The following is a 60,948-nucleotide window of genomic DNA, read 5'->3' on the forward strand; positions in this document are numbered from 1 at the left end:
TTACAAACCATTTTGATAAAGTTCAGTTTTATTGGCTTTTACTACAAATTGAGACAAATGATAAATAACATAAATAAGCATGTTTAACATTTTGCATAGAGAAAATAATTCATATTAAGTGGAAGCTTTCAAGAGAGTCTTAAATTTTAACTGGTGAACTTAAGTTTAATCTATTCTCTTATGCTAAACACCATGACAGAAGCTTTAAGCGATTGATTTGTATGTTTTAGAGACCAACTAATAGAGACAAAAACCTTCAGATATGTTCCTTATCCCATCTTGAGACGTCTGCGTCTTCTCTGAGAGATTAATTGACGCACTTCATGTTAATTAGCCGTTTCTCATAGAGCGCTGGCAATCTGACCTCTTACCAATTCATACAAATGCTATTTATATAAATATTTTATGTGCACCCAATAAATTTTCAACACCACCGCGGCCTCATATGGTTTACAGCTACACCGGAGGTCGCATCAGGTGGGAAATCGCCTCCCATTGACGTCACGGATGGCAACACGCGCCAGCGTCCCAAAAATCCGCACAAAAGCTCAGCGTCGGATCGTGATGTCAAAGATACGCAATTCTCGGCACATAATTATATTCTATTCAAATGACTCGACTGATTGCAGCCCGCGTGAAAGTGTGAGAATGGCGCATTTTTGGCGCGAAAATTGAATTTCCCGTCGCGAAACCATGAATATTCACCACAGAGATGTGATGTGCGGGAAAAGTGGATGATGGTACGGTGAATAGGTGCAAAAAAGGTGAGCAATTGCAATTGAAGGCAAAATTGCTATTTGGTATTTCACACAAGTGCTCATAATGTGGTATGAAATGAGACAGAGAATGCTATTAAAATGAAATGTAGAACACACAGCTAATCTGGTGGAGTGAGATAGTGTATTAAATAGTATAATTTCTTGGACGGGAAATTGTAAATCCACCTGCCACAATTACCTGAGACGCTGAGAGAGAATTCTCCGAGTCGATGGCGTGTCAATCACCTTCGGCCGCGGCCATCGATATGAAATAGCCCAAGACGCGCGGCGGTGTGCTTAGTGGTCATAAAGTGTCCAATAAAAGTACATAAATCCAGCTAATTGATTTAATTGTTAGAAACGCACTCGCCCCGTCAATTGTGCGTACGCGCAGCTCCAAATTGCCCAGATGATGCGATAATGGAATCAATGTCCGCCGATCGGATCACTTAGTCCCCCAATCAGATGGATTCCTGTCCGTCGTCTCGCGATGTCCAAGCAGTTTCCACACCACTTTTTGCACATCTTCCCCTCGCGGCGCTCAGGCCCTGCGTGCACCTCTTGGGCCTCTTGGGGAGGGGGTGAGGGCAAAAAGCAGGACAAATTGAGCGCCTGTCGACGAGAGGCCTCAACAACATGGTCACCAAGTGGACAGAAATTGATGGTTGATGCTCAAATAAATCTCTCGGTGTCTCCTACTCCCCACACTCGTTCTTGGCCTTCCTTTTGCGCGCCCCAGCACGGCTGTTTTGCCTGTCAGACACTCGCTCACAGCGCGTCCATCAGCTTCTTGTCTAATGGGAGTAAATTGGTTTTGATTAGGTCGCGGAATGCAAACCACCACCAGCGAAGGGTGCACGAAGGAGTGCAAAGAAGATGCCAGGCTATAATTTGGATCAGTGGGAACAGAAGGAGGGTCCTCGCAATTGGGGCTGCCGATAATGTCAAGAGAGTCGCGGCCGAAAGTTTCGCAGAAAGACCCTTTCGAAATATGCTATCAAAATTCCAAACTTGAGAGTAAGTCAGGCGAAAGCCAAGTGAGACTTAGCCTGCAAAATCTTTGACATTATAGTGGAGCTGATTAGGAAAAGCGGGAATTTGCCTTCATAAAGCATTTTAGAGACTTTATTGTCAAGTGAACAATGTCTGAACAACAACTGTTCGTCCGGCGAGTAGGAGAGATCGTCGCATAGCAGCATCTGCAGGCGAAATAATGATAATTGTCTGCAAATGTGGCGACTCCATCAATTATTGTCAATCAATTGATTTTCTACAATCATCTGCCCCTTTTTGCAATCATCTCTCGCCTCGTCCAGTTCACATCTCCCACTTGTTGGCGCAAGAAAATCACGTCAGCAGCGAAGAGACTCTCACAACACACTCACGAGCAAATTGTCAATATGGAAGAGAGTCGCGGTGCGGATAATTTTTAATGGAGCATCTTTCACGGTGTAATTGATTAGAAATTAGTTGATGGATTGCCTCGTCACATCCCATCCGCCAACTCGCCGGTGAGGCTGAAAGAGATGCCAGCAAATTCCGGCAATTGCACATTCGCGCAATGGTTCAATTGTGGAGCGCGCGAGGAGCACAGATTCCGAAAATACTTCCATGCACATCCAATGATTTTCCGCTGCTATGTCGGAAATGTGCGCTCCATGTTTCAAGAGACGACAATCCGATCAATCGCGGATAGTTGATATCAAAGAGGCGGCACTTTTTGCGCCCCCCCTTCGGCCGCGATCGCGCCCTTCCACCCCGCCGGCGGTAGCCGTATTTTTGCCCCACCGAAAAGAGGCTGGAAAAAAGACGCTACTTGCGAAGATTAAGCCGAGATGGTGGTTGAGAAAAAAAGCCAACACGCCATCCGAGCCACTGCTGAGCTGGGCGAGTTTCTTCAGCTCAGCGCGGATTTTCCACCATAATTTTATGATTTATTAGCTGCAACCGTTGACAAGTTGAGCAATAATTTCTGCTACATTTTAATTACTCGCGCAGCAAATTATTACATCAATTGAACACATACGGACAATCTCTAATTAATGACCGTGGAAGACTGCACCAGAGAAGATGTCTCTTTCTCTTCTGGCCCAACACCGCGCATTACCGCCCCAAATTGCCGATCATTTTCCACAATTTCGAGTGTGCCAAATTAATGTTGTCATCGCGAGTCCACCCAGGACATTTGTCTTCCTTCCCGAGAACCATCGATGGCCTCGAGAGAAGTCGTGACTTTCACAAGAAGGTGCAACGCGTACATTTTTTCACCTTGTTTTTCACTTAGGGCGTCGCAACACTGTTGCGAGGGAATAATAATACAAATTTATCTCGCGGCTGGAAAATTGGCGTGAATACTAATGCGAGGTTTTGGAACTTTGCAGAATGCTGGAGTATTATTAAGAAATGCTCACAGTTTCTCGAGTGAAGAGGTGTCTTGCAGATAAATCAATATTTACGGTTTTGGGAGGTCGAAATAAAGAAAACTTTCATTATGATACAAGTTAATTAAGACAATGTTGCAGAGCGTCGTTAACTCAGTACTTTATGGTCTCAGATAATCGAATAGACTACTGAATTTCTGTCTTTTTTGGCATCTCATGGGGCGTCGAAGGACGCCGGCGATGAGATCAACTTGCATCAGTTCGCATGGATGAGGATTGTGTAAGCACAGTGGTCAATTAAAATTGCATGTTTCAGACTAATTTTGACAGGGGTGCAGGTGATTTTCTGGGTTTTAGGTGACGCGTGCAGGCCCAAGCGAGGGTCTGGGAGAAAATCAGCGCGAGTCGGACGCGGAGAAACGCCGTTTGCAGCTGTTAGTATAAATTGTCCATTTTATTCGCACGCCGCCGCCGCCAGATCATTTAAATAACCAACACACGCGAGGCGGAGTGGCGTGAAGAATGGACTTGGGCAGGAGTGGAGCAGCTCCGTGGACACCTTGTGGACAGAGCTTGTCGCCTTGCAAGGGCCGCGGGACGAGGCAAAGAGAGTGTGGCCTCCGGGCACATGCAAACGCCATTTGATGTGCTTTCCCACTCGGCGGGTCACTTAATCTTTATCTCATCCTGAGGATCAAAGCCAAAGGCAGAATTATGGAATTCCGCCGCCGTTTCTCGGCGCGACAAGAGCAACAGCCTCAGCAACACCCACAATATTATCGCTGGAATCTCGCACTCTGCGGCGCTGCCAGTGCGCGGCATAGGCAAAATGATCCCAATTAAAGTGCTGCCGACGATGGGGTGTGCAATTAACGATTGATCTGGGCGAAAATACACTCAACAGGTTCTCTCGCCGGCGTTTTGTTATGACAATCTCTGAAAGCATTAGCTCAGGAGAGTTCCTCAAATACACCCTCGTTGCGCCTCTCGAGAAGGTCACACAATCTGACCACCTCAATCTCTCTCTCTTTCTGTGGCGCACAACAATTACCTGTCTCGATTAATGCTCCGACAGAGCAACAATTTGAAGTGGAACAAATTGCAGGGCGTTTAGTGAGGAATCGCTAAATGTGCTGAATGCGAGCGAGTGGGGGAGAAATTATTGTATTCCACGGCAAATTAGTGGTCACTTTTCTCTAATGACTGTAATCGGTGGCGAACGATATTTGAGAGCGTTTAGCCCATCGTGTTTTACAAGTAGCAAAACGGAGGAATTGTAGATAATCTAAGAGGCAATAAATCAGGATGGTGTCGAATAATACACCATGATAAACGATCAACAGATGAAATATATAGGCTTAGGATACGCAAGGAGATTTGCGAAATGCAAGGGCTTCGGCTAATTCCCACTCAATACGTGTTCATGAAGATTTCTGCACGTTAGACTTGATTATAAGTACTGATTTCGTCCTTAAGCAATTCCAAGCCACGCATTTTTTTTGCGAAAATCTAAATTATTACTCGAATTTCTGGTTGAAACCAAAACATTTTGTATATTTAGTGGATTTGACTGTGCAAATTCTATTCTTCATTTGAAAACTTAAGAATTCCGCAAACATGCAAACATATATATGTGCATTCTTGCATATGAGCAAGGAAAAAAAAAGTCAAGAGCCTTGCATAACTTGAAATTGCAATCTCACCTTCGGAGAGAGAGAGAGTCTCAGTCCGCCGAGATGGCGGAGTTGAAGGTGGAATATCAATGTTTGTGCTCTTCTTTTCTTTGCCCACTCTTGGCGAAGGTGTCGGATGATAATTTATTTATTTGCAGAATTGTCGCTGTCCTCCTGCGCGCCCTACAATTCCGCCGAGGATTGGAAATTAAATATGAACAAGGCTATGCACTTGTTTAGAAGTTGTAAACGCTCGAGCCAGATAGAGTGAGGGCCTCGCCGGTCGTCACCGTGGCTCAGTTGACCGTGTGAAACTACACGAAGGAGTTAGTCTCCACCCCGATAAGATCGCCTCTTACACTCACACGTGAGTTATTTAATTGATTAAAAGCGCCTAGTCTTTTGGTAATGCATCTCTTGCTCGTGAATTTGTCCCCTCCCCGTGCCTTCGGCCGTGGAGGCACTCTTGTCGCCCCAACTCTATCTCCACTCCACCCATTGAACCCGCCAGATTGATGTGATAATTCGCTATATAAATGTTAATTAATAAATCTTATTCGTCGCCGGACGGTTTATTTAATGTGTTGGGCTCCAATACCAAGGCAGCGTGCAGAGAAGAGAAGCCTTGTGCTTCTGGGGTTGTGCTTGATCACGCTTTCTTGTGTCGTGAGATGAAATCTTCGGAACTCCAGCTGCAAATGTGGACTTTTACAGATTTCTCCCTCGAATATGATTAATCTTGCAAGAAAGTTTCAGGTAGAAAAATTACACAACTTCTTTATTAGGTAAATAAATCATTATTATCCAGTAATTCGTTATTCGTTCATAACCTAAAAATATCACTAAAAAAGCTTTAAAAACTCAATTTAGAAGCTTTTTGGATCATAAAAACATCTAAAAATTACTTATTCAGAGTCAAAATCATCCAGAAGGTTTTCTAATAAACATTTTTCAAGTTTAAGTGACTATTTTTGAGGTTATGTTTGATCTTAATATAATTTGCATGTAAAATGGAAAAGGAGTCCAAAGATTCGGGATAATTTGTCAGTTAAAGTATCACTCAAGGAAGGAATGAGCTGTACACCACTTCTAACCATATTATCTCCCCCTTGAGTCTTATATGAGCGAAGCTAGCACTTTGCAAAGCTTATCCATCTCCTAAAAATATCTCTTGTTGTCCGCTGGGCAGGCAATAAGAGGAGTTCCAGCGACAGCGAGCAGATAGTTGAGGAGGAATCCACCACCCCAGCGGAGAAATCCGCTGGCACATTGGCGACACATCGTTAAACAAGTTTCCACGTATTTTAATTGAAATTATTGTAAATTTGTTTGACAACGCCATTCAATTAAAAACTAATTGAAATAAGGAATTAACTGCTATTCGCTGCCAACATTGGCAAATGGGAAGAGGGAATCATTTGGCACACTACTCGTAAAATAACTCAAATGATTGTGATTCTCAGACCTAATCTTCTCCACAAAAATTTCTTTTTCCTTGTGTCTTTCCCTCGTGGAGCGCCCCTGATTGGAATTTATAGATTCGCGGCGAAAGAGTGATGATCGTCCCAGAGGTTGTTCATGCCATAAAGCCATCGCGGTGATGCTCCAATGAGGGAGACGGTGATTTTTGGGCGGATGAGGAAACGGTTTAATTATCACCTGTTATCAAATTTAAATTTCTGATTTAATTGCCATCCGCCGAACTCTTCCAAAAGTCACCGTCTTCCCAATTCGTTATATCTAGCCATCAATCTCCATGTGTCCAATAAACAGCAATTGGAAATCACGAATTAAGTCATAAATTTGCCAGAAAATTTAATAAATTTCACTGCTTTTTCTCACCTTTCCCGCCAAGACAGACTTGAGAATAATGACTCGTTAGAGCATCAATTAATTAGGTGTATTTGTTTGGCTGTCTCGTGCAGGAATTGGTGTGATAAGGACACCTGCCAACAGCGCCATGCCAAACAGCCTCGAAGCCCCAGAGCATCGATCGCTAATCCCTCCGGACAGTGAAGATGATGAGTGTGAGGTGAGTGCAAAAAGTGGATGTTCGTTGAGGAGGTATTTTGTAAAACAAATTTAATTACATAAATTAAAGAAAATGTATAAAATTAACAATTTTAATTTATGTTCGATTTGTCGTAGAGGCAATTTTTATCAACATGAAGCTCATGCAGCTTTAACTCTGTTGGATGGAAGTGCACCTACACTGCCGCCATCAATTATCAATCCACACGCCGTTGAGCTGCTGCTGCGCAATATCGGCGATACGATCAGTCGAAATACCTATAACTATCCTGTAATTTCGCTGGCTGTGCAATTGTGCTGAGCAGTGTTTTCCAAGTAGGAACAAGAAGCCACAATGAGGTGGAGAGAAAGATCGCGTAAAAAAGCTGCATATATCAAGAGTGTTTCTTGCATCTTGCTGAAATATTCACTCCCCTGTCTGCCCCTTGCTATTTTCATGCGATCGCGTCTCGATCATCGGGCGATATGGCGGTTGGCGGTGAATTTCAAATAGAGGATCACCATCGCGCCGATGGCTGGTGCGCACATGATCACCGGAAAGAGCTGGATCTCGTGCTCTTTTTCTGCACTTTTCGTATGATGTCCATATCATACTGGGACAGATCGTCGCTATTGTCTCCCCTGTCACGCGGAACAGTGAGTTCGTAAACTCTCTGAATTCAATTGGCTCTCCTCAGTTGCCTTCTTTGTGTCTCGTCCCAGCCTGTGGCGAGATGGTCTGCACGGGACGTAACAAATGGCGAGCAATTAATTAAAAATCATTTATTCAAAGCTCTCGTTCGCGTTACAAGTGCATCTTGCTTCTTTTTCTTCTCGCGCCTCGTCATCAGCGATCGCCTGCGATGCCGATCTCCTCGCCAGACAGTTGGATAGATCGAGTGAGATTGCGAAAAAGCCATCTGATTCTTGCCCGTGATAAAATTGTGAGAAAGCGTCAATCAATAAATTAATAATCATCTGTGTCACAATGTATCTCCGCGATAGTCATAAATTTACACACGCACACATTTTCGAAAATGTCTCAACGAAGTGATCTCAAGAGTTAAACATTCTTGTTGATTTGGACACGTGCTGAGATGACGCTATTGTTGATATCAATTGCCTTTCTCTGGCCTCAGCAATGCACTCCATTTCCTCAAGGTGGGCCAGCCGAAGACGGTGAGACGCGCGATATGGAGGTGAATTGAAATCACTGAAGGCGGCAAATCACCTGCGACCACACGGTCGATCACACACGAATTTTCTTCAAGTGTGGCAGATGGAAAGTCCATTTAATAGCATTGATGCATCACCTGTCTAACAAATTAGGCATCTCACCCAAAAGCTACCACGGGAATGATTGAGGCATTAAAGTGAATCGAAAATCATCAACCTACACACTCACTCGCGTCATCCACCCAACCATTTCTCCCTAAATTGGGAAGAGATCCGAAGGCATGACTGAGCATAAATACTGGTATGACCATTAAAATTGTCCCATTTCATTTTGTCCCCCAGAACATTTCAATCACCTCAAATCAAGCCTCAAATGCTCAAGTTTCAGGCCTCCTCACGTTGACGACCAGCGGAGAAAAAGAATTCTCCTAATCTCATGAAACGCACAACAATCAATTCATGTATCAAATGAGAAACACTGATCGCGATTTGTTGTGATTGCAGCCACTCCTCGAATTGCGGCGCAGATCACTGGGAGATTTGTGTCCGGGTTTCGGCTGATAAAAACTGAGCTTTTGTTAAATTGTCAAATTAGGCGGCTTAACTGGTCTTTGAACTGGAGATCAGAAAACGCAGATAATCATGGAATGCACAATTTATCTAAGCAAAAAATTACAGTAGTCAAGCTTGGAGTGTCAAAAGTCTTGCCAATTTGAACTTGACTCTGCTTCAGTTGGAACAAGGGGAGGTAATGTGGCTAAAATATGTACAACACTTCTTAAATACTTTTAAGAGACAATCGACCAAAAATTTTAGTGAAATATTTATTATAAAACTCATTTATCAACCTTAATAAGGACATTTTGAATGTTTTCAATCGATATTTATTGTAAAAACTCTTTAATTCACTTCCTTGCACATTTTTCCGATTATAACCTAAAAATATCTTAAAAATCGTGCAAAATCATTTAAAAGATACGAATTATATATTTTCAACTGTCGCAATTCTCTGATTTTAATCAATTTTGATTCAAAACTTGGTGAAAAAACTTTAAAAATGAGACATAATTAAAATCTGAGTTATATATTTGTGGTTATGTTTTACTTTCGTAGAATTTGAAACATTTTTTTTACCTAAAAATCCAGAATCGCGATCTTTATTATATGAAAATGCCTTGGAAAATGCTTAATTTTGCCAATTTTATTTTAACTTAATCTTGCTTTAATTATTTACCTAACCTAGAAAATTGGTTCAGAAACGGCTTTGTAAACTCAAATATTGCAAATATTGAAACACTCCCACTTCTTAAGTACTTCGGCTGATCTGTACATCACTTCTGACCATAATATCTCCCCCTTGAGTTGGAATATCAGTAGATTTTGCTCTTCACAATACATGCATTGTATAAATTATGGCTTCTTAATTGATTCCAATGGCGAGGATCATCTCCCCACGCAACTCTTAATACAACTATTGACAAATAACAGCGAAATTCGACACCCACCCACAACACTTCCATCCTCCTAATCAAATAGAGTGGCAAATGAGAGCTACTATTAGAGGTGAGCACAAGCACGGATCAAATAACGTGCCAATCGGCTTAATTACTTGTTTGTCTCTTTGGAGAGATCATCACTCATTACGGCAAATCGCCGCAGCGATTGAGTGTGCAAAAGAGATGAGGCAGAGAGATGTTGATTATCTCATTAAATGTCTTCGCTTTTGGACCCATAATATTCTTTACGAGAGCTTTACCTAATAAAATTTGAATCACGCCGAGCCAAAGTGTGCGAGAGGGAGAGAGATGGAGCGGAATGCCTGAGGAGATGTCGATCTACTTTGATGGCTCTCTGAGCTGCCCATCAGTTTAGGTGGGTGGCCTCCGAGCGCAGCACTCCAAAGGCTCACCGCCTCGATGGCGAATGGCTCTACAGATAATATGATTATAATTGGGCAGAAAGCTTCAAAGCAGATCACATACTTGAGTGGAAATTTGAATATGTAAATCATGCGAAGAGAAAGAATGGGAAGAAAGTGTTTCAAGAATGAAGTCATTCGACAACCATCCGGAAAAACTCCCACGGCTTCTTGTCTTCTCTCAATCGATCTCGCTGGGGGCGAAGGCGTGAGATTTGGCCTCGCTGGGCAAACAAATGTTACCTTTAGTTGTATTGACTCCTTATCGCCGAAGAAAGGGTTTATCTGATAGCGCAGCAGGGCTCAATAACGGCTCTGTTGGTGGCGCAAGAAGCTCTCGGGAATGGAAGAAATCCCACGGGAAAACATGAATTGCGTCACGTATAAAAGTTTAGATACACAGTGATAATGTTCAGGATTATGCAGATTTATCGTGCGTGGGAAAATATTGATAAGAACTTTATAATTATGACGATTGTCAGATATTTCGCCGGAAAGGCTGCAAAATTATATTGAGAAAGCGAAAAGCTTTCTGAATCAAATCAAAATGAAAACTTTCGGAACAATATTTCGTCTCTTAACCCAACCTCTTAATATCCAAACATGGGAGAATTTGAAGTCAAACAACGATTCTTTCATTTCCTCGCTTTATTAAATGTATATAAGGTTTTTATTGTCTTTAAAAAATAACAAAATATTGATTCAAGTCTATCACTACAAAACCAATAGTTTCCTAAACACTAAACAAGTTACATAGATTATGTTTATGCAAATTTTAAGTGTGTTCCGTTATGATTCGAATACATTTCATTTTTTTCTTTTGTATGGTGAGAAGGCACAGAACAAAATAATTCTATTTTTTTATATTTGTGAAATTCTCTATTTCAGATGACATTTCCTTGCACAACTACATCTGTCAATTGTACACTTTTATTTACTGGATTAAATATTTTAATCACTATTATATTATCACACTTCTCGTCAGTGTTTCTCTGGCGTATTTTAACAAATCAAAAAAATTGCTTAAAGTCCTCTTTTTTCGGTTTTTTTTTCTTTTCCTTTTGCTTTTATATGAACGAAAATTTATTTTTTGATGAGTGTAGAAAATGAGGTTATTCTATTGCTGTCCAATATTTCATAATACTTGAGAAGACAAAATAAAAAGGTAAAAGAAATGGCTCTAATTCTAGCAGTTGTGCCGATCACAGAAGCAGAGAATAGAAATTTTGGTTTCTTAAAAACTAGGCTCTCCAACACAAGATTCGTCTGGTTTTCTCGTTAAATACTAACATTGTACAGGCTGTTTTTTTTGGTATCTGACGATACGTTTTGATTAGCATCAATTTCTGTCTCCAGATAAAGCTTTACATTTGAGAACTCACTTTTCAAGACACTAAAATTCAAGTTCCAAGTCCATGAGCGGTATTAGCGACCGATAATAAAGTTATTTTCCGTATGAGGAAAAAATATATTTATAGACATTTCCTATTGAGGAAAATAATTATTAAAAGCTAAAAGTAAAGCCTTATTGCGTAATTTCATTTTGTTTATAAATCATCTTATCAACTAAAATGTATGCATAAAAGTATTTTTCATTTTTTCACCACAGTTTTCACAAATTCTCCCTCGAACATGTTTCTCTCGCATAATTTTTTTTTGAATTTTCATTCTTTTCTTTTCTTTGAGTTGCCAAGATTTTTTTGCCTAATGACAAATTTACATTTGAATTTTTTTCTCGATTTCTGTCTTTCGCATCACTAAAATATGTTTTTTTTTAACGATTAATAGAGAAATCACAATTTATCGTGTTCTTTTTATTTTTCACTAGAAAGAAAATTCACTGTAAATTCGCTAACTAGAATGGACATTTAGAAATAACACTACACAAAATACAATGTTCGTCGAAAGATTATAAAAATGAGCAAGATGAATATTCTTGTCCTCCTTCGCGGGTAAAGTCAAAACAATCAACGGTGAAGATTCTGGGAAATTAGTGCTTAAATGTGTGCCTCGATGATCTCAATCACACTAACATATGTGCCAGTGAGGAAACCAATGACGCCAAACACAATCAGCAGGATATTCTTCCACAATCGCCAGTTGTACTGACCCATTCCGGACTCCCAGTACGTCACGATCTCAATTACAGACGGGAAGATCAGTCCTAGAGTACTCAAGCAGACAGCTCCGATGAGGGAAATGAAGGGGCCAAGATTGGGGATCGCAGCAGCAATGCCAACTGTGAGGATCTGCAAGACGAGATTGAGGTTATAGTTGCTGAAAATTGAGTTGAAATTCAAGAAAACTTACCACAAGGCCAACTCGGAGTGAATATTCAGCAGCATTCCTGTGGTTGTCATTGAAGTTCCCCTTGAGGTTCTTCCACAGAATCTCCATTGGGACGTAAAACTGAAGCGAATAGGTGAGGAAAATGGCGATGGCGATCATGAGCTTGACAGATTGAGCAAGCCTGGAAAGAGATACACATTTAGATTATTTGACATAGTGGGCGGGGCATTTGAGAGGGCGTGGCTTGTGACTTACATTTCATCGATGGGCAGATTGAGGGTGATGCTACCCTTGGTGTCCTCGCCGTACTTGAGGTATCCCAGGAAGCCGACAGTGGCGTACAGTCCAACAACGAAAGCCATGCCAGTGTTGAGGACTCCAGGGCAGCCAATGAAGTGGTTGGGGTTCTTCATGTTGTTCTCCAGGGACATGACTACGCCGATTCCCTCCAGGGCGAAGATGACAGTGCCGAAGAACATGGGCATGTGCTTGACATCGGAGATGGCGTGGCGCTCAGAGACAGATGGCAAGTCTGAGAGGATGTAGTACATCGTGATGCCCATTCCGGCGGCGATGAGCACATTGGCGACCATGGAGAAGGGCGTGAGGTACTTGAGATTGCGGATGAGATTGATCAGGATCAGTGGCAGCAGGAGGAAGGCCATGTATACGCGCACGTCGAGATCCACTGAGTAGTAGTGATCGACGACTTGCTTGATGTTGGTCGCCACGAACACCACATACACGCAGCAGCAGCCGATGAGGTCCACGACGAGGAAGAGATTGATGATAAACCTGGCGAAGCGGGACCACTTGTGCAGACCATCGGGGCCGGCGAGGAAGGCGGTCTCGGCGATGTCAGCGAATCCCAGGGACGGAATTTGAGTCCTGCGGCAGAGCTTGTGCGAGCATTTGACCAGGATGTGCACGCAGTAGGTGCAGATGATGCCGATGAGCAGCGTGGCCACCAGGCCGAACCACAGGCCGGCGTTGAGGAAGGCCAGCGGCATGGCCAGGATGCCCGAGCCGAGGGAGCCCTTGAGCAGGTGCACCAGCGTCTCGGTGTCTGTGGTGGGATGAGTCACCTTCCGGTGCTCGAACGGATTGTACTCGCCCGCTTCCTCATCCTTCCTCAGCTGGACGAGGGGCAGCGTCGATCCGGCCGCCGTGGCTGCTGGCACGTCGTTCATCTCAGCCTTGCTCTTCGTGTATAACGTGTCTCTCAATTCAGTCCGCGCCGATTGCCGCTTCTGATCATACTTTGTGATAATGGGAAATTCCTGCGGAAAAAATAATTGCCCTATTAGAAATGTCGCGCCGCTAAGAATAGCGAGATTGAGTGGGTAGAATTTATTGTGTGGTGGGAGACAATTTAAAGCATTTAATTCATCCAAAGTATTTCCTAATTAAATCCTCCTTAATTTATGCAAATTTGAGATTCTTCTCACTCAGAAATCTCTAAACCATGAACTGAGAATCAATCAAGAAGACTTCCTGAAATTACGCCCATGTTTTCTTGAAATTTTCAATCTCTCTCTTTTCACTTATGCTCCCAAGTGTGTCTCAGCTAAAAGTCTCCACTAACCAGGCGTCTCCATTGACGCATGTTTTGCTTTATTTTGAGCCTCTCGCGAGGCAGGCGCCAAATGTTGCTGATATTTTTAGTGCTAAACTGTGGGAAATATAATGTGAAAAACATTGCCACCCCCCTTATTGCCCAATAGGTGCCATAGCATCAATTATAATCAGTGTGATTTCGTGTGTGTCTTTCGTCTGTTGAGGCCAGAAAAATCCCGCACATCGCGATTATGCGTCGCGGCGAAAGAATGGCTATTTTTATAACAATTTTCGAGATATTCAACGCACTTGGCGTCTCACGAAATCTCTCTCCCCTTCTTCGTGGGCCAATTTTCATCATCTTCTATTTGTTGATTAAATATCACCATTGGTATGAATGGGATCTCTTTTTCACTGGCGCAACCATGTGAAAAAAAACTTCAGTGGGTGCGGATTTTAAATATTGGGAGAGAGAATTTTTAATAGCACTGAAACATTTTTCGAGTGGATGACATTTTTTTTCATGTCCAAGTTGAATTAAAATGACAATAATTGCGTTGAATACGCTTTTTTGGCGCTTGAGTGAATTTTTTCGCTGTGTCGAGAGGGATTTTTGGCATTGATTTTTGGTGCAATGAACGCCTTCTGGCCTCAAAACTGGTTAATTGGGAAGGTGATTTAGTGTGTGCAATACGCTTTATTAATTCACTCATAACTATTGTCGAGAAATAGCATCTAAACACACACTTTGGCGCGCTTTTCCTCGAAAATTCAATACCGAAGGAATTTCTCATTGTTGTCCCTCAAATTGTGGTTGGAATAAATGTTCGAAAAGAGACACAAATTCGATGTGGGTGGAGAAATGGATCAATGTGTATGTTGTGTGGACATTTTTATTATAATGCCAGGGCGAAAATGTTTGGGTGTTTTTTCGGGAAAGAGATAAACTTGACAAGATTGAAGGACACGTGCTGCATTTTGCGACCTTTCAAATGGAGGCGCCTGGTGGTTACAGTTTTTCTCTCTTCCCAAACCACTAAAAATAACATCCAATTTCAAGGTTCCGTGTCGACCGTCTTCCGATACCAGACATCCCACAATTGGCGAGAATCAAAGCGCTTCGGGGGTTGACAATTGCTGAGAAGCAGTTTGCGAAAGTTAATTGATGATTGAGGTTGATTTCTCAAATCAATCACGTCGAGAAATGACACATTTGACAATCTTAGCGATTTGTTGTGAATTTAGATGCTCTGTTTTTATTGGACAAGTTGCTCACCCCGTGCAGTGAATCAGTCCAATTATTTCCTTAATCAATACTCTATCATGTTTTCCTTTCATTTCTACCCAACACGCGAGGAAGAGGGTTTTTCCGTTGAAAATTTCACCCATTCTGACTTCTCCTTCCAGCACAATTCAAAATGAAAATACACGCGACCTTGAAGGAAAGTTCAAATCGAAAACTGACACAGATTTTTTCCTCGTCTGTTTAATAAAGATCACAAACCTTGAAGGATTTTTCTTCGAATTATGTGTTGTTAAACAACACAACGCCGATTTGTTTATTCGCCATCGCGATGGAGAGACTCACAGTCGTGTTCTTGTCATAAATAAAGAACCCAAGAATATATCGTCTCTGAATTGGTCCAATACACCACAAAATGAGCCTTCGACCGAGAAATTACCCTCAAAAATTTTATCTACATTTGTAATCTCGTCTCGAGATTTGCATGCAGAAAATGTGACAAATTACTTCGCCCTCGAATTGCATGAGCCAAAGACGAATTCTACGATGATTTAATTGCCAAAAAAGAACTCTTGCTGAGCGAAAGAGAGACTTGATATCATTACAATTCTGACTCAAGCTAACCGCCTTCGCGAAATTATCATCCCCGCGCATTTTCTCCCACATTTCTGGCCGCGCGCGCGATGGCATGAGGAAAAAAGAGTCACTCGAATTGCCATCAGTTCTTTTGCCAAGAATCCGCACAGATTTTTTCGATTCTCTGGTCTTCTAAACCACACGAAAATTCTCATCTCTCATGTGCCAAATTGGGCTCGCCAAAGCATACAATGTGTCGATGTAAGTTAAACAGTGTGGTTTATGTTTAGGGGAGAGAAGCATGAGCCTGTTTGCTTGTGTTGAGCTCAACCTTCAGTGTCTTCTTTCTGCGATTCTCAAATTCAATTGCACTCTTTCAAGAAAGGCATCGGCTTTTGCGACTCAACTCTCAATGTTTGCGTAGAAATGCTCACTTCGCTTATTCAACTGCAGAGCTGATAAGCGTCAATTCATACATAACTATATGTATTATACATATGTGGAAAAGCAGCCGAATAATTTATCCTACATTTTTAAAATGTGTGCCGAAAGTAAAAATAAAATTTGATTCAATTAAGAAAAAAAAATCAATGGAATAAAGTTACCAAACATCTTTTTAGACTTAAATATGCCAAAATTCAATTTTTTTGCAAAAAGACTTTTAATTTATAAAAAAAATACCCTCAGGCATTGGTTTTGCGTTAGAAATTGGGCAACTTTTAGAGATCGCACGTGTGAGGTCAATGCTATTGAAGATTTTGGCATTTTAGCAACGCTGCGTTTTTGGCTCTTCGTTTGCCCTCTTCGGTGTTTACTAACATCGAAAGGTAGATGAGTTGCCTAGATGCTAGCTTTCCTTAAGTCTCGTCATCAATGACTCAGTGTATCGGCCGAGAAAGAAAGTCAAGGACTCGATATTGGCGATCCAGATAGATTAGCATTCTCGCGGACAGATAACTTTCAAGGCTTGAGATGCGATGGCTCAGCACATATCGCGAGGCAACTGATAAGACAGGCGAAACCTGCCTTCCTGGCATTTTCTGTCGCGCTCATGGCAAACTTTTTCTCCTTAGGATCACTGATCAAGCGATCGTGTTGCAAATATTGACACAGCAGCGTGTTAAACACTTGAGCAACTTTATGCAATGGACCAAAGTCCGAACTGGGCATCGGAAGAGCTGCTGTGTGGGGGTCAGGTGGACTTCCTCAATCTCTTAGGGCTTCAGTGAAGGCTTCAGTGCCACGTTGACGAGGAAGTGACGACGCGAAAGGGAGCTGCAAGTGCGGGAATTCCTTGGCGAAGGTCTTCTGCGATTGGCAGTAGTGCCAAAGTGCGAAACCGTGCCACTGTCCTTTTCATTTTTCCCACCATACATCTCATCAAATCACATATTAATCGTGAAAGTCACACACAATAGTGCCAAATGGTGCCTCAACTCGCGAGTCTCGCGAAGGTGTCATTATCTGCCTCACACACAACCAGATCCAACCAGTTCTGCGACTCTATCCAATCCATAAAAAGCTCTAAAGCCACGTCAAGTATAATCAATTGGCTTTTGAACACACCGGAGAGATTTCCGGGCTCCACCATTCACCTGCTCGATTCCATTGAGCCGCGCGGTCTCTTGTCTCTCTTTCGCACATCGCGAGACGCTCGAAATCGGCGCCAAAAACTGTGAGATAACCATACAATCCGCCGTGATGATGGCTTCCTCGAGGAATTTGCTTTTTGGTCGTATATTTTTGTTGCTATTTGAGGTCATGACACTCGTTTGCAATTGTTTACTATTTCACAGGGTCATCCAACACTGCGAAATCTCCCAAATGTGGGATGAGGGCGCGCAATTTCGCTGTGAGAATCTCAGCGCGACGTAATCTCTTCTAGAATAGACACTCACACTTCATGAGGAAATTTTGCAGAGTTGAGAGAGAGAGCTGTTTTTAGGCACTGCGATATTTATAGTGCGAAAAATTAGGTAACTTCACACAAAAAAAAGAAGCGGAGGATGATTGTTTACATTTCCGAATACTTTATCTGAATAAATATAAGCAAAAAAGTTTCAATTCAGCTGATGAGATTGGAAATCTTTCCAGCACCTCTACATTTTCTTCAACTCTGCGCACAAAGGCTGATTGATTTCTGCTGATATGTGAGTTGACGGGTACAAATTTTCCGCTATACTTGATTTCCGTCGAGATTGCTATCTTATCAGAAGGGAATGCAATTAAGCAAATCTCGGTGTATTACGGCATGAGACAAACTTGTCAAGTATGATGAAATGTGTCATCGCGAGGCGTCAGCATGTGTGAATTTGACAAAATGCGAATGAATGTGAGTTCAATTGGGCTGAACTTTCGACTCGGCGACATCACTGGAGTCACTCGGTGAGACTGCGGCGTGCGAAAAGTGCTTATGGCGTGGCCACATTGACAATGGGTGCTGGAGAGCACGTGTAACACATATGCAGGTAAAATGCAAATGACTGGAATAAATTTTTATCACAAACTGATGACTATTCAATTCACGCTCGATACCCAATCATTTTCTGCTGTATGGCCGGCCATCGTCATATGGCACATTTGGGCGCTTGTGTGTGTTCGTGAAGCGCGCACACAAGATCGAAATTTCATCAATTCCAGCGAACGATGATCGAGTTCACAAGAAATGGTGTTGGAGGAAAAAACCCATGTGAAAGAGAAGAATGGAGAGCAAGTCGTAGGAGAAAAAAGTGCCATCATTGTGGTAGAAAATGTGTTTCACAACACAAATTTTATGTATATGGCCACGAAAAAAAGCGTGAGCCAAAGTTTTTTCACTGCTCCTCGGCTTCAAGCGCACACATGGATAGAGGAGAGAGAGACTCTCTTTGCCTCTCTCTCCCCTACATCGATCGTCACAGTTGGAGACGATCTTGAAACTCTCAAGAGCAGGGTGATTCAGTGAACTGAGAAAACTATGGCTGAGATGCTGCGGATGTACAGTTTGGAAGGAAGCTGAGCAGCTTGAGGTGAGCACGCTGCACAAACGGCACACGATCACGAGACTTGGCGCGATCATCGGCCAGAGATCTCGTGCGTGGGTATTGTATTATCAATTTCTCTTTTATTGCCTCCATTGAGTGCGTCACGGTGACGATAATTGAGTGACTAAGACTATTTTTGGATTGTCTCTCTCTCGGTCCATATTGATCGCGCGCGTACGGATCGCGATCTGCCATTCATAAATTTGGCTAAATTACTTGTATGTTACTCATACTCCTTACGCCCAATTCAAGCCACTTGTCGTACAGTGTCAAATCTTCTCAAATAAATCAATCTTCTCCGTTCAGTCGAACACTGACTCTCATCCGAAAAATTGACCATTTGACTCGCAATCTCATGGCGATCGATAGGCGCTTTTTTCCATCTCGCGATCATGATCGCGAGGGCAAAAAGAATGACACAGTCTATAAATAGACGAACGTGTATTCTGGAACATTCTCGACGCACGACTATCTCAGTAATTCCAATGCAAATATTGGGAGGTCTTGCTGCTATGACTCCGACACACATTATCACCCATCATCCGCGGCGTCAGGCGAAAGAGATCAGCATTCCACGTTCAATTGTCCCACACGACGTGACGCCACGAGGGTGTGAATCACACCCGATAATTGGGCAAGTGAGCCTACAATATTGCGAAATTATCTTATCACCTTGGCGTGAAGCTGCGATTGTGAATGAAACTCGGGGGGTTTTGTTAGCTGTGATCTGTCTAAGTGGTCCCAAAGTGATGCTCACTTGACATGACTTGGCGCAATGTGATATGTTTACATTCGATTTCACAGACTCAGGTGGTGTGTGGCACGGAAAATTCCTCTAGCATTCAAATACTGGGCGCCTAATGGAGGAGAAAGTTGAACAAGACAGCGTCTGTTCTTGAATGTCTCTTCAATCCTTGTCCAGATTGTACTTTTCAGAACTCGTTTCACCTTCAAACTTAACTCCAAGACTTTTATCTTTGGTTTCAGCCATAGGAAAATGCTGTTTGGTTGAGTGCAAGTCAAATAGTTAAAGCGATAATTAGGATTTATAGAAAAGTCAAATAATGACGAATTTGAAAAATATGACTAAGATTTTATGAGTAATTTTGCAAAGTGTAGATTTCTTGAATAACAAAAATTTTTAAATATTGTTTTGCGCAGTAAAACCAAGAAATTCCCATTTTCTAAGACCATCAGACTTAGGCAAAGCTGCTAAAACCCGTTCGTAAAGCCATGCGACCTTGCTCGACATCATCCGTGTTTGCTAATTCCGATTATGCCTCCAGAGGTAACTGACCTCGCCGACCCAGCAGCCCGAGGGGCCCCAATATGTCAATAGGGCTGCAGAGTGGCCAGTGACAGCTGCCTCCAATGCGGAACAATACTGGGACAGAATAATTGGCGAGATCGAGAGAGAGTGGCGGATATTAATAGATCTTAGGAGAGGCCGGAAAGAGGGGGACTCCAAAAGCGCATCCGATGTGCAGCACGTCGCGCGATCTAGTCTGCAAGAACGCTGGCGCGTCTGGTGTCACCCTGTGGGCTTATGCTCTGGCTATGCTTGCTCTCGAGCCAACACGTCGGGTATCGAGTGTAAGGAAGGTAGTGTCTTCGGCTCTCTCTGGGTTGATGTTCTCAGAATGCGTTTTCGCTTATTTTGCGAACGGAATTTTCCACTCACTCACACAGCGACGGGCGAGAGCGAGAGAGTGCTATAAATATATATGCTTCTATATATAAGAAGACCAAACTATATCGTCGCCTTTGGCTCACTAGCGCCATCAACATGCGAGTGCAGTGACTACGCACCAATATAATCTCTTGGGGGATAGGAAATAGCTGGCTGGAGGGATCAGATGAGTGTGGAAAAATGCTGCCCGAGTCGTCTCGGCTCCAGGAAATTCACCCTGAATCCAGGGTGCATCTGCAGATCAGCACGATCGGCGTGGAAAGCCGCCTCGCGGCACTGCAAATCTCTCTCCTTGTCTAAATTTAATCACACTTTTCTAACGAATCTGCTCACGAGTCGGCACCTTTATCAGTCGTCAGTCGTCATTTTCCCCAATCGCTGAACATACAACTATTTCCCTATATTTATCGCCTGCACAGGCGCTGGGTGATAAGGCGATTTATGTAACCTCACGAGTGTTCGCGCTGAAGTGCGCGTTATCAGGCCCAATTTGCCTTTTATTGAGATGATACAGAAAAAAGTGTCAGCACGTGACGAAACATTGAAAACATTCACAACTCATTTCGCAGAGAAGAAAATTTTCCACGAAGAAAAAACCTTCATCGAGGCGCCAGCAAAGCATATATATCTTATGATTCTGTAGCGCAAAAATTCCCTCAAGTGTGATTACAGTACAATCACACTTCCAGATATCGCGCAAGCACGATTGATTCATGCACACGATTAATTGGAATTTTTCCATGAGCGGCATTTTGGGAGGGAACCGTTTTTATCATTTTCCGCTTTTTATCACAAACCCAACACCAAGAGCCGCGAAAAAGTGTGATTTCGAGTGGGATTTTCGAGGGGAAGTGGAGCATAATCAACTTACAGAGTATTCCGTTGGCGCCAGTGGCGTTTTGGAAGAACTTTTGTGAATCCGATCCATTGTGGTCAGTTTTCTGGAGAAATTCTTGCCAAGAAGTGGTGGTTTTTCCAATCAAATGTCTTGAGCACGTAAAAAATATTCACTCACGAGCGTTTCTCTACGCTGAATTATGTCTTTTTGTACTGAGCCAAATAAAAGAGAGACCTTCAGAGTGGTCGAAAGGAAAGTCCTTTTTTTGAATCACTTAAACTTCAATTTTTGCCACATTAATAAGGCCAAATTTGGCTCGTATGTCAGTAGAATTCGCGGAAATTTCACTCAGTCACAGGAGAGAAAGAAGAATTGCACAGCAAAGTCCACCTCAATAGTGTAAAATGAAATAACTTCTCTCTAGCCAAGTCAAGGGGGAAGAGAAAAAGAGATTTCAAAATGGTCAAAAGTGTTGAAAAAGTTGATGATTTTTCAGTTAATTGTCCGGTTTTGATGTGGCGCTTTGCAAATTAATTCAGTTCAATGGCGGTTTAGCGACAGATTTGCTTCGAGGAATTTCACTGATACTCGTACGACCGTTTTTCAAGCTGTTCTAAATAGGAATGAGAGTCTCTTAATCAGCGAATATCAAAATAGAATGCCGATTTCCACGGCATGTGCCTTTACTTCTTCACTTGTGCCTCATACTTGTGTAGCGACCAATATATATACTATCGGCCACACACACACGCCCAGCACATGGTCACTGCATTCACGATACACGTCACGACGACACGTCGCTGTGCAGCCGCCGACGTGTGTGTGTCCGTGTGACTGTGTTGACTTTTCGAGATGGTGCTCGATCTCGTTTCACATACCGAAACTGCCACCCGACAAACTGCTAATTGCGTGGCTGCGACGTGAAATTCCACCCTCTCGCCGAGCTATTCGGTTGCATTGGGTGCCGTGGAGAGGGTTTGCGCGCGAGGTGGAGCCCAGGCGCGCCACCTTGCGGAGAAGATTGCAGACAGAACGGCAAAACGGTCTGACGCATCGCTCACGATCAATGCCGAACGCTTCTTTCGGCTGAACGACCGAGTAAATTGTGCAGATTCTTCAAAACATGGCGACATTTACTATGCGTTCTCAAATTGACAGGCAGAACTTGACTTTGATCACGAAAAAAAGTCAATATACAACATATTACTCCATTATAACCTCATTTCGATCAATTCCAACCTAAGTGTGCAAGTAAAATGCAAACTTCAGTTACTCAAGTTCATAATTTAATATTTATGTGATAAAGTATGTTCTTCTTTTCGCTGTATTTGTATACAATTTTCAACACTTTACGTGTATAACATATCTGGAATTTTTTTTCCTTACACTTCAGCCACAATTCCAAGCAGATTGCGAAACAGTTTGCCTTCCCACTAGCATTTCTCATATTCTTGCCATTTCTTTACAGTGGTTACGCTTCACTATTTACATTTCGTCTGTTTTAACATAATATTTCCAACTTATTGCTTGGCAAATGTGGTGTGTTTAAAAATAAAGCTAGAAATTGCGCCATGAATTAAGATCTGTGTCTAATTGTTAAGTCAATCAATATCTCCTTCCCTCAAGGTGTGCCCAAACTTATCAGATATTTGTCCTGATAACATCGCACAGCGTGATCGTGATGAGACCATGATATTGCGATATCCATCCCTGACTTCTTATATCTCGTTCATCCTTGAGATCACAGCTTTTTTTATGGCTCCGCATCCGTGATTCTCGTGTGCGCGCATGTGATTTTCAACCCATTCTTTCTTCTCATAAATTACATTCAATTTCTGTGACGCCTTTCAAGTGGAATTTTACTAATCTACCATGACACCAGCTGAATTGGCAAAGTGGCGAAAATAATTACATGGATAAACAACTTTAAAAGAAACAATATTTACATTATGTTCCAAAAATGCAAAGTTTCCAAGCTCCTTTCATACGCTTTTTGCTCACTTGACGTGAGCATGAGTAATGGCAAATGTGCCTAAAGTGGTGAAAATTAAGCTCATTTTATAACATACATTAATTGGCTATTCAGATGAGGTGAGTCAGAGTGTGAAACTGGACGAAAATTGAGAAGCGCTGACGAATTCTTAATTCACACTGAAGGCAATAATTTGCCGAAGAGGTTTCTTTCTCGGGGTTATGTAAGAAGTGACCATAGAAGCGGGTTTAATTCTGTAAAAGGTCAATTTCATTTAAATCCGTCCAAGTTATACTTTTTTTCCTGCCCTTCTTATCAGGCTCGTGGCTTTATTGGAAAGTCATTCGAAGCCACTGAAAGCAAACCTTCGTCGTCATGGAAAATTGCACTCTTCAGCGTTCTTGTTGATACTGTGACGTCAACAGGTGAGACAATATATTTCCCCGGAACAGAGGAAATCGCAGAGGGTTAAAAGCGCTTGATAACAGCGAGGCTTCAGGAGAAGACTGAATTGCACAGATAACGTCTATTGGTGAGATAATTTTTCAATTAAATCGAAACCCATTTATTGATCGATGATTTACATTCTCAGCTAATATACATAACACCCACCCGGCGTCCCCATCGAGAGCTTCCACACAAGCTTTCATTTGTATTGAAGCTTACGTCACAGTTCATTGATTTACCTGTAATTCATCTATTGCAACCAGATATGTGCGGTTCGCGAGTATTTTCCTTCTTCATCGGAACTTCCAGTTAATCCGCCTTAATTGATTCTTTCGCCGGAATTCTAAATAATGCATTTTACAGTCATTCTTTCAGGCAGTTTTTGTATGCAAATGATAGGAAAGGAACAAACCAAGCCAACAATGGAATATTTTCACCGCATTGCTTCTGTATTGTGGAACTACAAAAGCAGCAATTCTGCGTGTGGACTTGTGCTAAAAATATAGCATTTCCATTCAAATAAACTGTTTTCAAAATCAATGATAAATATTTATGTTTTTCTGCAGAATTGGCTGCATGATTGATTCAAGATATTAACTTGATGTTAACAAGGCTCGAATCACAAGGTGTCGTCCGTATTTAATCAGCAAATTAAGACGATACCACTGTTCCCGACCGTTGGGGGCGTGCTATTGATCAAATTAATGCTATATTTAGACCCTGCGAATTTTGATTGATCATCACAAGCATGGAATATTTTCAATTTCACACCTTTTCGGCACTTTTTGTCTGCTCCCTACGGAAAATCACACACACAACAGCTCTAGATAGCATCAAAGTGCGCATATTTTCGTGGTAACAGAAAATCAGGTAAAAAAAAGTTAATTAGGAAACTTTATCACAACGTCGCGTCTCATAAAGAAGTCGCATGAGTTTTATGCCCTTGCGAGTAAACACACAATCTGGAAATTCAACATTCACAAATCCTCAAAAGCTTTGTAAAGGTTTTTTCAAATTGTGACGAATTTCCTTATTTCACGAGCTAAACTACAAAACTATTTAGACAGAATTTTTCCGTTTTTGTTGACTCTCTGTTTTCACCGAAATGCGGTTAATTTGACATTGCAAAAAGCTTGTGGAAGTTGACGTTGAACTTTTTGGATTCTGTTATTCTATTTCCTGTAAACTAGTTTGGATAAGAGTTAGAGAAAAACATATGAGTATTTCGAATGAAAAAAAGACTGTAAATTAACCATCACGATGTTTTGCAATAAACTGCAGACTTAATAATTTCGCGTTGTGTGATAAATGTCGAAAAATACGACTTTTGAACACTTTATGAAACTGTCTTACCTAAAAATTATACAGTTGGTGCAGTAAGTTTCGTACAGAATAATCAATGTTTTTCACCTTTTTTCACGGGAACCAAATATTCAATACTTTTGAGTAAAACTCTATTCGAGAAACTGAAGAATACTCTAGCTTGAAGTCAAGCTTTATGAAAAATTCCCAGGGAAGTCCTATAAAAATACTTTAATGTCTGGAAATTTTACTTCGTAATGTAATCAAGAATATTTTCTGCCTTCAATGGCTTTTCAATTGATCGAGTTGGGCAGTGAAATCCGGAATCGATGGGAATAAATTAGCATCGACAAAGTGCTGAGCGAGTGGATTTTCCACAATTGCCCCGCCGAAAGTGATTTTGCAGTCATCCCAGCGATATGCAATTTTCTAATAGAATTGTTTACGGAAAGAGACACACGCGTCTTGTGGAAATTGGAAAAGTATACAGAAGGTGCACGGAAGAGTCGTGGACATTCGCACACAAGTGTGCAATTTGCTGCACAAATTCTGCCATGGTGACTAAATGGAGAGATTCTTCGTCGGGGAAAAGTCAATAGAATGCTAATTCAATTACCAGTCAATCTTTGAACTGTCGATGGTTTATCGTGCAGAATGTTGTGTTCTGTGACGTTTTCATTGAATTCGCGGAAAATATAGAGTGGAAGTGGACAAAGTTTGTGTGTTTCTGAGGCAAATTCACACATTAGGCATGTGATTCGGTGGTTTGACCACGAGTCCAAACAATTCCAAAGATAGACTGTGTGTGAAAATGATGCTCTGATTCGCTATGAAGAGGCTTGGCTTCATCAAATGGACCACGCATGAGGCCAATTTGCTGGGTGACAAATATGATTTAGAGTCCATTTAACTCCTAAACGACATCCTCATCCGCTGTCTGATGGTGAAAATGACCCTCAAAGTGATTTCAAGTCACACACGTCACAGCGATTGAAAAGAGTTTACGAGGATGCGCAATTTTGAGCGCCTCTCCAGTCATTCCATCAATTAATTGTGGCATTTTGGGGCGTCTGTCTCAATTGTGATCTGTGTGGCCTCATGAGTCCATCGAGTGCGTCGTTCTTGTGCCCCAGGATGATCAAAGTGCGAACGAATTGATGATATGTAGCAGCGAAATAAGGCGCGAGCTTTCGCGTGACTTTGGGCTCGTGTCACACTTCTCTCTGGGGGCGCGGGAGGTGTGTATAAATGACCGTGTGACGTATGAGGACTCTTGATCAAAACAATTTTATTTTTGGCACTTTTTCCATCCTTAGATTAATAATATCTGCGACATTCCAATGGTCATGGTAAAATATATCTCCGACTGTTTTTCTCTCTCCTCATTTCCCGCCATAGGGTGATCAAATAAAACTTCTCCACGTGTTACAAATATTACTTCGCTGTGATTAAAAATTCATCACAAGCAAAAGTGTAAACGACCGATGAAATGAAGTTCTCAGTTATTTTTCTCATTTCTGCAGAATAATTCATTTTCATTGTGTCATTAAGTCGATTTTAATTTAATGTAATAAACCAAATTATTCGCGAAATCCCAGAATAATTTTGTACTTCATTATAATCAATCTATATGCTACATTTCTATGCTTATATCATCAGCTATAGAGGGTGGAAGCACAAAAGTTGGTGATTCTATGAAAAGGAAGTCTGGTGAATTATGCAATTGCCACAATACCACTTTCTGTGCGGTTGAATTCCTGGGTTAAATCAACTCTAAAGTGGAAAGTGACGCAATCACAGTGTTTATCAAATTGGCATTGTTGGGCTAAATAAAAGAATTTGCAAGCTCAAAAAGGTATGGCAATTGCAAATTACCTAAATCTCAGTCAGGCAGTAAATGATGAATTGCTGCAGATAAAATTCTTAGAGCTTCAAGACACAACATCGACATCACTGAACTTCCGTATAACAGTATCAAAAAGTTTAAATCATACACAAGATCACAGTCACTCCCTCTCTTGGCAGCTTTCCACAAAACAATTGTGAGTTTTATCGCCTAAAAGGCGAGAGATGATGTCGAGACACACTTTCAGTGGCAAAAACGGTAAGGAAAACTTCTTGTTCGCTCATTTTTCTATAAAAGTTGTAATTTTCTCTTAATTGTTTTAACGGAAGGTAGAATATATGCGAGGAAATTGACAATTTGCACGAGAATAAGGGAACTCAATGACAAAACCACACAGAGATGTCATTCTCAATTGGTCCCCGACACACGTGAGTAATCAGTGATTGCGATGAGATCATGATCTCATACATAAATTAATCTGCCGAAAAAGAGAGTTGGAAGAATTGAACTCACAACTACATTGGCGTGAGGAATTTAATTGTGTTGAAACAGCAAGAAAAAAATCATTTCTTAATGGGCCGCGGCACTGCGAAATTCAAAAAGGTCAGAAAGACATGCTTAGAAGATGAAAAAAAGTGTGACGAACTAGTTGGAGTGGAAGTTTTCTGGCAAATATTCAAGAAATTTTTTCTCCCACCGCATTTGAGGAAGTCTTGAGCCACACGGTACTTACTCAAAATTCGTCTTTCTCGTCCCAAAAGATCTGCAAAAAAGTCAGCCTCAATGTCAAATCAACAGCTGGAAGTTCTCTCGTACGTTCTTCAGCAATGATTTCCTCCACGGTCAAGAACACAATTCAATTGTCTCTCTGGCAAAGTTTGCTCTTTCACTTCAAAATTCTGTCACAGAGTTTTTAGCAAAAAATGGTCCGTCAAATGTGCTTCTTCAACACAATGTCGAGTGCAACTAGTTTCGCTGCTCACTGTCTTCACTGAGAGTTCAGAAATCACTGATCCGTACTTTATTTGCACTGTTAGGAGTTATAATAATTCAGATTCTTTATTACAAAATCACTGTGTTGTCATAATGTTTCCAATGCCACTCAAATCTCGGTGCGAACGCGATGGAATATCACAGTGGATTGATGCAGAGTCTGGCTGAAATGTGGACGGGAACCTTTCAATTAATGGCACCATCATCACCGCACGATGTTCGCAAATGTCTGTCTGCGAACTCGGCCCAAGTCAAACTTTTTCACGAGGTGAAGTGTGGAGGCACAAAAATTCTTAGCCACATTTTTAGAGATCTACAATATCCAACGCACACGAGCACACGCGCAAGTGGTCAACTTAGGGAACCTAGCTAATAGTTCTACTTTCTGCCTATTAATTCAATGCCAAAGTGCTTTAGTGGGAAAAGAAGGGCGAAGTTGATCTCGGGCAACTTTTTATTACCAATGCAAATTAGATACACCAAGAACACGAACAGGAGACGGATTTTAGGGTGGATTTATATCAATTTCAAAAGCACCTTCAGTATGCACAGTTTGCTTTATTACAGCTTTATTGCACTAGTGCGCCTCATAACAATTGCACTCACTATCAACAGGGAAACGTGTCTATCACAAGCTTTGTCGTACGCGCGCAATGACAGCATTACGAGCACAAGTAATTTATTATTGGTAGACCAAAAAGTATATTGTTTCCAGTGGAATTTGGAGTTTGACAGCAAAGAAATCAGTGTTAAGATGTGTATAACATCTTAAAAAACAGCAATATTGTAAAGAAATTATACTTTATTGTATGAATTTACAGTAATGCTTGATCCTCCGTAAAGCTCGATGTCGTGTTTCTTCATACAATATGTTGTTTTACACGAATTTTGGTAAATGTGGCACAAATTTCTTGTGCAATTCAACCAAGAACAAGGGCTGAATAATTAATTTTTATTATTAATTAATTTGTAAAATTCCTTACATATCAAATACTGTATTGTTTTATTCATAAACCACCTTTAGTCTTCTCCTACTTTAACTGGATCGGAAGTAATTATTATCATGTGTGCCACTTTCATAAACAATACGCTGAGCTTAAGAGCAGTTTGACTTCTTGTTAGCGGAAAAGCAATCTCGATAAACCATATTATTTGTCGTATCGCATGTTGATTAAATTTTCACCTACATAAGTTCGTGCGATAAAGCTCTTAAAGAAGAGTAAATATAGCATTAGAAAAAAAGTGGTATAAAAATGTTCTGCTGTGGAGACGCCTGGTGTGAATCTTCACTTATAACCCACCAGGCGTCTCCATCGCGTGGGGAATTTTCGGGTGATTTTTGAAAGATATCAGCCAAAAGCTCCGCGCCCAAATATGTGTTAGTGGAAAATGAGTTGTGCTTCAGGGGAAATTTATCACATCTCTCTATTTACTCTTGTCCATTTTGTGGTTTTCTCGAGAAAATTCCAATTTGCGAATTGAGTACACAAGCCTATGATTCTCTCGGCAAGTCAATGTGGGAGAATGTGTGAAAAATTGTCCGCAGATTTCGGCATAAGAGTATTTTCGGGCATTGATTCTTGTTTTCAACCATTAATATTTGTCCAATTACTCTGGTATTTCCTCTCGATTCACTATCCAAACTGAAGCATAGCCGGTGAGATAATATTTGAACATGAAATTCATTGGATATTCGGTGAATTTCAAGCTGTCCAGCGTGCGGCGTTTATGGTGAAAAACAAGAATTCTGGGCCCAGAACATGCGTCGAAGTGGTGATTTTCAAGGTGTTGCGTGTACAATTAATTGCTGTAAACTTCCTAGAATGTCTCTTGTTTACTCTTTCTGTCCAATGTGATTTTTATTGCCACCAATCAGGAGTCATAAAGTGCGACTGTGGTGATTATTCCACTTGCTGCTCCTCTTTTTTTCGCATCTTCAGCAGCTCAATGGGTTGTGTGTGTGAAAACAAGAGCAATCAGTGTGATAACATTAGCCACCCACTCTCCTCGTTAGCCAATTTATTGTCAATCCGCATTGAATCGCTTCCTCTCTGTGGCGGAGCTTTTTCAATTAATCACACCAATTGGCTTCAGCCGGACTTTTCGTGGCAATCTTGAAACCTTGGTTCGCAATGCGATATAATGCCATTCGCTGTTGTGAGATTCACCCAACTGAGCGCTGTAGGATATTCAAGTAGATATTTCCTTATTTGAGCACTTTTCGATTGTTGACGGCACATTCCTCAATTTCATATTGTGTATACCTTCCCAAACGTCCAGAGAGCACAAAATGATCTATTTGTGCTTCTCACGAGCACAGAAGCTCCGGAATCTTCCATAACAACTCTCCAGTGTCTGTCGCTTGACTCCATTGAAATCCTCACAGCAATTTTGGTCAACCTGACACTGTTTATTGTCACTTTATATACAGTGAACTTGGCTCCTTATTTACAAACGCCAAGGATTAATCTCCATCGCAATAAATAAGAGTTTATCACCTCGGAGTTTATTCAAAAATTAGAGCGCCTCATCAGATGAATGCCTCATTATTTATTTTTTTTACATCTCCAAGATAATGGGTAATTCCGAAAAACAAGATCCACAAAGCCTCTTGAGCCCAATCGGAAAAAATTGCGGTAAATTCCTTTTAGTTTAGCGAGTTTAGCTGTTAAATTGATGTCACGCATTTCCATTGAGTCACTCTCATTATCTTGATCGTCTTGAATTGGTGGTGGGCGGATAAAGTGTCTCTTACCAGCAATTAGAAAATAAATCAAGGGATCATTAAGCTATTCAAGTCACTAAGAGCTTTTAGGCATTGAGGGAAAAAGGAAAATAGAGATAGACAAACACCTAGATTAACTTGAAGTCATATCTTCCGGAGGAAAATTACGCGCAGTTTTATTATTTCATTTTCTTTATTTACCATTTTTAAGAGGTGTTCAATCAGGAAAAACATTCTCAATTTAACTCACACCTAATCAGTAGCAATCAGAGTTGTTTTTCCACTTCCAGTTGTTGGTGAAATTGATGGAAAACTCTATAAGGTTTGCTAAACCCTCAAAAGTTTACACCACATTACTCGGAATCCCTGTTGATAAATTGTTGACGGCTTATCATTATTTGTGAATTCTTTCATGTGACTTATCAGAACTTATTATGGTGTTTATATTGATTTTAATTGATACTTATAAAGGCATCACATATATATAGATGCACATCTATTTTTCTTATTAAGCTCAAAAAGAAATGAACCTCAATTTTGCAAACTTTCAGACTGGAGATAAGATGACTTCGCGAGATTCCTCATAAATTAAACTTCATGTCTAAAAATATGTGCTTATAAAATCGTACAAAACATGCTTCTTCACTTAAAAATAACTGTTGGAAAATCTGGGAATTCCCTCTGAAGAGAGGCGTAAGTGTGTTGAAAAATGATCGCCAATAGAATTACGAAATTTATAGTATAAAATGCGCGCATTGTAATTTATCAGCCCGGCAACGTGTAAAGCCATCAGTGCAAGTGTTTGGATGATCGCTCAAGAGGTGTTATTCCAACCTGCATGACATCAAAATCGCCCTATCACTGTGTGATGTCACGAGGAAGGTTGTGGACGCTTGCAGGTGACCTCCTGCCTGGCTTGAGAGCCACTTCACGATTGTCACGCTGATCTCGAATAGGGAGAAAAAGTTCTCAAGTGGGTGTGCGTGGAAAATTTCACTTTCCACACGTCAGACATTCCTTCAGCGGGTTTTTTTCTCTCTAAAGAAACAGACAGACAGCAACATCTTATCTTGCGGTTTATGATCGATCTCGTACTTCCCACAGAACGCGAAGATCTGTATGTATATATGGCGGGAAACCCACAACAAAGTGTGCTATTTTTGCAACAGATGTTTCTCTGATTATGCACATCGCACGATTCTGTGTAAAAATCTCCAATGATTTCGTATGTGCAAATTGCGATTTTCAAATCATCCGCCGCCGCGATGCTGCAGAAGAGCTCGAGGGAAAATGTGTCGAAGACTAAAATAAAATGTTTCAATTTCTCAGTATGAACAGCGAGTGTGAGTGAGAGAGAGATTGAGAACTGTCCGTCAAAGTGGACGTAGTCAATTTTGATCTTGTGTGTTGACGATTTGCTTTGGCGCGGCTCTACTTAACCTCTTGGCGTGAAGAGACCTGAGCCAGTCGCTTGGAGACACTCGAGCACGGTGCAACTCTGTTGAAAATTGCTGTGATTGTTGTGTGTTGAAAGCCTACAATTGCCACTTGCCTATTTAATGGACTGTTTTGCGTGCACATAATCAATATAAGAGATAAAGAGTTTTTTTGGGAAGTTTTCCTCACTCGCGAAACACCACAGAATCAAGTGCAATCGGCTGATCTTAGCGCAAAAATCTGTAGGAAATAATTTAATTTGGCAAAGTGTCCCAGTGATCGTGATTTTGAGGCATTCAGTGATCGCATTCGTTGACACTAAATACATCACTTTCAAGTTCAAGTGCACAGAAATAGATCACCAAAAGTTGCGGTTTAATCTATTTTAGTTCGGCATTTTCCTTTTTTTACCAAAAACTTCACTAAAACGAGAGACAAAGGCAGAAATCCTCCATCGCGCATTCAGGTAATCGTCAAGCTTCCTTGTTACTTTTTTCCATATACAAAATTCCTTCCTCAACCACACAAACACTGTGAAATTCCCTTCACATTGAACGATCTTGCAATTGCAATTGACCTTCAGTCTTCCGGATTTTTTTTCTTGCTTTTTCTTCTCATTTCTCTCAAACATGTTTCATCAATATACATAAATTGATCGTGAAGATGTGAAAATACTCAAACAAACGGCCCAATATGAGAATTAGAAAAATAATATGGTGAAGATTGGTGGTGAAAAGGTTTAATAAAGCTGGTGCGGTGTTTGTTTGTGGAAGAAAATTCAAATGAATTGATGTGTGTGCTCAATATTCAAATGTCCGTCAGGGGGAGAGTGGAATTTTCCCAGCGGGAAAAATTCTTGTTTCGCAACTTTACCAGCACAAATTTTCCCCCTGTATAACGCAATAGATTAATCTCGGTGTCTCGTAAATTTATTTAAATTTTTTTATTTGTTCACGCCACTGCAAGAAATTCATCATTGAATTAGCCAATTGACCTTCCCTGCAATTTGTTCATAAATCACCTCCTTTTTTTACTTGATCACCCGCGCGCGCGGCATCCAGAGTCAGTCGAAAGCTACGCGAGGTTACTTCGATAATCATCTCTCTATCACCTGAGCACTTCGCATTATGGAGAGATCACAATTGATTTGAGCTTTATGGACGTCTTCACCCACTTTTCTCCGCCCACCAACACTGGGCGATAAGGAAAAAAAGTGTGTAATCAAGTATTTATGATGTGAAAGAATAGTAGTTATATCGCGATTCATTCATAAATCAAACACTCGAATAAAGCAACACCAGTGGCAGCGTTTCTGGAGAATGTTGGCAATAAAAGGTGACGATTTACACTGCACAGCTTGAGATTAGAAGCAATCACATGTGAAATCGTGATGCAATTTTATGCAATGTGATAATTCTATTTTTGTAGCACTAATTGTGACTCACGGAAGATTTTTCCTTTCCTCGTGACGCAAAAATGTATTTTTATCTGATCGTGACAGTTGAAAAGACAAGAATTTGTAATATTTTTGACGGATTGTTTGGATAAAAATAAAATCTTTTTATACCCAATCTTGTTTGGTTGGAAATGGACTGATCTGATTTATTTTTAGACCAATAAAAGTATTTATTGGCGACTCAGATGTCAAGAATTCACTGAATTTAAATTGGAGTCATCAAGGGGAAAGTCAGAAGGTGTTTTTTGAGGAATTTTAATTCAAAAATGATTTTTTTTAAGTTAAACTACAAAACAATGAAAATTTGAGTATTTTCGGGCAAAATGTTTAAATAAATCGAATTATTTTTAAATATTTTCGGGGAATTTATTTAAAATTTTATTATTTGATTTCTTCCTCCACATATGGGGGCCAGAGGGCATCAAAGTCGGTGTGAGGGACGCGAAAATATCGTATTTTTTGCATAACTTTCTCTTACTTCTCACGCATTTTCACACTTTATGGACTTCCTAACGTGATTCTGGTCAGGATCAAGCTTAAAATACATGTAGAAGTTTCGATTGTTTTTCCAGAAGGCGAAATTGACAGATTGTGATAAATTTGCGACTTTCCCTCTTTTTTGCCAAAGTTGAGAAGCCAATAATATTGTTAAATCAAGAATTGATTGAATAATCACAGAGTTAATGGACTCTGAGTTGTGTTTGCTAATTCAGTCTGGTTCGTATTCTTCTTGCAGCCACTGTACTACATGTTAGAGAGTGTCTGTATGATCTCGTGTTTAGCTTCATTTCTCACATCTCGCACGAAGGCTGAAGTGAAGAACAATATCGTAAATAACAATTAAGTCATAATTTTAAGCCCATCTGCGTCTGATCCGCAGTGATAAGTGGACAAATCGTCGTGACACTCAAATTTCTCGTATTTATCTTCAAGAGGTTGGTGGCTTAATCACATCGCACTGATATTCGGCCGCTGATAAGGAGCTTCTTGACTTACACACTGTCTCGCATTTCATCTCCGGAGCCACTCATTTATCCTCTCTGCCTATCATGGACAATTTTCCACGATTCGCGGGAGACAAAAAGACTGGATGACAATTGAGTGGTGGTTTGTGCTGAGCGAAAAAAATTATTGTTCACTAATCACATTTAGTGCTACAAATAACACTGAATTCGACATAAAAAGCCATGCAGAGAAGTGGCTTTTTGTTGAAGGAAATTACAGCACAGTGTTATTTTCCGCATAGTCAAACTTTTGTGCGATTTTCTGCCACAAGCTTCTCCCCCTCCTCCTATTTTTCCAGCTGCAATCAGTGAAGGTCAGAAGGTGCATTTCTGTTGCCAATTGATCGCTAAATTTGAATTTTTGCGATAACATCGCACCGTGCCCGATTAAAAATGTGCATTCGCGTACGGAATCTCAATGTGGAGCGATCTAGAGAGATTATGCAATAGGTATTAGTGCACTTCATGTTCTGCCGAGTGACGAGCCATCATTCTGTTGGCAATTGAGACGACGAGTGAATCTTTTCGCGCGATTAGTATCAAGAGTGGGTGGTTATTGTGACATTTCTACTTCTCGCCGCGAAAGTGCAACTTGGCACGCTACTCTTTTTTTCAATATTTTCCTCCTATTACTGTGGGAAAATTCCACTTTTTTTCCTGCTTTGCTGCTTTTGGCGCTTCGTTGGACAAATAAATTGCTGTGAGTGTGAAATTGTCGCGGAATTTTTAGCACGGTGCGTTTGAAATTTGGAATTTCAAGAATTTCAACAGCCGCGAAAATCGTTCAAGCAACAATTCTATTCTTTTAGAATGATTTAATTATACTAATTACCTGTTACTTGGTAATACTTTATGACTGTCGTAAGTTTAATTGTAATTTGTTAAGTGGAGGTAAGTGTAATTGCAAAGCTCGTGTAGGTTTAATTGTGTATTTAAGCAGCTGTGAATTTCATAAAGTTCCAAAATCACTAAATTTCCCGTTGTCAACATTACGTTTTTATTTTCTTTGCCATAAGAGTGCTAAAACGCCAAATATTAACTTTACAATGAAAAAGTGCAAAATTCTTCAATTAAGATTTCAAATTACCACTAAATAGCTTGGCTGTCTTTCAAGAAATTGCGTTTCACGGGAGTTTTTCGTATGAATAGTAATTAAATATATACACACTTGTGTGACTTTCAATTTAAAAAAGACCTTATCGCCGTGTTCAATTCTTCCGATGTGCGATTGTGAGATGGAAACCCAAAATTCTTACCTCTGTGAATTATTCCTGCTGAATTTCCCAACCATCAAAACCGTCAAGCGTATCATTTGCGGCCCTAAAGAACTAAACCACCTTGTTTTTGAGCTATAGTCAAGGGCAACAAACATTTGACCTGGAAATTAATCAAATTTTATGCCCACAAAGTGTGATGCAAGCGAATCTCTTTCAATGTCGAGAGAAAGCCAAACAGTTTTTTTCCTACGTGATGGCATTTGAGCTCCAACGGCCATCCCATGGGCGAGCGCAAGTCGGCAGACCTGATTAGATGGCAAGAGATCCTCCGCTGCGGGACCAAGAAAATTGCAGTGTTTGAAGAATTTGGAGAATTCGCGCGGGGCTTGAAATTATGCAAACGCCACAGAAAATGATAAGCACGATCATGAGGTATTTCCAAGTCATTCCAGTGGTCAAATGGAATCCAGGGAGAAACAAGGTGTGGCCAAATGCAATTTCTATGATACTCTGCGCCACGATTGACTACATTTTAAGCATCTGAATGGTGAAATACAACCGATTGTGTTCAAAATGCACTGACAAGCTATGATTACGACAATTGGCGATTGCAGAAAAACCCTGTCTATCAGCACAAGATCACGATCACGGAAATTGTAACGCGCTCATATTGAATGTCAAGCCAATTTTCGATTGAAACTTACGGTGATCCCCCTCTAATCACCGTCATTTGCGCATTCCCAGCTCGACAGATCACCGCGATGCAAAAGTTTCTTTCGCGTGCTGATCACCCACGTGATCCGAGATTTGTGATGTGAAATTCCTGGTGAAAACTCGCAGACAGACCCAGTGGGGGAATTTATTGTCTGCAGGTGACAGATATTGCAGTCGTTAAAAGATGCGATCTCTCCTGACCTATCTTGAATGTTGATGAGTTCGCGAACATCACGTGAGGCGTTTCTAAATTTCAGAAATATGCGAATTCTGGCTGAATTTTGTGCTGAGATAACGAATCAAGGGGGAGATGTCATGGTCAGAAGTGGTTTACAACTCAGTAGAAGTATTTGTGAAGTAGAAGTTCTAGGTTATATTATGGTTTTAAGACAAATTTTGCCACTAAATAACCTTCAAAATCATTCATTCTGGCGCCTAAGCTGATTTCATTTGCATTTGCTGACATTATAATAAATGAAATCTGATGAAAATCACAAGCTTTCGATGTTAAATTGTCTTAATTGCAATAAGATTTAACAGAACCTCTAAAATATTGTTTCAAGATACAATATAATCTATTTTAGGAGTTTTTTTTTGTTTCTTTTGAAAGAACAATTGAAAATAGAATAAACTCCTTAAGTTGAGGTTAAGATACTTTCGGCGGTTAGAAAAATCTATAAAGATCAGGGGAAAAATAAGGAAAACGCATGTTTTACGCACTACTAAAGTTCTGGATTCTTAACAGAAATTGTGAATGGGGCAGTTCAACCCTATTATCTCCCCCTTGATACGAATAACCTTACAATTTGTGAATTTCGTCGAGTTCCATCAATTCACATTTCAGACCTTATTTGGACAACCTTACGCGCGCCTATTATTTATTATCACATGAAATGTTATTGAGGTCTTTCACAGGGAAATCCCAACTACCGTAAACACTGCAGAGTTTATCGTCACTTTGGAGTTTGGGAATTTCGCTAAAGCGCCAAAGAAAGACAAACAAATGGAATGCCATCGAACCATCAGCAGTTGTGGAGTGTGTCTCAAGAATTGGCAATCGGCGTTCCGAGAACTGATGGCAACCGGATTTTTCCGGATCTCCAAAAACTGGTTTCCCACCGTCAAAAATTTGCCACCACAAAAGCGACAGATCAAATTACATCTCCTCAAAAGCTTCCAATCTCCAAATGGCGATGTATGCTAATGAGAGAAGAGAAGACACGCGCGCGCGCACTCTCGATGACGAAAAAGCGAAAAGGATCTCGCGGTGCAGCCACGCTCAAGAGGGCACTTTCGCAAGATCCCCCGCGAGATCTCATCAGACAGATCGTGATCGGGTGTGAGAGGTGTCCGTGAGAGCACGTAAAATGTAAATATTTACATTGGATCGTGAGGTGAATGATCGATCATAAATAATGAAAATTGCACGTGTGGCAAAGTTGGGAGTATGCAAAAACTATACAAATTATCGCGAAAAAACTACAAGATTGTGACGCTAAAATAGACAGAGTGCAAAGTAATAATGTTTGAGAAGGAGAGGAGGGGGAAAAAACGTAAATATACGTCTTGTGTTTCCCTTTCTCTCTTTTCGTCATTCTCAGGCGGATTCTCCGCGAGGAGTGGGACAAAATGAGATTGAAGGAGGTGAAAAAAAATCCCCACAATATTGGGAACACAGCAGCAATTCACAACGAAGGAGAACGAGTTTTCAAGTTCCAATATATTGAGATTTGCGTAAAAGATACCGATTTTATCTCTCTTTTTTCACCGCCCAAAACACTCCTTAGACTGATCGACAGATTGTTAAAATGCTTCTCTTTTATTTTCGTATCGAGTTTTTGAACTCATGGAACATTTTGCAGGATTGCAGGAATTTCCAACCTGTTTCCAGAGAAGTGAGAGTGGTTATTTTTGAGGTGTTCAAAAATTGTGCAAAAAGAACACAAGAGATTTAATCGATTGTGGATTTATTTAAAGCACATAGAAGACTGAACAGTTGTTGGTCTTTCCCCAACAATCCCACCTAACCTGTTCCATTGTTAGAGAAGAAGAAAAAAATCATTTTTAATCACCTATAAATTATTGCATGTTAATGTATTTCTAATAAATCAAGGACTTAATTGATGATTATGAATTTTTTAATATTTTCTTATAAGTTCAAGTCTCAAGTTCTTCACTGTGATGCATAAAAAGATCAACATACATACATAATAAATTACTCCTTGAAAAGTTGATCATTTTGCAAAAATCCCAGATTTTCTTTGTCTATTTTTGGTCACTTCACGTCTTCGATAAATCATCCTTTCGCTTGACGACGTCTATCAATCTGAATTTCATGAGGCAAAGACCTCCGACAGGTGGCTTGAGAGCTAATCAGCGATCATTTGTATGTGCACGAGTGAGTGAGATGGATTTATTGAGTGTTTTATTGAGTCTTCTTCGTAAACAAGAAACGCATTTCATGGTCAACAAAATGCTAGACAGATTGGGATTTGTTGACGACGGAGGCAAAAGTGAGGAAAGACAAAAAAAAACAGTCAAGACGCGATTACGCCTGGTTCTCATCCCATCGATGATGATCGCGAGATGGAAAGTTCCATTTGATGGCGTGTGCATTTCAAGAGATACACGGCGACTCTTGGTTTTTTCTCCTATAAGCGGTGTTTGTGGCGTTTCTTGAAGTGGGAATTTTCCACTCAATGAAAACGGCGTGGCGTGGGGCAAGAGGGAACCTTGGAAGGTCTTGTTGTGGCTAGATCAATGACTCCCTAGTAGAGCAACATACCTGAAAGTTGTAACGTTTTGCGTTACAGCGCGCTTTTTTGTGGCGCTGCAGAAGTGACCACTGCAATCTAGTGCAGTAGTGTTATGAGGAAATGCCAGTTAATTGCCACTCGAGGATGATACCATTCAGTATCTTGTCTTATCGTGAGGAATTTGAGGTATTCGAGGAAGGGGAAAAAGGACTGCGCTGTAAAGTAATCACCCAGAGAGATAACTGAACGGCTTTCTATGCGCAACATTCCACTCTGCCTCAAGGGAATTGATGCGATCTCAGCGACACGGCCGATAACACTGGTCGCATCATCTTGCGTTCTTCATTTAAAAAACCCACCACTTTTTGAAAAGAAAAGAAAACGTCTAGGATTTTTGTCATATTTCCACACACGCCTTATCTAAATTCTCTTCACTCTTTTTCTTCCAGGAATAACGTGACAATTACCTGCCGATCACGTGCCATTTATGTAGCAGCAGGCCTTCAGCTGGTTGATCCCGCGAAGAATTATCATATTTGCAAACACTTGAGCTATAATGGGTAGTAAGACACGCTCAAATAACGCCAATCACGGACACAGCAACTCTGGCTTCGTCCCAGACGATGGCTCGGCCAGAGAGAAGTCAGCTTTTGTCATTGAGCTGGTGGAGAAGAGGCCGTCGAGTGCTGGCGGAAAGGACATCCAAGACTACGATCCATACCAACATCGTGAGGTTTCCCATCCCACCACGTGAGTTGAGCTCGCTCGAGCCACTTGATCTCGTGTGCCAAGGAATGTCTCTTGCGTAATTCATGTCGTCAGCACAGACAAATTAACCCATTTCGATCAAATTAGACCTGTGACAACCTGAGAAATATATACATCAAAGTGAGAGTGAGAAAAGTCTCTTGAAGTCTCTTGAACAGTCGCCCAGAAGACTTCCGGATCTGTAAGCTTTGCGTCAAAACACACAATCATTTTGACGTAATACCTGCGGCAAGAGAAACTTGTTGCATTCTGAATAAAGGTCAAATTGTACTACCGAAACGACAAAACAGATACACGAAATTGAATTTTGATAGTAAACTTGTTTGGACACTTCAAGATCATTGTTAGAGTTTCGCGTGAAATTTGAAAGAGAAAAAAATTCTTTGTCTCAAAATCAATGGCAAGAATCAGATGCTTAGTTATGCAACACTAGGTTAGGCTTAAGAATGTTTAATCACGTCACAAATCTAAATCTGAAAGCTAGTTCAAAAATTCAACATCGTATTTTATACGCATTTTACAGATGATTTATGCATTAGAACTTAATGGCGTGTAATTTCAATCGCCAGCCTTTTTATTAGAAATATACGCTACGTTCTGGTCAATTGTGAATTGGAAAAAAGGCCTTAAAACTGCAATATTCTGTATCAGGTTATGTTAATTTTTACTCCATCAGGTTCTTGTATTCCCACCCAAATGTTTTCATATAATTCTATCATAAATATTCAGAGACTTATTGGCACATGCAGGATCTCAAGTCTAGACGCAGCTAGTGCGGAATTTTGATTAGCATTCTTTGCTCCGCAGGAACAATGAGACCCTCATTCACCTGCTCAAGGGATCGTTGGGCACGGGCATCCTTGCCATGCCGATGGCCTTCTACCACGCAGGCTACATCGTCGGCAGCGTCGGGACGATCTTCATCGGGCTGCTGTGCACCTACTGCATCCACATGCTGATCAAAGTGGAGTACGAGATGTGCAAGAGGAAGAAGGTAATTTAGCAATTGTGCCAGATAACAACAGGAGACGAACGGGAGAAATATTTCTCAATATAAATCAATTGTCATGCAAAGAATGTTGCTATTTATAGAATTTCACAATATGCCATATATTTCTCCCGCCACAAAATTGCACGTAATTCTAATGTTTACTCTACCAACACTTTAGGTTCCCAGCTTGAATTATCCGGCTGTGGCCGAAGCCGCTCTCTCCGATGGTCCCGGATGGTGTCGCGTCGTGGCACCGCACATTGTGTAAGTTTGCAATAATTTATCTGTGTCGCTCGCGCGCGATTCTTGACATTGTCGCCAATTCATTGATCTCCACCCGATTAACATACGAGAGAATGTTAAACTTTACACCCGAAAGTGCTAATGAAACGTGTCTATTCTCTCCCGTTCGCTTTTGTTGCCCAATTTGCGAATTAATTGGCCCTGAGATGATATGGAATTAAAAAGTACAGCGACAATCAACTTCTAACTATATTCTTTGCATTTTAATTACAAGACGTAAAAGCTCAGTTTCGTGCGTGCTTCATAATATCCATTAAGCTTGCGCACCCCTGAAAAAATGACCGTCCTAGCATTGTGCCATCGATCTTCATGAATGCGATCATTGTCGGCGGAATTAATTGAAATGGTCCAAAAATAAAAAAGCACCTCCGTCTCACGATATGCCATGGCAGTGGTTCATCTTTTCTATTAATAAAACGCGCACGCAATACATAAATTGTTGAATTCCTCTCGTACGATTGGCCTGTTAATTCCAACCCAGAGCAAATTGGCGAGGGTGAAAGAGATTTCAATGAATGGCGAGTCCAAAGGCATTTAATACAATTACTCTGTGTGTGTCACACACGCAAATACGCGCGAAATTTACGTCTTCCGCGCCCAGATCGACAAACAATTGCGACATCGCCTTGATTGAACCACTCTATATGACGATTTCTTGCAGACACGTGATCAATACATTTCTGCTCATCTACCAACTGGGCACATGTTGCGTGTACGTGGTGTTTGTGTCGTCAAACATCAAGTCCATTGTCGATTACTACACGGAAGAGCCAACAGACGTGAGGCTATTCATGCTGATCATCCTCCTGCCACTGATTCTCATCAATTGGGTGAGAAACCTTAAATACCTGGCGCCCTTCTCCACCATTGCCAACTTCATCACACTCATCTCCTTTGGCATTATTCTCTACTACATCTTCAGAGAGCCTATCTCGTTTGAAGGACTCGTGCCAGTTGGGAAACTCAGAGATTTCCCACTCTTCTTCGGGACAGTCCTCTTTGCGCTAGAAGCAATCGGAGTGGTGAGTTTGATGTTTAGAAAACCACGCGATAGCATGCTTTAACCTTCCGCTTGATTCGCAGATTTTGCCACTGGAGAATGAAATGAAAACTCCAAAGGCCTTCGGAGGCCCAATTGGTGTCCTCAACAAGGCCATGATCCTCATTGTGACACTCTACGTGGGCATGGGCCTCTTTGGCTACGTCAACTACGGATCAGACGTTCTTGGCTCCATCACACTCAATCTGCCCTCGAGTGAAATGTAAGTCTTGAGCAGCTGATCAGAAGATCTTGAGACTAACGCGAGTCCTTGCTTTGCAGTCTGGCTCAGAGTGTAAAAGGAATGCTGGCCTTTGCCATCTACATCACTCACGGCCTGGCCTGCTATGTGGCCATTGATATCACCTGGAATGACTACATCTTCAAGAGATTCTCCGAGAGTCCTCGGAAGATCTTCTGGGAGTATGTGACTCGGACAATGCTCGTGCTAGTTACTTGTAAGTACAATTTAGCAGACAACAATAATGAGATAAATATAAATACAAGGTGCAAAATTTGTATGAAAACCCATTGTTTCAAATGATCATGATTAACAAGCAGAAACAATGTGGATTTATATAGTGTGCTATTAATTTTTTTTTCCTCCACATATTAGTACACTGTATAAGAGAGATATAAATCCTAGGTCAAGCCAATGACACCGCAACTGCTCAACTGCACGTGAATCTAATTTTAAAATAATTGTATTTTCTTGCTTCCAGTCCTCTTGGCTGTTGCCATTCCCAATCTCGAGCTGTTCATCTCCTTGTTCGGCGCCCTGTGCCTGTCGGCGCTCGGCCTGGCATTCCCGGCCTGGATGCAGACGGCGTGCTACTGGAACGAGCGAAAGGGCGCACAGAAGGTCATGATGGTCCTGAAGAATGTCGTGATCGCCCTTATTGGCGTCGTGGGTCTGGTTGTTGGCACTTACACGAGTATTTCTGACATCATTGCGACATTCTTCGAAGAGGGCGGCGAGGGTCACCACTAGAAGCCCACCAGAGACGCGAGGATTCATACTCAAGAGATCATATCCGTTCGCTCTTTTACAGAAGGATGGCTAGTATTATTTGCACATTCCATTACCGTATTTCTGTTGAATGCTAAAACAAACTTCTCTATAGAGCTCCTTTTTGTACGACATGATTCTAAAGATAAAAGAAAAAGAAAAATTTCTCATTTCCGACAAAATGAGAAATTATCACTATTCACATCATTGTGATATGATTTTTATAAATAATCGCTGAAAAGATTACGCATGTTCCTCACGAGAACATTTTCTACTTTAGTATTTCTAATAATTATTACAACTAACTGTAGATTGACTTTAAAGTAGTGTAAAGTGAATTAATTTACCGAAGAAAATGCGATATATTGAAGGATAAAAAAAAACAGCTGTAGAATAAAATCTCCAAAATAGGACTAAAAAAAAACACTCTTGATTCACATTTTAGCTTTAATTATCTCGTAAGTTTGTCGACAGATGAATGGAGATTTCTCTCGCGAAGGGAATTCACATGACAAAGTAATGATTTTATGCTGTAATGATCAGAACATGCCGAAGATCATCGATGTTTGGGAGAGAAATGCATGAAATTGCTGTGACACTGTTTCAAGTGTCAAATAGAATTTGCACTTTATTTAAATTGTCCTCCTCTTTCGAAACTCTCTTCCATGAGGAACAAATTGTAATATAAATATATATATATTGTTTAATCGATTGTGAAATTTGAGAAATATTCAGTGAAAGAATAAAGAATTATTTTATGGAAACTGATGGTCTTTTAATAATAAAACATTGCGTTGAAACATCTGGATTCTGATTGACGTCACAGTTGATTTACATAGAAATCATAGTACATAATAATAAAAAAAACTCACATATATAAATATGAATCATTGTTATTTATTTATCTTCAGAATCTTTAATGTCTTTAGTATCTAAAATCACATAATTTTCCCACAATTTATTGCGCAAAATTGTTCGAACGCACTTCTTATCAATTCCAACAATTGACGCTATTCCTTGCAAATTCAACCCTGGATCGTCCTAAATTGTCCCTGGAAAATGAAACAGGACATCCGGGCATCTCAATGTCCGTCACTTCCTCTTGAGCGTCTCTGAATTTTTTGTGTCACTCAAGAGTCTGCGAACGCGATATGCAATCATCTCCGTACACTTCCTTGAGCCTGTCACAGCTCTCCTTGACACTGAGCTTCAATTTCACGAGGAATTTAAAATTTATTCGCTGTTCAATTTTGTGTTTTGGCATATTTTCTGCCACCAGAATGTAAACAAATGTGACTCAAGTGACACTTTTTCATTATCAAAAGCCCAGCTGTACTTATCATTACGATGTAAGTAGTTTTTCTGCACGCATAGCAAGCTATATACGTAAATATTAAGCTCAATTATATTGGAAATATTCCTTAATTCCTTCAATTTACTTTTAAATTCCAATTCTGTCAATAGAGTATAAAAGTTCATAAATTCAATATGTAATTTTATCACGAATTTATATTGAAATTGACAATACACAATCAAATGGAAATAGTCGTAATAAATATCATTCGTAGTCCATCAAAGCCACAGGAAAATCTTCAGCAATAATGAAATATAAGAGCAGCGAAATAGAGGAACTCATTTCATGTAATGCATTGCTCAATCTGTGCTTCAGCGCCGCTGGGTGGATCGATGAAAAGCATTTGGCGGGAGCTTTTGCGCATGAATCGTCTCATCGACGCTTCCCACCTTTTGGGCTGAGCACGTAGTATTGCGAGGTGAATGGCGCACGAGTGGCCCATCGTTCATCCGGAAAGTCTGCAATAAAACCGTGACTCACACTTTTGCATCCATTCAGTGGCGTAACTGCGTTCGTTGGACCGCCAAACACCATGATATCTTCACGCGTGCAAGTGATGTAACTTTTCTGCACACTGTGACCGTCAGCACTTGGATTCTTAAGTCTCTGCCAGAGCATCTCGCGTGGCTCCTCCACATGTGAAGTGCGGTCGAGTGTGTGAGTTTCTGGTGGCACGGGAAAAAGGGTACGTTATTGACCAGAGAAGAGCCAGTTTGTGGCGAGGAAGCGAAGCGTCTGGTACGGAAAAAAGGGTGTTTGGCTCTGGGTGGTTTTCTCGCTTGCATTTTTTTTGCCCATCTGTCTGCGAGTGGCGCATTTTCCATCGCTGAACGCGAGTAGGGAAAAAAGTGTGGGAAAATGTCGTGAAGCCTCTGAAGTGTGAATTGTTGGGATTCTTCTTGAGAAAGTGATTGGAAATTACATAATCCTCGCGGGCGGATTATCGCATTAGACACCGGAAATACGCAATATATTTCATTTTAGATCCATTTGTAATGCTAAACGGAGTAATTGACGCACTATTGTTCCAATTAATTTTTCGTTCAGTTATTTATATCCACGGCAGATGCATGCGAATGGACCTCTTGAATGCATTCTTTCAGACACGCGCTTTTTTTTCGAGCGGTCGGAAATTGCAAGAAATTGTCTATGACATTTCCTGTTTGTTGGCACTCAACTTCGCGGGACCCTTTTTGTGTATTCCACAAGCATAAAGCCTTATAATGTGCCAATTTGCAGTTTGTGAGCATAAAGTGATGCACTGTAATTGATACTCGAGATATTTACTCTCAGTGTTTTATTTAATGTTTGCTATATTGGAGATAGTAAATAGAGATTTAATAGGTCAAAACTGATGGAAATATGTATTAAACTGACCTTCATTTTCAACTGAACTTCCTGTCGCCAAAACTTATTCTGGTGCAAATAAACTTGTGATTGAGATTTGCATTAAATTTGACCAGTGTGAAGTGTGATTTTGGCGTTATAAATATAAACAAATAAGTTTGTTTTGTCTATTGGAACATTTTTTTTGGTTTATTCCTGGATTTATGTATCAAAATCCAATCATTGGAATGTCATACAATCTCTTCAGTGCATAGTCTATGAATGAAGCTTATGTGCTGATGATTTTACAGCAAGTTCGTGACAGGGAAAAAGACTATAATGTCGTGTAGAATATCGACACAGTAATCATAACATTTCACATAAAAAGATCAGGAGATCAAGATCAAACGTTCTTTTACGCTCTTCAAAGACTTATCATTTGCTCCTCTGGACAGAGAGAGAGCGGAAAAAAGTCACTTGCGACATTGAGTTAATTGTTGAAAATTAAGTAAAACTTATCAACTCTTGCTCCCTGTTCACATTTCGTGCCCCGGGAGAGTTGCTAAATGCGCGACTCATTGTCGGGCGGTTGTTGTATGCGAAAGTACAAAGATTGGGTGAACAAATATTGATCTATTTGCGCTAGTGGGAAAAATGATGAAAATGCAATAAATATGCTTTTCACTTGACGCCTGCAAAGTGCATTTCAATTCAACTCAATTTAAGACCATTTGTTTGCCAATTGCTGGCCAATTTTCAGCTTGCTTGCCAATTGACGCTGATCTAGGCGCGCTCGAAGGTAGGGTCTGTGGTTGCGCAATCTAGGAGTGGAGGGAAGATGAGCTCGCCGAGGGAGACGAAGGAGGAGGGGGTTAATTTGCAGCTGGTGGAGGACAGAGACAAGGGTGGTTACAAGTGAGTGGCCTAGATTTGCTAGCGACTGGCGCCTAACTCAATTGCCGCTTTTGCAGGAATTCTGTCCACCACGAGGATGGCGAGTCCTCGCCGCTGGCAACAGAGGACTACGATCCGCACATGCACCGGAATGTGCCTCACCCCACGACAAACATCGAGACACTCATTCACATTCTCAAGGGATCACTCGGAACGGGTATTTTGGCGATGCCGGAAGCTTTTGCCAACTCCGGATACGTATCAGGTTTCATCAATACAATCATCATCGGTGCACTGTGCACCTATTGTCTGCACATTCTCGTCCGCACGCAATACATCATATGCAAAAGTGAGTTTTTAATTACTTTTATTTGTCTTCTTCACACAGTTAAGCATTCGGAAATTAATGTGCGTCCAACAACAATGACATGTCGGATTTGGTCGCCCAATTTATTGTTGAAAATGTTCCATTTTCTACCTCATAAATTCATCGCGTGAATACCCAGTAATTAATTGTCACTTTTCATACATTTCCACATTACTCAGCCGACTGATTGATTTACTCTCAAGTTGACTTTTCAGGCATTTTCCCCACTTACAAACTCATTATGGCTTCAAATGATTTCTATAAATTGTTTGGCAAATTGTGCCAAAATTGCAACAATGTTCTAAAATTATATTCCACCGTCAGGTGACTAATATGCACGCCTGCCAGTCAAATTGACATGCTTTCTCTGGCTCTCTTGCAGGAAATCGCTTGCCAATCCTCACGTTTCCAGCCTCAATGCAAATGGCGCTGGAGCAAGGACCAAAAACTCTGCGTCCCTACGCTCGAGCTTCCGCGATAATAGTCGATGTGTTCCTCATAATCTACCAGCTGGGAATTTGCTGTGTGTACATTGTGTTCGTGGCCACGAATATCAAGCAACTCGTGGATTACTACTGGATCGAGATAGACGTGAAGATTCACATGCTGATCCTCCTGATGCCCCTGATCGGGCTGAACTGCATCAGGAACCTGAAGCTCCTGGCGCCATTCTCCAGCTTCGCCAATCTGATCACCTTCGTTGGCATTGGGCTGATTCTCACGTACATCCTGGACGACATTCCAGGACCGAGCGCCAGAGACGCCTTCGCAGCCGTTGGAAAATTCCCACTCTTCTTCGGCACAGTTCTCTTCGCCCTGGAAGCTGTGGGTGTTGTCATTGCCCTTGAGAACAACATGAAGACACCGAAGAACTTTGGCGGCTACTTCGGTGTGCTGAACATTGGCATGTTCTTCATCACGATTCTCTATGCCATCATCGGCTTTCTCGGCTATCTCAAGTTCGGCACAGATGCCAAAGGGAGCATCACCCTCAACATCCCACAAATGGACGTGTGAGTATTTCACAGAATGAGCCAATTTTCTTTTCAACAAATTGTAAGCTTCTTCTCACAACTTGTTGCGCTGATACAGAAGGTTTCCGGGCCATAAGCTCCAATCATGACTTCCTGACACAGTTTAATTCTTGGCACAGAGCTGAGATAGTTTATTTGTTGGAATTGTGACGGGATTTTGTCAAGACAACTCGACAAAATACACATTCTATCGATTTTACAATAGGAAATTTATATGTGAACTATTCTATTTATACCTAGAAAGAAAACAATTCAAATTTAACCATGTAGATATAGATAGCAAAGGGAAAAGTAGAGCAGTGTTAGCAACAGATTTGAAGCGCGAATGAGCATTTATTTTGGAAGAGAATTCCTGAGAGTTTTCAGTATTTCTCTCAACTTCTTCTTTGTCGCCTTTCCAGCACCGCTCAGGCCATCACGATTATCTTCGCCGTGGCAATCTTCATCTCATACGGCCTGCAATGCTACGTTCCAGTGGAGATCATCTGGAATCAGTACTTGCTGAAGCGCTTCGAGGACTCGCCGAGGAAGCTGATGTGGGAATTCGTCACGAGAATCGTGGTTGTGATCATGACATTCCTGCTGGCTGTGGCCATTCCCCGTCTCGGACTCTTCATATCCCTCTTCGGGGCGCTCTGCTTGTCCGCGCTGGGCATCGCCTTTCCCGCCATCATGGAGATCTGCGTGCTGTGGCCCGACAATCTCGGTCCCTGTCGCTTCGTTCTCATTCGCGACATTCTCCTGATCATCTTCGGCGTGATCGGCCTCGTCGCCGGCACGTACACGAGCGTCCGCGACATCATACTGAGTTTCATGTAGTTGTCCAGTTTGTGGTACAAAAAGACGCACAAAAAAGCAGGGAAGATTTCACCACCCAAAAGCATAATACTCACAATGCATTTACACGCCGCGCGTCTCTCTAATTCAGCCTGCCTGAGGCCCTAAATCAGCGAAAAGCCAATCCGTGATTGAGACATTGTCGATTATATTGTTGAATTGTTAATTCATGTAATTATAAACAGGAGTCACGCAAGATTTTAACAATTTTAATGTAGTCGAGCCTACATAGCAGGAACTAATAAAGAGATAATGGTTTTATGAAGAAAAACTCTTCGAATGTCTCTCAAACGCCGCAATTCCTCTCAATTTCTTCGCTCTTTGTTTGCTTGTTTTTTTTCATAGAAAAATAATTTATTTCTTCCAACAATCCTCAATTCAACATCTTTCTCCAGTTTTTATCAAAATAATAAATATCCAAGTAGTTTTATTATTTACATTGTAGAGAACAACAGTGTGAAATAATATGCTTCATCTTCTGGAAAATCACATAAATCCTGCAATGCATGTTGTAAAAGTAATAATTAATCTCCAGCATTTTTCATTTCAACCGTTGAGCAACGTCCTTTCGCCTGCTAATGGAAAATCCTTCACCGCGGACTAAGAGCTGACAAGGATAATTCGGATGTGTGTAATCAGTGATCCTCACCCTCGTGCAGCTCAAAGTCGCACACGAGGGAGAAGTGATCGGATGGATACTGGAAGCTGGGCACGCGATCCTTTCCAATCTCGTTATCTTGAGGAAACATGAGGCAATTGTTAACCTGAAAAGATTAAAATGCATCAGTAAATACGCTTGTCACTGTGATTATTCTGTCTCTCTATTGTCATGATAAACTTTCTCAATTGCCCGCGGACTTTCAAGAACACAATTGCGCGTCACTGGCCGGGAAATTGTAGTTTAGAAAGGGAAAGTGTCTCACCTTCATTTTATCTTTGGAGTAGAAGACGTAGTCGATGGTGTGACAGACTTCTCCGTCTTCCCTGATCTTCCACGTTGTGTACGGTGGCTCACGACGGGCTGACACCTCCGGCCTCGTGAGACTCTCCTCGCTGCGATGGCAATCCGTGTGCGCCTCTGTGGGCAGGCTGCGATCCTCCTCCACGGCGTCCGCATAGGCACTCGACAGTCCCAGTGGGACGTAATTGAGGATTGTACTGTACACAGGCTCCACGGGTTCGGCATTGAAGTCTCCGGACAAGATCACGGGCCTGTCTCCGGACGCCTCTGACATGAAGCGCAGCAGATCCTTGCCCTGCTCATTCCGCAGCTTCGACAGCAGAGCACTGTGGCGCGCCTTGAGGTGGGTGGTGCCCACGCAGAGCTCCTTCCCGGACTGCCGGACCCGCAGGATGGCCGCGATGGCCACCTGGTTGCTCTGCACGCGCCAGACCTGCAGGATGCGCGTGGAGCAGCTGACGAGATCGAATTTGTTCCTCTTGTAGAAGATGGCACACCCGTCCGGCCCATTGTTGGACTGCACGTACAGGCACGGGGAGTCGGGCTTGGGGAAGAAGACGCCCTCGTAGTTCTGAGTGCCCAGCGTCATCTGGAGGAACTTGAAGTGGTCCACCTCCTGCAGACACACCACATCCGGATCGTTCTGCACAATCTCCTGGACAATCTGGTACTTGCGACACTCCCACGTTAGCGCCTCATCCGGACAGTTGACGAAGCCGTCGTTCTTCTGGCCCAGCGACTGAGACAACACGTTCCACTGCAGGACGCGGATGTGGCGCGGCGAGGACACCGGGGCACTGCAGATCTTCGACACGGCGTCCAAATTCAGCAGCCTCATGCCATTCGCGATGTCCTGCGAGGCGAAGCAGCGATCTGTTGGGTTGAGGAAGTAGCGCGTGAGCAACTGCGGACGCTGATCGCCTCGCATCATGCGACAGTGATGCACCAGATCGCTGGTCGTGAGCCCAGCCGGAATCTCCACATCGTCATCCTGGTTGTCCTCATTGTTGAACTTGGGTGTGGAGTTGAAGGAGCCCATCCTGCAAGGAAACCATCAACAAAATATGATCAGCAAATACCTGGAGATCGTCATTAGGAATAAAAGAAACCTCTGGAGGGCGATCTTCTGCAAGTGTGTCTTGCGATCGCATTTTGCCGAAGGATTCCGCTCCTGCCACTCGCGGAGGACAACTTTGCGCATCATGATCGCACACCTACGCGTGTGATCTCGGAGATTGACTGATCTCGACTGAGGGAGTAAGAAGCTTGCTCCGCATTTTGGAATGCAGTGGGAAAGAGGGTCAATTGATGGGTATCTCTGAGTCTGAGCGTGAATTTGCATAGCTCACAGCGAGATCACCAGAGTTCTTGTCCTGGACCTGAGCTTGGGTTCTATTTGAGTAAGGCCTCGGCAGAGTGATTGCCGCTTGTTTTCTTCGCGACACAACGATCAGGAGACAATGTTTGCCCGATAATTCATTTACTACTTAACACTTTCACAGGGTTAATGAAGGTTATAGTCAAACGTGCGTCATGAAGTTGTTGTATTGGATACAAATAGTGTTGAAAATTCCCAATATTTCCATGCAATATTGCCCCGGAGAGTCAAACAATGCGAGAAAATCGGTTGTTTTGTCTAGTTTGCAAACGTAACATAAATTGTACACAAATGACAGGGTAAAATGTTGTAATTCCAGTGACAAGCTATAAATAAATGAACTGCAATTGAATGCAATATCACTTCCCGACTATTTTCACTCCTTCTCATTAGCGGACATTAAATGACAAGGCAGTAGATTAATTGAACGTTTACCGTACATATTTAGCTACTTTAAATAAATTGACCGCTAAAATGATTAGTCGTCCTTCTCGCGACTATTAATTTTATATTGTGAATAGAGATGCACTTCATTGAATTAGTGGTGATTAATTACGGTTGCTTTTCGCACAATTTGCGCAAGGAATCGCTCAAGGATGTCTTTCTCTAAACCTCCAATCTCGGGCTATTTTCACACACTCTGCATTGTTTCGCCACTATCAATAATCGCCACTCAGACCAATTTGCGTTCTTTTGCGCACCAAAAAGCATTGCGCAATATCAATTTTGATGACCTGTACGTGACCCCTCGGCACACATTGTCCATTCCACCAAATTTCCTCATTAGCATTTTCTGCTCTTTCTCTCACCACATCAAATATGGAATAATATTTGGCAATTGAGTCACACAGTTGGGTATGAATGGTGATTAAATGCGCTCCTAAAGAGAATCTTTCTTTACCTTGGAATCGAAAGATGACGGGTTAGAGTTCTAGAAGTCACCAAGAATTTCATTTGCCTCACCAGAAGCCCCATTTTCTCTCTCTTTTTTCTCTCTGCGTTCTACTTAATCTGTTATCAAAGTGTTAAAAGATCGCGTCCACTGTTTTAGACTTTTGCGACTGATTACAGAATGACGTTTTTTTCCCGGAATTTGCAACTTATCTTCCTTACAACTTTTTTTTTGTTTTTGTACACTGAACTGCTTCAATCAGAGTTTGAGTTCGTTCTGTTAATTTCTTGTGTTGTTTATTTTGTTCAATTGCAAGAAATCCACCAAGAGAGAGAGACGTTCTTCGAGTGGTTGGGTGTCTTTTCGACGCACTTTAGACAACTTGCACGATTCAACTGATTGGTATCATGTTGTCGAAGACTGCAATTTCTGGTTCGATGTCCTACAAACAACACAAAAAAGTAAAAGTTTCTCTATTTGCATTCCAACTTATGCATCACTCTGTCTCATTCACACACTTTTCAAATCACATACAAAACACCAACAACTTCGAGAATTACCTAAAAACACCATAAAAGATACGCGCCACTCAGAGTCACTCTGCGCGCGACTTGTTTTAATTGCATAAAAAGATCAAATGTTGTTTTTCTAATGCCATTTTTTCCCAAGTGGAAATCAATTTGTTACATAACTCAAAAACACTTCTGCTGGACTCTTCAATTAGTGAGAGGAGAAAAAATATAAACAAACAATACAAATAAAAATGCAAGCTCACAACTTACAAATTCACACGGATGGAAATTGTGCGTAACTTTGGGAATAGATGACAATCATCGCATGTAATCAATTAATTTGGAGATGTTTTATTCATGAAAATAATAGAGAAGTGATGTGCAATTAGGAAGAGAGTGAGAAATTTTGCACGGTTTAATCGCCAACGATTGTATGGAATCAAACCTGATATTTATAGTAATTTTTGACTGCAAAAACAGAAATATAATTAAATGTGAGTTATTTCTTGTTGACTTTCAAGATGTCATTATTAAAATTACTGAAATATCTTGTAATAAAATCAGAAAACATGTGATTGAATTGACTTTAGACTGACAATAATGCAGAAATACGACAAACAATATTTCAATGGGCGGAGCTTACAAGTGGGCGGGATTTTAACTATCAAATAAACTTAATTACAATTAACTTTTCCACGTGTAGACAATCGCTCACATGTCTTTGCCGTAGCAAAAGTGCCAACAGGTGAAAAAAGAGCCGCAAAGACTCACTCAAGAGATTCACGGAGAGAAAAGGCGGAATGAGAAATGGCGAATGGAGAGAAGGCGCAAAAAGAGCGATCTTTCGAGTGACAATGATCATGAAATTCAAGTTTAACAGATAAACCATACACTCACGAGAGGAAATCACTTCCTCGCTGAATAACCGATTTTTTTCTTTCTCTCTCTCTCTCTCTCTCCACAGAGTGATTTCAAATGTGACGATGTAAATCATAAATTCAACCTTGGCTTCCACCAGGTAAACTCGCTGCACGTTCGATGAGCTTTTTCACACTCATGCCCACTCTGTCTTGCATCTCTCTTTCGCCCTTCCACCTCTTGGCATACACCACGCACACAAATGAGGGAAAAAAAGCACACAGAAAGCACACTGGATGAGTGATGGACTCGCCATCGGCATGAGCATCGCACTTCCGGATGCGAAATCGGAAGACAGATTGAGTTGTGCGGACAAATGCGTCTCTCCCTTGACTCAGTTCTTGTGTCACGACGAAAGCCACTGCTGCCCAGACTCCCATTGATCACGGATTGCGCGCTATTATTAACAACGAGCGCCGCGGTATGAATTATTAAAGACTCGCGCGCGATCACTGTTTTTCTTCCGGTGTTTATATTGTTCCGGCAAAACAGGCGCGCTCTCGAGCACACTCTAAACTCTAAATCTCCCACTCTTGCAACTCAGGCCCGTGTTGGCCTACAATCTTCCTTATGGGCTTGCTTTTAACAAATCTCTTTCAGCTCCCAGAATACCTGTTCGCCCGGACAGAACCTTCGCGTCCAGCGAATGCACAACACACTGCGCCTTATCGGTGTTGTAATAGAAGAGGCCATAAATTAATGATACTGTCAGGTAGGAACAATAGAGGCGATACGAAACTGGTTCAAAGAGGACACGACACTCAAGAGTGTTTTGGTGTACTTTCGACTCGCATAAAAGGTGAAGAACGCGCGATCGGAGATTTCATGTTGAAGCACTGAGAGAAATTTTCTCTCTGTGCAGAAATCCAGGAGCAATCATTACCTCACGAGATAGACGAGAAGATCCCGAGGCGGGACATAATCCAGGTCATCTTGGTGACCAGAGATGTACGCATTGGCGTCCATTTCCATCTTTCTGGCCACGAGACGCCTGCGAGCGGCCGGAGATGTGAGCATGGACGTCTTTGTGAGCGCCTCAGCGAGCATGGGATTCATGAGATCCATCCTCAGGGCCTCGCTCTCCGGCTCCTCGGCCACCGGAAAGAGGATCGTGGCCTCCCTGTCCGGCGACCGTCCGTCTTGCGTGATTGTGATATTTTTACCGCCATTGAGATCAATGATCAGCGATGACATTGGCATTGATTTCCCCAGAGAAGGTTGTCTCTGATGGTGAGATTTTCTCACCAGCGTTTCCATTATTATCTTCCTGTGACTAATTTCCCGCCACAACCAGTAGCACTGATCCGTTGGTGATCGTTTTGGGGGATAAAGATCACCTTCAGCACTGCACTCAAGAGTTTATGTTGGAAAAAAGTTGCTATTTATTGCAAATATCACGACTTGTTTACGTTTTATTGTAATTTTTTGCACCTTTTTTCGCACTCACGCGCAATGCAAAAAGGAAAAACAAGACACACAAACACCAGAAATAATATGGGCTCAGTGCGATCGCCAGATAACTTGGGATGCTTCCAAGATGGTAATTCTTTTTCTCCTCTCCCCCATAAAAACACGCGCACGTTTTCGTGAAAATCACGACGATGATCAATTCACTGCACGATCACTTTGGATGCGGATTTATACATATATCTCCCTCTTCACTCTAAAGGTGGACTTTTTGCGGTGGAAAATGTGTGGGAAATATATTATTTGAAACAAACGCGTCGAGATGAGTTTCTTCCCCCAAAAATATACAACAACTTCAATACGACTCCGAGATCGCGAGATCACAGCGAAATCCCCTTCCTCATATATTCCGGAGATGGGTTCTCGAGACAAAAGGTAACGTGTTACTGATTATTGCCACCGAGTCGATCGGATCTTTTATATAGAATCAGCGGCTTCGGAGTCTGACGTCTTGTGTGGTTTTTTATTGGCTCACGCTGTATGTGAGCTTCGTACAAAAATCACTCAAGATCGCTTACATGAGTGGAGACACACACAGATGCTTAATGTCATATTATCCAGCAAAAATATAATGTGCCAAAACCCATTTATTCCCACAAATCAGCCAGCAATTAGATGCAAATGTACAATTTTCACTAATAACGCGCAGATTTTTATCAACCACGTCCGCGTCGAAAGAACTGCACTCGGAGAAAACAACACAAACACATGTTGTCTCACCCGAAATGCACTTTGCAACATTGCAAAAAAAAAATTCCCCTCTAGCGGACCTCCAAGAACGTGATAAGAAGTCCAAATAAAAGTCGCAATATTTACAAAACATCAACCGTCTTTTCTCCCACATTTCCACCGAAAAGTGCAACAATAGAATCGTCCACTGTTGACTTTTTTCCCTCCTAATGAAATTCATATTTTTCAGGGAAAGACAATAATTATCTTCCTTCTCAGCACTCTCCTCCTAAATTGGCCTCCGCGCGAAGGAGGAAAAAGGTGATTTTGCGTCATTCACTTTTGATGGGAACGCATCAAAAGTCGCGCTATGATTTTTGGCAATTAAAACCACAATTAATCATATGAATAAATCATAACACTTTGCGCCTCATCTTAATGCTCATCATTCAAGTTGCTACAGTTTTTCCGTGCAGTCACTAAATTGCCGTAAAACACACTCATTAGTGCGTTGAAAGGTGATTCAGAGACTTCCTTGGCCACAAAAAAAAGCAGACAAATCAGAGATATTGTTTCAGTAAAGTGGTCAAAAGGGGCCACGAAAAAGCCTATGGAAATATCCAGTGAGTGACTTTTTACCACGGGAAAATGCATTAAAATACTTACTGGGAAAAGTTCATGAAGTGAGAGAAAAAAAAATTATTAAGTAGATTTTACAGTGATTCTATTATCACTTTTTGAGAACAAGATTTGATATTTCCATTTAATTAATTCACATGCGTTGCCTTTCAATATCACAACCGACGATTAGATAATTGACCAGAAACTGTTCGGTTGACAACACTGCGAATGGGAGTCAAATATTTGCTGAATTTCTGCAAATTCAACTCCCCATTGGATGGACGTCAAAGTTTGGACAGCCAGAAAAAACACACTAAGCATCGCGCGTCTTTGTTTAATTTCCTTACTGAACGCGAGTTTTTTTTTATGCTGTCGATGCTCTCCTTGTGCGGAAAAGAAGCGCGTGATCATTTGTTGAGAGTAAATAGAAGATTGTGAATCAGTTGGAGATCATTTATCAATTTCCCATCACGAGTTGGATCATCGCCGGAACTGCATTCGTCATTGGGGCGGACTTGATTGGGGGACTTTTCACTCTCTTTCATCTCTGTCGTTTTTTGCCACTCGCAGCCTCCGCGTCGCGATCGCGCGGTGCCCATTTGTCTCAGACGAGAGAAGGAAACTCTCTTCGCCGCAGTCACTCTAACATTTCCCGCGCGATTATCGATAGCAGGAGAATAAAATTTGAATTAATCGCCCAAAAGTCCCTGAACTTTAGACAAATTCATTTTTCACTCCCTGGAAGCATTAAAATTCATCTTTATCACCCAGAAATGTTCTGAATTCATTCACTAAAGTGGCGATGGCGAAACGGCACAAGTGTTGTTGGATCATGTGCGCACCGTCAACCGGGAGCAGAGCAGAGGAAACAGCTGCTCATTATGAATCTTGTGAAATTCAATTGATTTTGTAAATTACTTCCGAGAGTCTCAAGAATTCGCTCACACACATAAGATACACTTTATGCTGTAACTGGCATTGACTCGTGTCGATTTCAGACATTTAAAGTACTTGAAGTGTATTTTTATATTTTTGCCTCACTGAGAAAACGGCTCTTTCATTGCTCCAACTCACGCACAACGCGAGAGAGCAGTTATGCCGCCGAGAGCATTGATATCTAGAAATAGTCCAAACACCCACTTTTCACCCTACTTTGCTGACTGACTTATCTTTTTGGAGAACATTACTTAACGTCTCAAAATGCATAACACTTCTTGGAAGACAAAATAAAGATTTTTCTGTAGTTTAAAACTCTGGAACATTTTCTTAACCTTCCAGTCAAGGGCTCAATGAGACATGCTTTAAAAACCCTTTTTAAATTTAATGATCAAAAACAATTCGACGGCTTTCTGGAAAACCATTAAAAGTCGACTTTTAGAGAGTTTAAAGTCAATATTTGATATTTAAATATAAATTTCGGTTTTCTGAAAAATAATTCAGAGATTCATATAAAATTGTATGTTTTTCTGTGTCCTTTTAGTTGTTTTGCGTCCTTAAATCCACTTTAAATCATTTACAACATTTTTGGACATTAGTTGGGAATTTATTTAGCTAATAAATCTCATCATTGCAGTTATAAATCTTAACCAAAATGCACAGAAAAAAGTATGAAAAGGTGCTCAAAAGTCGACTTTTTGTGTTTAAAATCGAGATTTAGTCTCTCAACTCTACATATTTCAGTTAATATTTCAATAACTAACCAATAAAATCAACTGATAGTTATAGAAAATAATTGGAATTGTCCAATATTATCAATTTTATGGAAGATAACAAGGAGCTTAAGGGGAAATTACAAGGCAATTTCAAATCTCGAACTTGAAAACGTATTTCAAAAAATATAAAACCAAGTCTGACTGGAATATTCTGGATTAAAGCTTAAGGACAGTTTCAGATAACATCGTAAATTTACAGAGATAATTTAAAATGCATTAAAAACCTAATGATTCAAACTCAAAGGTTCTTTTGTGCTTTCACATCGAAGTGAGGATTAACGAAAAACAAGCCCTAAAACACTATAATTCACCCAAAATGTTTTCAAACAACATTCTTCCTAGCCATTTCAACGGGATGAATGAACTACTAACGACAAGGTAGTTTCTTATTTGAACTTTATTTATGTCAATAAAATGTTTTGCTTCCCATTTCTCCGTGAATTAATCAGTTCGCCGCGTGTCTACCTTCTTCGCGCCATGATTTATTTTTATCAAGTTCACATTTTACACTCAATACAAAGACCTTTCGAGGGTCTCGCCGGACTCATGAAACAAAAAAATACACCCAAGCGGAAATTCCCATTCTCTCTCAGACATAATGACATCAATCCGCACTTTTATCACTCCACCAATATTGCGTTATCGCTGAAAAATTTACAATGTACATTGTATATACACGCTCTTTGCAATCTTTAACAACTCATGCGCCTAATCTCGCGCTAACCCAATAAATTACTCGGCATTATCAAATCATGATTTTACTTGTAACCGGTAAGGAAAAAATACGCTCACTTGTGCAGAGAAGTTCTTGAAAAAAATGACTAATTAAACAAGAGTCAAGCTGACGTTGGTTAGCATTCAAATTAACAAAAAAAATCACTGATTTATATGCACGATTAAGTTAAATAAGACTAAATGAGAATTAATTTGATATTTCGTGAATAAAATTTCTATGTTCGCAATTCGAAATATAACTGGTTCTTGGGGAAAATCAGATACGGAAATTTATGCAAAGTTAAATATTTGTAGTATTAACTTAAAAGATAGTCAACTTGTGTAGGAATATTTTTCCTTCTGATCTTTGCCCAAAATATTAGGAAAGTTATATACTCTTTGGCCTCTTCGCGTGACACAACCTGGCAAACACAAATTAGGAGCAATTTTCTTCTAAATTTAGACAGTGTCTTGTCGTAAATCTCACTGCGCGATCTTTTTTATCAATTGTCCCTTTACGTAACTACTCGCGAGACACATCTGGCTCGGTGGAAATTGTGAATATATAGTTCTCTTTGTGCCAGACGGTGAAGGACTGATAAGACACGGTTATCGAGACGTTTTGCTGTCCCAGAAAATCACAAAGGCAATCTGCCAAAAAAAAATTCACAATCAGTCCAAGAAATCATGTCTAGTTTTTGCATTCGGCCGGCTAGGCTGTGATCGCAGCTCCGCCACTGAGTCAGGCTAATCAGACAGACGGACACGCTGACGTCATCGACCCGGGAGAAGCGCATTGTCCGCTGGATAATGCATCTCTGTAGCGCGAGAGAGCGCGATAAGGGATAGTGAACTTGTGCTGGTTGGTTTCCAGCGGATTCTGTGCGAGTCATCATCGGCGATGATGCAGCCGTTGGAGGAGTGTGCAACGCGCTGCTATCGCGCATGAAGAAGTGGGTGAGAAAGTTGTAAACAAATTGATCAACAACTCTCGAGGACAAACACACACGCAGGATGCGTGGCATGTTAACTAAATCAAACACTGTTGTTAAGCAATTCTCATCCGTGATTCACATGGCGCGGGAGCAAAGAACTTTCACGCTCATTTCACCCATTTTCATCATGCAAACAACCACACACGATCTCTCTCTCGATTATATCGGGGAAAGAGGATATTTTCAGCATTCACTCACCATATTCATCGGTCTCTATTGAGCCACCGCAGAAGTCGTTGAAGATAAGAATTCTGGCCCAATTCGCAATGAACTTCCTCGGCCTCTGACCAAATTGTGTGTTTGTGTGTCTCAATTAGGCTTTTCTTTATAATGCCAAACTAGACGAAACTGCCAAGAACAGCAACGAAGCGATCGCCGTTGTCCTTGAGCCCAATACGCTCAAAGACACAACTATAACTCTTCTCCAACAATGTTGGTGAAATTGGCGCTGATCGTAGCCAGATTCTTATCACTCCATTGGTGTTCGTGCGCGCAATGATAAAAATAATCACGACACACTGATAACCTCGCCAACTCTTTTCCAGCTTCCTCAATCAGCTCCGCACACCAATGGCAGCGCCGGAGAGATCAGCGAAACGACACTTCAGAGAGAGCCTTTTTGATGACCTAGCAGCGAGAGGAGCTCCTTCCAGTTGCAAGAACACCACAAGATTGTGTAATTTCGCTGAACCGCCCGGCCTGATATCGCACTCGGGGCGCGTTATCGGTGCGCGAGTGAGAGAAGCGTCTACTGCACGAAGAGGCTCTTATCACACTGAACCCAAGTACAGAATGAACAAAATATTTAGCCACAATAAAAAACCCGCCACTCGGCGTGGTCTCTGTCGCACATCTTAGCGTCTGACCCTCTCTGGCAACACCATTTCTTCCGTGATCGAGAGTGAGATGGGACACAATGTGCAGGAGAAATGAGGGCAAACAAATAACAGAGGCGTTGCACTATGGCGACTATTTTAGACCCGATGATCATCATGCTTCACATCTCAACCTGCATCCATGCGCGCGTTGCATAATGCTGGCGATGGACTGCGACGTTTGTGAGGAAATGAGCAGATGGAATTTGGCCATACAGCTTGGCCACTCAAATGACAAAACATTGGCTAAAAGTGCGACTTTGCAGATAAGTTTTTGGGGGTGACTCGCCCAATAGTTTGCCTTGGAAGCC

The 60,948-nt window shown here is 41.3% G+C and overlaps 4 protein-coding genes across 14 annotated transcripts; 2 read left to right on the forward strand and 2 right to left on the reverse strand.

The window, feature by feature from the left end:
• Window positions 1–10,546: 10,546 nt before the first annotated feature.
• On the reverse strand, window positions 10,547–27,808 carry LOC132261039 (proton-coupled amino acid transporter-like protein pathetic). Of its 3 annotated transcripts, none has more exons than XM_059759542.1 (4): window positions 27,433–27,808; window positions 12,461–13,485; window positions 12,227–12,386; window positions 10,547–12,165 (listed from the first exon to the last, which is right to left on the reverse strand). In XM_059759542.1, exons 2-4 carry the CDS (start codon window positions 13,393–13,395, stop codon window positions 11,914–11,916), a joined length of 1,347 nt encoding a protein of 448 aa, XP_059615525.1. In that variant the 5' UTR covers window positions 13,396–13,485; window positions 27,433–27,808; the 3' UTR covers window positions 10,547–11,913. The 3 variants fall into 3 exon arrangements, with proteins under 3 accessions (XP_059615525.1, XP_059615527.1, XP_059615524.1); XM_059759544.1 differs by having other exon boundaries at window positions 12,461–13,505; XM_059759541.1 differs by lacking the exon at window positions 27,433–27,808 and adding an exon at window positions 21,166–21,826.
• LOC132261040 (proton-coupled amino acid transporter-like protein CG1139) lies at window positions 27,085–43,869 on the forward strand. Of its 5 annotated transcripts, none has more exons than XM_059759548.1 (8): window positions 27,085–27,127; window positions 39,451–39,751; window positions 40,577–40,763; window positions 40,939–41,024; window positions 41,725–42,085; window positions 42,147–42,325; window positions 42,385–42,560; window positions 42,825–43,869. In XM_059759548.1, exons 2-8 carry the CDS (start codon window positions 39,558–39,560, stop codon window positions 43,091–43,093), a joined length of 1,452 nt encoding a protein of 483 aa, XP_059615531.1. In that variant the 5' UTR covers window positions 27,085–27,127; window positions 39,451–39,557; the 3' UTR covers window positions 43,094–43,869. The 5 variants fall into 5 exon arrangements, with proteins under 5 accessions (XP_059615531.1, XP_059615528.1, XP_059615532.1 ...); XM_059759545.1 differs by lacking the exon at window positions 27,085–27,127 and adding an exon at window positions 31,832–32,320; XM_059759549.1 differs by lacking the exon at window positions 27,085–27,127 and adding an exon at window positions 33,168–33,189.
• A 1,124-nt stretch (window positions 43,870–44,993) lies between these two features.
• Window positions 44,994–49,194, forward strand: LOC132260824 (proton-coupled amino acid transporter-like protein CG1139). 3 transcript variants are annotated; one of them, XM_059759181.1, is made up of 5 exons: window positions 44,994–45,203; window positions 46,552–46,706; window positions 46,763–47,034; window positions 47,435–48,065; window positions 48,488–49,194. In XM_059759181.1, exons 2-5 carry the CDS (start codon window positions 46,630–46,632, stop codon window positions 48,903–48,905), a joined length of 1,398 nt encoding a protein of 465 aa, XP_059615164.1. In that variant the 5' UTR covers window positions 44,994–45,203; window positions 46,552–46,629; the 3' UTR covers window positions 48,906–49,194. The 3 variants fall into 3 exon arrangements, with proteins under 3 accessions (XP_059615164.1, XP_059615165.1, XP_059615166.1); XM_059759182.1 differs by having other exon boundaries at window positions 44,994–45,150; XM_059759183.1 differs by having other exon boundaries at window positions 45,163–45,372.
• Window positions 49,195–49,255: 61 nt separating this feature from the next.
• On the reverse strand, window positions 49,256–60,529 carry LOC132260823 (nocturnin). Of its 3 annotated transcripts, XM_059759179.1 has the most exons (4): window positions 59,961–60,529; window positions 52,164–52,596; window positions 49,847–50,924; window positions 49,256–49,687 (listed from the first exon to the last, which is right to left on the reverse strand). In XM_059759179.1, the coding sequence occupies exons 2-4, from the start codon at window positions 52,235–52,237 to the stop codon at window positions 49,559–49,561; spliced, it is 1,281 nt and encodes a 426-aa protein (XP_059615162.1). In that variant the 5' UTR covers window positions 52,238–52,596; window positions 59,961–60,529; the 3' UTR covers window positions 49,256–49,558. The 3 variants fall into 3 exon arrangements, with proteins under 3 accessions (XP_059615162.1, XP_059615163.1, XP_059615161.1); XM_059759180.1 differs by lacking the exon at window positions 52,164–52,596; XM_059759178.1 differs by lacking the exons at window positions 52,164–52,596; window positions 59,961–60,529 and adding an exon at window positions 54,468–55,565.
• Window positions 60,530–60,948: the final 419 nt, after the last annotated feature.

The sequence above is a fragment of the Phlebotomus argentipes genome, unplaced genomic scaffold, assembly GCF_947086385.1.
Source record: "Phlebotomus argentipes unplaced genomic scaffold, Phlebotomus argentipes genome assembly scaffold_18, whole genome shotgun sequence".
NCBI lineage: Eukaryota > Metazoa > Arthropoda > Insecta > Diptera > Psychodidae > Phlebotomus > Phlebotomus argentipes.

What these genes read in the sequence shown, in the direction of transcription:
- LOC132260824 (XM_059759181.1), top strand. Translation starts at nt 46,630, where the DNA reads ATGAGCTCGCCGAGGGAGACGAAGGAGGAGGGGGTTAATTTGCAGCTG. An exon ending in GCAATACATCATATGCAAAA is followed by an intron (nt 47,035 to 47,434) that starts GTGAGTTTTTAA and finishes GCTCTCTTGCAG; the next exon opens with GAAATCGCTTGCCAATCCTC. An exon ending in AACATCCCACAAATGGACGT is followed by an intron (nt 48,066 to 48,487) that starts GTGAGTATTTCA and finishes TCGCCTTTCCAG; the next exon opens with CACCGCTCAGGCCATCACGA.
- LOC132261040 (XM_059759548.1), top strand. Translation starts at nt 39,558, where the DNA reads ATGGGTAGTAAGACACGCTCAAATAACGCCAATCACGGACACAGCAAC. An exon ending in GAGGTTTCCCATCCCACCAC is followed by an intron (nt 39,752 to 40,576) that starts GTGAGTTGAGCT and finishes TTTGCTCCGCAG; the next exon opens with GAACAATGAGACCCTCATTC. An exon ending in AGATGTGCAAGAGGAAGAAG is followed by an intron (nt 40,764 to 40,938) that starts GTAATTTAGCAA and finishes CCAACACTTTAG; the next exon opens with GTTCCCAGCTTGAATTATCC.
- LOC132260823 (XM_059759178.1), bottom strand. Translation starts at nt 54,841, where the DNA reads ATGGAAACGCTGGTGAGAAAATCTCACCATCAGAGACAACCTTCTCTG. An exon ending in CTTCTCGTCTATCTCGTGAG is followed by an intron (nt 50,925 to 54,467) that starts GTAATGATTGCT and finishes GTTTCCTTGCAG; the next exon opens with GATGGGCTCCTTCAACTCCA. An exon ending in ACTCCAAAGATAAAATGAAG is followed by an intron (nt 49,688 to 49,846) that starts GTGAGACACTTT and finishes TAATCTTTTCAG; the next exon opens with GTTAACAATTGCCTCATGTT.
- LOC132261039 (XM_059759541.1), bottom strand. Translation starts at nt 21,222, where the DNA reads ATGGATCGGATTCACAAAAGTTCTTCCAAAACGCCACTGGCGCCAACG. An exon ending in TGGCGCCAACGGAATACTCT is followed by an intron (nt 13,486 to 21,165) that starts GTAAGTTGATTA and finishes TTTTTTCCGCAG; the next exon opens with GAATTTCCCATTATCACAAA. An exon ending in AATCTGCCCATCGATGAAAT is followed by an intron (nt 12,387 to 12,460) that starts GTAAGTCACAAG and finishes ATCTCTTTCCAG; the next exon opens with GCTTGCTCAATCTGTCAAGC.